Source organism: Pelodiscus sinensis, chromosome 21, assembly GCF_049634645.1.
Source record: "Pelodiscus sinensis isolate JC-2024 chromosome 21, ASM4963464v1, whole genome shotgun sequence".
Taxonomy (NCBI): domain Eukaryota; kingdom Metazoa; phylum Chordata; order Testudines; family Trionychidae; genus Pelodiscus; species Pelodiscus sinensis.
Genome location: NC_134731.1, coordinates 12,538,931 through 12,611,019, shown reverse-complemented (window position 1 = coordinate 12,611,019; position 72,089 = coordinate 12,538,931).

Genomic DNA, 72,089 nt, shown 5'->3' with positions numbered 1-72,089 from the left:
AATCATTCTTGCCATTGAATGTTCATGTTATACAATATGGGGAGATGTGGCTTGAAGGATTTTTGTTATCTACAGTTCATTGCCAGCTATGTAGCTGGTATTATGTGACAGTGACTTTAACTTAAACATACTGTGTTACAGACCTCAGTAGATTCAAACAATTATCAGTTAAACTGCAAGCTACATCTTCAAGGATATGTATTTTTGGTCAGATGTGTCTCAGGGCAGGAATTAATTCAAGAAGAATTAATAGTACATTAGACGGAAAAGAAATCTGCATGCATTAGCAACAGAATGAGAGACACTCTATCAAAGGACTTGTCAAGTTGTAGCCCAAAAAGGAATTGCGTGAAGATCTGTCCATTGTATTGCACAGTAGGATTGCAAGGTAAGGTATAAACCAGGTCTCAAAGAACTTCTTCAAGGGCATGAGCCAAAGGAGTGGACATGCCTACCATACATAACAGTGGCATCTTAAAATGAGATTCCTCAAATGTCCTGCCCTGAACCTGTGGATCAATTTTAAGTGATACTGACCTTGTCACTAGATCTTGAGATGAATTATAGCCCCAAAAAAGTTCTGTTCATCAACAATTTAGATATTGGCATTGAAAGTACGCTTATTAAGTTTGCAGATGATGCAACCCCTCCCAGCTTGGTAACGGCTTTGGAGGATAGGGTCATAATTCAAAATGATCTGGACAAATTGGAGAAATAGTCTGAGGTGAACAGGCTGAAGTTTAATAAAGACAAATGCAAAGTGCTCCACTTAGGAAGGAACAATCAGTTTCACACCTACAGAATGGGAAGCGACTGTCTAGGAAGGAATATGGCAGAAAGGGATGTAGGGGTTATAGTGGACCACAAGCTGAATGAGTCAACAGTGTGATGCTGTTGCAAAAAAAGCAAACATGATTCTGGGATGCATTAACAGGTGTGTTGTGAGCAAGACACGAAGTCATTCTTCCATTCTACTCTCTGCTGGTTAGACCTCAGTTGGAGTATTGTGTCCAGTTCTGGGCACCGCATTTCAAGAAAGATGTGGAGAAATTGGAGAGGGTCCGGAGAAGAGCAACAAAAATGATTAAAGGTCTAGAGAACGTGACCTATGAAGGAAGGCTGTAAGAATTGGGTTTGTTTAGTTTAGAAAAGAGAAGACTGAGGGGGGACATAATAGCAGTTTTCAGGTATCTAAAAGGGTGTCATAAGGAGGAGGGAGAAAACTTGTTCATCTTGGCCTCTGAGGATAGAACAAGAAGCAATGGGCTTAAACTGCAGCAAGGGAGGCTTAGGTTGGATGTTAGGAAAAAGTTCCTAACTGTCAGGGTAGTCAGACACTGGAATAAATTGCCCAGGGAGGTTGTGGAATCTCCATCTGTGGAGATATTTAAGAGTAGGTTAGATAAATGTCTATCAGAGATCGTCTAGACAGTGCTTGGTCCTGCCATGAGGGCAGGAGACTGAACTCGATGACCTCTCGAGGTCCCTTCCAGTCCTAGTAGTCTAGGATTCTATGTTTTTGGCCTATTTTAATACAAGTAACCTGTATAAACTGGGACTCTCTGGTCTGTCAACATCCATGGTCTGGCAGGACCATGGATGTTCCAGAATCAGAGTTTCGGCACTCTTCAGCGGGTGGCTAGGAGTCTGGTGTGCTGCAGGGGTGGGGGAACTGGGAAGCCAAGTGGGACAGCAGGGGAGGGGGAGGGGCTAGCAGCAGAAAGGCCAGAAATGACCTCCCCTGGCCCAGCAAAATCCCTCATCCAGGACCAGTCAGGTCCCAAGGGTGCTGTTATCAGGGAGGTCCATCCTGTGGTGACACTAGAACAAATTCTGTCTGTGAATTTCAGCCCCCATTATAAATGATATGCCAAATTACTATAGGGCAATAGTTATTGTTCATATAGGAAGAACCTAGTGGAAAAACGGCAGTGGGCTTTTATCCATTTTATTGCCACTTGGGTTATTGTGACTGAACTGCAAAACAATGAAAGGACTCATTTGACTTTCAAATGCATATTCACCCAAATATGTTGTGCTGGAGGAAAAAAATAGGTAAATTGCATATAGGAGTTTATATTCCTTTTGTATAGGCTCCATGTAGCTGCTGTCTGCCCTGGTGCTCTGAGAGGCACAATCATTTCCTTGTTCTTTGATTAATAAGATGTAAAAGGGAATAGAGCTGCTGGGATGGAGGGACTCCATTTGAGGGGGCAGATATATCCCCAAAGACAAGGGAACTCGTGATCAGCACTAGCAATTTGGGAATGAGTGCGTTAAGCCTCAGGGGCTACTGTTTGAAACATTTGCTGATTCACTGCGTTAGTTTATTCCTTGTTGGTTTTTTCACTCCTCAGCCCTCTCCTCGTGTCCTCGTTGAAGGACACCTTTGAAATGAGAGATGAGCCATAATGAGGAGAGAGATGAGAATTAATCAAAGATGACACTAGAATTGATTTGAAAAATAATTTCTTCGGCATCGTATTCACTGTGGGTGCGGATATAATATACACCCATTGTTTACCACTTGGCATGTTCACGAAGGGCTGATGCAAAGAGGAAAAACAGCCTCTGAAAAGGGGGTAAGGATGCTCTTACTGTGGTGAAAGCTATGGACAGAGATTCCAATATTCCGGATGGTTCAGTCCCAGGCTCTCTCAGGATGCCTTCGTGACCTTTGGCAAAACATCTAGACCTGTGGCCCATCGGGGTTCTATGTGCGGCCCATGAGCCATTTTGGTGATTGTTGCCTAGGCACCGTGTTGCCAGATTCCACTGGTTGCCATCGGCACAGGTTTTTTCCCTATTGACATTACTTGTGTGACATGCACGTAAAGCAAGGGATGTGACGTGAGGGCTGTGCTGAGGGCACACAACCATTGTGCCCTGTAAGCTGGGTAGCAGCCCAGCTTCACAATTGATTAATCAGCCCCGCCAAGTCAGTTCGCTCCCTGCATGAGCATCTGACTGGGTGGGGCTGAATAATCACCTGTGAAGCTGAGCTGCCGCCCAGCTTAGAGGGAACACTGCATACAACATTGAGGCTATGTCTAGATGGCAGGCTTCTTTCAGAAGAACATTTTTTTGGAAGAGATCTTCAAAAAAAAGGCTTCCAAAAGAAATCATCCACACATAGACACATCACAAAAGTGATCTGCTTTTTCGAAAGATAGTGTCCACACTGTATGGACGCTATCTCACATTTCAGCTGTGATTACTATGGGCGGAGTGGCCACCAGAGCACCTGTGCTTTTTTTTCTTTTTCCTCTTCTTTCGAAAACTCCCTCTTATCCGCCCACACACACCTTCTTCCAAAAGAGCTCTTTCAGAAAAAGGCTTCTTCCTCATAGAATGAGGATTACCAACACCAGAAAAACCCTCTGTTCTTTTGATTTACTTTCAGAAGAATGCAATTTTCGTCCACACTGCACTTAGGTTTTGTCAGAAAAACAGCTGTTTTTCTGACACAACTCTGTAGTGTAGACATACCCGGACTATAAAGGTCATGTGCTCTCTCTGCATCCAATCAAAGCTACTATGGTTCAGTCTTGCAAATTCTAGGTCCCCAAGTGCAGTTAGCAAAATTACTCTGTCCTGGGAGACAATCTTGAGGGAGGGCACAAAAGCAGCCCACTCACTAGCTTAGGTTGCCCATCTCTGATCTAGAGCCTTGCTCCAGTGAGATATTAAAATATGTGACTAATCCACCTTGTTCTCCTTGACCTCTGATAATAGGACAAGAAGCAATGGACAGCAGGGGAGGTTTGGGTTGGACATTAGGAAAAACTACCGTCAGGGTGGTTAAACACTGGAATAAATTGCCTAGGGATACTTTGGAATCTCATCACTGGAGATATTTAAGAGTAGGTTGGATAGACATCTGTCAGGGTACGTCTAGACTACAGGCTTTTGTCAACAGAAGTTTTGCCGACAGATACTGTCGACAAAGCATCTAGACTACATCCAGTTCTGTCGATAAAGCAAGCTGCTTTGTCAACATGACAGTGTAGACGGAAAGTACAGTGTAGACAAAGAACTCTGTCGACAAAAGGCATTATTCCTTGTAGAACGAGGTTTACAGCCGTGGACAAAACTGCTGAGTTCTGTCGACGTTGTGTCGACAGAACTCAATGGAAGTGTAGACACGGGTAGAGTTTTGTCGACAAAAGTCCACATTCGTCGACAAAACCCTGTAGTCTAGACACACCCTCAGGGATGATCTAGATGGTGCTTGGTCCTGCCTGAGGGTAGGGGACTGGACATGATGACCTTTCAAGGTCCCTTCCAGTTCTAGTATTCTCTGGTACCTACTGTACCATGGTAAAATTCCTCTCCGCTCTGAGATTTGTGGAATCTAGCCACTGAGCTACACATCCTTTAGTGGTGCAGAATTGAATGTTCATCAGCAAGGGCAGGGGTCTACATTTCCTCAGTGAAGCATTCGCCGAACCACATTTTTCTGAAAGCCGTTGGCAGTAGTTTTGACGTTGGCACAATGATTTTGCTGCTTCACTACTAAGATCGGCCACTGTGCCGGTAGGCAGACAGAAATATGCACTGGTTGTAACTTCCCATTTTGTCAGGAGCAGCTCTGCCTTTGTACAGGAAGCTATAAGCGCTGGCATTGCAATTGATCCGAGATTTCTCTTCATAGACCGGCCCACTAACCTCCTGACACAGGAGTAGGTTGGAATGGCTGCTCATTCATGGCATAATGTGACCATGCCCTAAGAAGGCAAAAGACTGTACATGCTTTTAATTTTTTTATTTAAAATAAACCCCTGGATTCAGTATCTGTTAAATCAGCCAGGTTGGAAGCCAAAGTCTCCAAGGCACCCCCCGGGCTCCCACAATATGGGCAGCAGATCTGCAGGCTTTGCATTCTCCGTGCTGCCTCCATGTTTTCAGTGCTGACTCAACAGCCATGGGTAACTCTCTAGTGCCAAGTGTAGAGGTCTGGCGTTCTCCATACTGCCGGGGTCCCAAAGGATAATATATGGTTCTGCAGGAGCTGGTACATCTCCTCCCCAGCAGCTTCTGCCTCTGAACATGAAGGGGCAGGTTGTGCTCAGTAATTGTACAAGTGCATTGGGGTGTAAGATGTGTCCCCTTTCTTCAGGGTGGAAGAGCAGTCCCGCCTCAGCCCCTGGTCAGCAAATCATCCACAAGTGAGCTGGGAGGAGGTGTGGCTATTTATTGTCTCCAGACCCACCAATGTGGTAGGGGAAGGGAGCAGAAGCCAGAGCTGTAGGCCCTTTACATCACCACACCACACACCCTGTATGGCTCTTAGGAATGTGGCAGGGAGCACTGAGATCTGGCTGTCCCCAGCTCGGCCCCTTCTACCTGAGGCCCAGCCCCTCTTAGGAGCTAGGCCCTTCCCCCATCTTGCTCAGAGACTGTTGGCTCCCCCAGCTGTCCCACCCTTTCACAAGTTAGACTGCCAAGTGAGACTGGTGCACTAGGAGAGCAATCCTGCACCACCCTAATACCAGTAATGCCTGGGTTTTATATAGTGTTTTCCACTAGTACATGTCCACACAGAAAAGTAGGTAGCATCATCCCCAGTTTCCAAATGGAGAAACTAAGGCACCTTGGCAAAGTGACTTCTCTAAGGTCACCCTGCAGGCCAGTGGTATAACTAAGAGTAGAACCCTCTTCTCCTAAGCCTTAGGCTAGTACTTTAGACACCAGGCCAGGCTGCCTTCTTAAGAGATCCCAGTTGTTCTCATTGTTCTTCCTGGGGCTTGTATGCACGTGTCATATTTCATTTATCAGTCTGAGCTAAAGCCCGGTAGAGTTCTACTAACGACCGCGGTGCAATTTGGATCCAGCGCTACATTGTGACAGGCTCACAGAAAAGCATGAATCTAATTTTAGTCCAGTGTTTTCAGGGCGGTGTATTGCTCTTGCACCATTACATGGCCAAGTGTCCCTTCCATCAGCGTGTGTGCAGATCAACATTACATTCTACCCCATAAACAACCGTGTTGAACCCTTTTTTTTTATACTATAGAGGCTTGTCATATACAAGCTCTAACTGGCTTAATGAAGCATGATAATTGAATTGTAATAGCTGTTCTTTGAAGGTTCTGAAAATAGATGGAAACTGTTAAGATCAATATATTGTCTACAGGGCAAAAATATATCACTGGGAGAAAATGATTTGTTCTCTTTGTTTTATGAAATGATAAAACATTGCCATTTATGAAGCACATTCATAAAACTTTTACATTCTACTTTAACGAGGTGGCATAAGAGCCTTTACTGCAATCCACATTGATCAAATAATGCACATGTAACTGAATTGCAGAACCAACTTAATTTAAAAATAGATTTGGGAAGTAGTGTGATATATGGCATTTAAAGAGCTAGTCCAACAACAATGGACGTAGTGCCATAAATCATTCCTTATGGATCAGCTGCTTTGCCCCACTCAGCCCTGGGAATTACAAGAAAGGCATTTGGCACCCTCACATAATTCAGTGCCCCTTCCATCAGAGTGTGTGTTCAGATCAACACAGCATTCTAGACCATAAACCTTGTTGAACCCAAATCCCACTGAAATGAATACGGAGGCTGAAGAGCAAGACTGAAAATCACAACCCTTTAGAAAGGCTCTCCCATTGTTGCGATCTCAGTTTCCCCTACAATGCCCTAACGCAGCAGTTCTCAGACTTTGGCTCAAGATCCCAAAGCGGGTCATGACCCCGTTTTAATCGGGAGGCCAGCAACGTTCCCTCTAATCTCTTTCATCCATGTGTGGATTATTTCCATGCATGTGCAGAATAAATTTGTGTACCACAGCGTGTGCAAACGTTCACCACCTGTAAAAACACACAACCTACCCGTGGGCACTTTGCTAATCAACTGGGCAGCATTGGAATCTCTCCCGGGTGGACGCACAAATGCACATCTTAGAGGGGACCAGGGCTGGCTTAGATTTGCTGGGGCCCAAGTCCAAAGTCCAAGTCACACAGCCCAGGGCCAAAGCCTGGGGGGCCTCAGGTTATAGCCCTCCTGTCGGAATCTGAAACCCTTGGGCACTGGCCCCCAGCCCAGGCTGGCTGAGCTCAGGTTTCAGTACCACCTCCTGGGGTCATATAGTAATGTTGGTTGTCAGAAGGGGGTCCAGGTGCAATGAAGTTTGAGAGCACCTGGCCCAATGGGTGACCTGGACCTGCTTTAACTTTCTGGGTATGTCTACACCACCCCGCTAGTTCGAACTAGGAGGGTAATGTAGGCATACCGCACTTGCAAATGAAGCCCGGGATTTGAATTTCCCGGGCTTCATTTGCATACGCAGGGAGCCGCCATTTTTAAAACCCCGCTGGTTCGAACCCCGTGCAGCGCGGCTACACGGGGCTCGAACTAGGTAGTTCGAACTAGGATTCCTATTCTGAACTACCGGTACACCTCTCTTTCTTCCCCCCCTCCCTCCCCTCCGGAAGAGGCTTTTCCATCATTTGGCCCTGTCTACATGGGGCCAAATGTTGGGGGGAGGGAGGAAACTCTCTTTCGACAGCCCCTGTAAACCTCGTTTTATGAAAGAGGAGGGTTTTCTGACATTTGGTCCGATGTAGACGGGGCCAAATGTCGGAAAAGCCTCTTCAGTGGGCGGGGGGGGACGGACAGAAGAAGGTATGCAAATGAGAGTGCTATTTGCATACCTCTTCTGAAAAACGCCCTGTGGCGGGTTTACGGGTGCGAGCTCCTCGCGCCCCCCCCCCCTTTCGGCCTCCCACCGAGCTGAGGGGGGCGGAGCTCCGCGGACCCACCGCCTTAGATTGCTCTCCTCGTCCCGGGCCCAGGGTTCGTTTGCGGAGTCTGATTAGGGTGCGATCACCTCTCAGCCTCTGATGGCAGAGAGGGTTCAGCGGACCCTTAGTCCGGGCCCCCTCTTCCAGCCGGAGAGAGGGGGTGGGCCGTGGCGTGGCCGGGAGGGGTTGGACCGGGGGTGGTTCCTTCTACGGTCCTATCCACCCTGGTCCCAGTTCTCGAGTGTTGCGGGGAGGATGGGGAGTGGGGGACCCGGGCCCTCCCTCACCACCAGGTCCCAGCCCGAGGCCCTAAGTGGAGCTTGGCACCGAGACGTCGCCCTCCACAGCGGATGGGGCGGCAGCCCTCAACTCATCCGCCCACGGGCGCCAAAAGGGGCCTGCCTCAGGCTCCTTCCACTCTCTGCTGGCCTGCCCCGGTGACGGGGCGGGTCGGGGGTCGCTCACCGCACTGGAGTCTCCGGGTCCGTCCCAGCGCGAGTCGCCAGCTGCCGGAGCTGTCCTTCCTGGTTGCCCGGGGGGCCAGGAACTTGGTGCCCCTAGAAGCCAGGGCTGCCACCTCCTCATTCCCCCCCCCCCCCGCAGCTGCCCGGCCGCCACCTTTATTGGCGCTGGGGAGTGACGTCCGGGCGATACGCCCCGCCCATGCGGTGCCGCCGCCCCCGCGCTTGCCCCGGCGTGTGCCCGCGCCTTGCTCGGAAGCGTAAGCCGGGGCAGTCGGGCCGGTCGCTTCTGCCCGGTCCGCGCCCTCCCCCGCTTCCGGCGGGGTGCCCCGGTTTAGGCTCCCCGGTGCCCTGGCTCCGGGGCTGCGGCGTCAGTCTGCGCACCGCTTGTCGCACGCGGTTTCCCAGGCGGGAGGAGGAGTCCCTTCCCCGCCGCCAGTGCGGACCCCGCCGGGTCCGTCACACGCCTCCCCCCCTTGGAGAGGCGCAGCCCGGGTGGCGGGTGTTCCCCTATCCGGGAGAAAAAGTCTGCCTTTTGGTGAGTCACCCCTGGCCGATGCACCACCTCAAAACAGTACGGCTGCAGGGCCAGGTACCACCGCATTATACGCGCGTTTGTCTCTTTCATAGAGTTCAACCAAACTAAGGGTGCGTGATCAGTCACCAACTTAAATTTATTCCCCCACAAATAATACCGTAAAGTATCAATCGCCCACTTCACCGCAAGTGCTTCCTTCTCTATCATGGCGTAGGCTCGCTCGCGTGGCAGCAGTTTTCGGCTGAGGTATAGGACCGGCTGGTCTCCGCCTTGTTCTTCTTGGGCTAGTACTGCCCCGAGTCCCACCTCCAAGGCATCTGTATAAAGGATAAACCATTTATCAAAGTTCGGCTGTCTCAGCACCAGGGCTGAGACCAGTTTCTCTTTTAAGGCCCGAAAGGCGTGTTCGGCCTGAGGGTTCCACCTCACCCTGGCCGGCTCTGTATTCCTTATTAACTCCGTCAGTGGGGTTGCCAGGGAGGCGAATTGAGGCACGAATCGCCTATAATACCCGGCCAGCCCCAGGAACTGGCGGATCTGCTTTTTCGTTGTTGTGTTTGGGTAGTCTTTCAGGGCTTGTACCTTGCTATAAATTGGTTTCAACTTCCCCTGCCCCACTGTATACCCCAAGTAGGAAACCTCCCGTTGGGCGAAATGGCATTTACGGGGGTTGGCCGTGAGGCCCGCCTTACCCAGGGCTGACAGCACAGCATCGACGTGCTTTAGATGGTCCTCCCATGCCTGGCTGTAGATGACAATGTCGTCTATATAGGCGGCAGCGTATTCTTGATGGGGTGCCAGTACTCGGTCCATCACCCGCTGGAAGGTCGCTGCCGCCCCGTGGAGTCCGAAGGGCATGGTCCGAAACTGGAACAGTCCGAAGGGGGTCGAGAAGGCCGTCTTTTCCCGGGCTGCGGGGTCAAGGGGTATTTGCCAATAGCCCTTTGACAAATCTAAAGTTGTTATATAGGCCGCCTGCCCGAGTCGCTCCAGCAACTCATCCACCCTCGGCATTGGGTAAGCATCGAACTGGGACACGGAGTTCACCTTTCTAAAGTCTATGCAAAATCGGGTCGTGCCATCTGTTTTGGGGACCAGGACGATCGGGATACGCCATTCGCTGGCCGATTCTTCTATCACCCCCCACCGTTGCATCAGCTGTAGCTCTCGCTTGACTGTGTCCCACATCTTCCGTGGGAGGGGGCGTAGGGGCTCCCGCACGCTCCGGCCTACCTCGGTGATGATTCGGTGCAGTCCTAGAGTCGTACAGCCCGGTCTGGTCGTAAGGGTCTCTTGGTGTCTCCAGAGAATCCCTTTCAGCTGTTCCTGTTGTGAGGGGGTCAGCTCCGGGTTCCAGGAGAGCTCCAGTTGTTCCCCTTCCTCCCCCCCCCCCCATGGTCCCAGATCCTCTCCTTCAGAGGGGGGCGCTATTAGTAGGGACTCTCAGGGTACCCATTTCTTTAGCAGGTTGATGTGAAAGAGCTGCATTCCTTGCCTGCGACCTGACAGCCTCACTTCGTAATCCACCTTCCCCACCCTTTTAACGACCACAAAGGGCCCCTGCCACTGTGCTAGCAGTTTGGATTCTGTCGTGGGGAGGAGTAGCATGACCCGGTCCCCCGGGTGGAAGATCCGTTGGTGCGCATGGGTGTCATAATACCTCGCTTGGCGCCTCTGGCTGTTTAATCGGGCGTTTAATCGGGCGTACTCGCCCAGCCGGCTTAACTTCTCCCGCAGTTGGGTGATGTACTGGACCGTGCCCCGGCCTGTCACCGACGGTTGCTCCCAGCCCTCCCTCAGGAGGTCTAGGATCCCGCGGGGCCGCCAGCCATATAGTAGCTCGAACGGGGAGAAACCGGTAGATGCCTGAGGAACTTCTCGCACCGCAAATAGGAGACCCGGGAGCATCAGGTCCCACCCCCGGGGGTCTTCTTGTACAAACCGATGTAGCATACCTTTGAGCGTCTGGTTAAATCGCTCTACCAGACCGTCCGTTTGCGGGTGGTAAACTGAGGTCTGTAGCCGTTTGATCTTCAACATTTTGCACAGTTCTTTCATCAGTCGGGAGGTTACCTTGGGTCCTTGATCCGTGAGGATCGCCTGAGGCAGCCCCACCCGCGAGAAAATCCGCAAGAGTTCACGGGCCAGGGTCGGGGCCTTTGTATCTCTCAGGGGGACCGCTTCCGGGTAGCGGGTGGCGTAGTCTATCACTACCATAATAAATCGGTGTCCCCTCCCCGAGGGTTCCAAGGGCCCCACCAAATCCATGGCCACCAGTTCGAACGGCGCCTCCACTACTGGAAGGGGCACCAGGGGGGCCCTTGCCACCCGGGCCGGGGCAGTCCTCTGGCACTCGGGGCAGGATGCGCAGAAATCCTGCACCGCCCGGAAGACCCCCGGCCAATAGAACCGCTGTAGGACCCGGTCTAATGTTTTTTCGCGCCCTAGGTGCCCCGCCCAGGGATTCGCATGTCCCAATTCCAATACTTCCCGGCGGAATCGGGTGGGGACCACCAGTTGCTTCCGCACTTCCCCCCCTTTTCCTCCATGACCCGGTACAAGCGGTCTTCCCATACCTGGAATTGGGGTCCTTGCGGTGGCCCCCCCGGGCTTTGCTCCGGGTCCTCTGGCACGACGGCTTGGTCCTAGGCGTTCTGTAAGGTGGGGTCCATCCTCTGCTCCGTCATGAAGTCCAGATCCGTTCCTAGCTCCAAGCAGGTGGCCCCGCCGCGGGGCTCCCCGTCACGGTGCCCCTCCGGGGGTTCCGTGGTGCCTCCTCGGGCTGCCGGGTAGGTCGGGCTCCACAGCAGGGCTCCAAACCCAGGCCAGTCTCGCCCTAGGAGGAGGGGGTACAGCAGGGTCCTGGCCTTCCCCACCCGCCAGAGCCGGTCCTGTCCGCCCCCCCTCAGGCGGACCTGGATGGTGGGGTAAGCGCGAATGTCCCCGTGAACACACCTCATCCAAACTGGCTCCCCCTCCTGCCATCTGGGGGGGATGAGGTCAGCCCGGATGAGCATTACTGACGACCCGGAGTCCACCAGGGCTCTGACCGGCCGCCCTTCCACCATCATGTCCCGCACGACGCGGTTTCCTTCGTCAGTCTTATTCCCCTCCGGGCCGGTCACCCCCCCTTGGTTCAGGGTACAGTCCATCAAGGGGCATTCCCGTTTAAAATGGCCCACTTGCCCACACTGGAAGCAGGGGCCGTGGGGCCCGGCCCGGGCCTCTCTCGGCGCCCTCTCCGGCTGCTCATCCCCGTTGGCTTTCTCCGGGGGGGGATGCGGCCATACCGGGGCCAAGCGGGGGATGTTATCCCGCACTCGGCGTGCTTCTGGGGGGGGTTCCTTCCCCCCGGGCTTCCCCAGGACCCGAGGCCCTCCTACCTTTGTGCCGGGTAGCGCCTCGTGCCGGCTGACGCCTTCTTCCTGCTCAGCCAGGAGATGCGCCTCCATTAGGCTCACCGCCTCATGCAGAGTCATGGGTCGGTTCCTCTGGACCCATCGCTGTCCCTCCCGGGGTAATATGTGCACGAACTGTTCCATCACTATCGTTTCAGTGACTTGGAGGCCCGTCTTCTGTTCCGGTTCCAGCCACCGATTGGCCCATTCCCGCAGCCGTTGGGCCACCGCTCGCGGTCGGTCCCCCGCCTTGAACCCCTCCTGCCGGAACCGCTGCCGGCAGGTCTCGGGGGAGTGTCCCAGCTGGTCCAATATCGCCTCTCGTACCTTGTAATAGTTTAAGGCGTCGGCGACCGCCAGGCTGCGGTACGCTAGCTGGGCTGGCCCGCTCATGTAGGGGGCCAGCAGGGTGTCCCACTGTTCCGGCGGCCAGCGGGCCGCCGTCGCCACTCGCTCGAAAGTAGTGAGGAAGGCTTCAGGGTCATCCTGTGGGCCCAGTTTGCTGAGTCGCAGGGGTAGGTTGGACCCTTCCCCGGACCCGTTTGGCCCTCCGCCCATTGCCCCCCATCTTCTCTCCACGGTCTGTCGCCACTGGTCTTGCTGGGTGGCGAGTTCCTGGATCAGTTGTCTCTGGTGTTCTTGGAACTGGCTCGTCAGTTGCTGGACCAACTGAGCCTGTTGTTCCTGCTGAGCCTGGTTCTGCTGTCGTTGATTCCCCTCGAACCACTCCAGGAATTGGCGGGGCTCCATTGCTTCGTCCTGCTCCCCTGCGCCCTCCGGATTGGGGATAGCCCGGTTCTCCCGGTCTCGCTTGTCTGTGGAGGACACCAGTTATGCCCACATTCTCCACCAGTGTGGCAGGTTTACGGGTGCGAGCTCCTCACGCCCCCCCCCTTTCGGCCTCCCACCGAGCTGAGAAGGGCAGGGCTCCGCGGACCCACCGCCTTAGATTGCTCTCCTCGTCCCGGGCCCAGGGTTCGTTTGCGGAGTCTGATTAGGGTGTGATCACCTCTCGGCCTCTGACGGCAGAGAGGGTTCGGCGGACCCTTAGTCCGGGCCCCCTCCTCCAGCCGGAGAGAGGGGGTGGGCCGTGGCGTGGCCGGGAGGGGTTGGACCGGGGGTGGTTCCTTCTACGGTCCTATCCACCCTGGTCCCAGTTCTCGAGTGTTGCGGGGAGGATGGAGAGTGGGGGACCCGGGCCCTCCCTCACCACTGGGTCCCAGCCCGAGGCCCTAAGTGGAGCTTGGTGCCTAGACGTCGCCCTCCACGGCGGATGGGGCGGCAGCCCTCAACTCATCCGCCCACGGGCGCCAAAAGGGGCCTGCCTCGGGCTCCTTCCACTCCCTGTTGGCCTGCCCCGGTGACGGGCGGGTCGGGGGTCGCTCACCGCGCTGGAGTCTCCGGGTCCGTCCCAGCGCGAGTCGCCAGCTGCCGGAGCCGTCCTTCCTGGTTGCCCGGGGGGACGGGAACTTGGTGCCCCTGGAAGCCAGGGCTGCCACCTCCTCATTTCCCCCCCCTCCTCTAGCTGCCCGGCCGCCACCTTTATTGGCGCTGGGGAGTGACGTCCGGGCGATACGCCCCGCCCGTGCGGCGCCGCCGCCCCCGCGCTTGCCCCAGCGTGTGCCCGCGCCTTGCTCGGGAGCGTAAGCCGGGGCAGTCGGGCCGGTCGCTTCTGCCCGGTCCGCGCCCTCCCCCGCTTCCGGCGGGGTGCCCCGGTTTGGGCTCCCCGGTGCCCTGGCTCCGGGGCCGCGGTGCCGGTCTGCGCGCCGCTTGTGGCGTGCGGTTTCCCAGGCGGGAGGGGGAGTCCCTTCCCCGCCGCCAGTGCGGACCCCGCCGGGTCCGTCACACGCCCCCTGCAGTGTATCCCTACCGTAATAGTAATGCTCTCCATTTCCTGAAGACTCGTCTCTCTCCATCTCATAGGCCACGTCTAGACTGCAAGCTTCTTTCACACATGCCGTGAGCTACTGCTCCAGTTTCCAACCCCAGTGTGAGCCCTGCCCAGGCCTGCCCCATGTGTTCTCCCCCTCCCCTCATTCCTCTCCCGCCCCATGAGACTAGCCCTGGAGCCGCAGACTGGGGCAGCAGTGTACAGCGTCGCCAGCAGGAGAACCATGTGACCAGGCTGACGGATGCCCAGCTGGAACCAGGAGCCACATCCTGTGGATTCTGGAGGCTATGCCCCTGACTTGGTGGGCCTGGATGCTGAGTGGCTGAGCCACGGCCCATTCAGGCTCACCCGCAGTTATGCCCCTGTTTGTTGCTCATAGAAAATCTGCATATTCATAAGAGGGGGACACCCAAAATCCAATTTGTAAATGCTTCTATTGCCATCAGTGGGCTTCAGAACAGCCCCTTAATCTAAGAGTAGGCTTGCAAATTGCCTAACTACAGATCTAGTTGCCTGAATTGTGCAGGCCAGGGGCAAGCACAAAATGTATAAGCATCAGCAAAATGAGTAACAAAGAATTAAAAAGCACATTTAGAATTCATCTCAAAGGACTGGCTTGTGCTCTTTTGGCAATGCCCAACCTGCCTGAAAAAGAAAAGGGGCTTTGAATCCATTTTACTGAGCTGGGGTATTGGTATTTGAATCTGGCTTTGGATTTGAATTCAAAGCCCCCCAGGAAGCAAGGTGTTTGGACCCATGTCCTGTCCCCTGTCAAGTCATTGAAGAGCCTGCTTGGAATGGCTCTCAGTGGTGAATACAGTGGGGCTGAGGAATCAGTCCCATTAGCAGGGGTAACTCAGGCAGACTTCTATCCTAACGAGAAATCATTGTGTATGTCACAATGTGGAACAGAACAATGTGATTATCATTAATCGGACTGGACACCGAAAATGCAAGAACAATGACCATGACAGTCGTCTTTAGGAATGTGCTGTAACCATAGGTGTTAATCTCGAAAGGTCATAGGATGTGCTATGAGATCAAAAATAAAACCTAATTTCAAATAGGAACGTATCCCTTTTTTTGTCATCTTTGAAGAGAAAAAGGCAATGGATTGTAGGAAGCTAAAAGCACCAGTGTTTTTCAGCACTAGCCGATGACTGACTCAGATCAGAATTGGCAAAATGTTTGCAGTACGCAGGTTATTAAGAAGGAGTAAATTACATATAGTATGAAGCGAGATCTTGATTGATTATGTATGTTTATAGCACAGTCAGGTCAATCTGAGCTAAGGAATTAAAAAACCTGCTGACTTGACAAGAGCTGTATAGATTGCTAAATGCAAGCAACTGTTTTGTGCCAGTTCGCTAAGAGGTAGGTAAAAGAAATATCCCAGGCCCTGATAAAAACCATTGGAGGAAAATGAATCATGACGGAGGGAAACTGTAAAAATGGATCCCATAAAGGAGCTGAATGATGCAAACAACAAAAGGGAGAAGATGCATAGCTAGTGATGTTTGCTCTGCGCAATCCAGAAGGATTGCTCCATGCTGGGGAAATCCTCGCGTCATTGCCCTTTCTAGGAAAAAGAGGGGTGTTGTTCCTTTGTATTAGTGCACATAAAAATCCTAGAAAAGACAAGGCAGCTGGTAGTTTTAACACAAGTTAGGAGATCAAGGTAAGCACTTGGCGTCCCTGAGGTCTCTTCCTCAACCTGCTAATGAATCCAACAGCTACAAGTAGTCTTGTCTTCTCTAGGGTATTGCAACATGTTGGTTAAGGTGAGGACAAAGCATCTCTCTGGGTACGTCTTCACTAGCCCCCTAGATCGATCTAGGGAGGCTAATGAGGGTGACCGAAATTGCAAATCAAGCCCAGGATTTAAATATCCCATGCTTGATTTGCATGTATCCGGCCTGTCGCCATTTTAGAAATTGACTAGCCCGAAGCAGCTGCCCGCGTCTACACGCGACAGTGAAACGGGATTCCGATTTAAAGCCCCTAAATCGAATTAGCTAGTATTTCTCCTGCAACGAGGTTTACCAGCTAATTCGATTTAGGGCTTTAAATCAGAATCCTGTTTCACTGCCATGTATAGACACGGGCAGTTACTTCAGGCTAGTCAATTTCTAAAATGGCGACCGGCCAGGAACATGCAAATCAAGTGTGGGATATTTAAATCCCAGGCTTGATTTGCAATTTCGGTCACCCTCACTAGCCTCCCTAAATCAAACTAGGGAGCTAGTGTAGATGTACCCTCTTTTCCTAGTGAAGACAGCTCCTAAAAGGCTGGTTAAGCCAGCTTTATGATCCCTGTGCAGTGCTCAAAAAATCTGCCCCATTGTACCTGCTGGCCCCTCCAGTAATATTAAGGGGATACAGTAAATATGCCATTAGCAGTAAAAATGTCCATACATTCATGTGTCTCTCTCTTCAGACCTATGCTTAGGGATGCCACCTGTCCAGACTTTCCCAGGTTTACAGAACATAAGAACAGCCATACTAGGTAATACCAAAAGTCCATTTAACCTAGTATCCTGTCTTCTGAGAGCAGGCAATGCCAGGTGTCCCAGAGGGAATGAACAGAGCAGGCAATCATTAAGGGTATGTCTACACTTGCTCCCTAGTCCGAACTAGGGATGCAAATGCAGCATACTGCAGTTTCTAATGAGCACGAGGACTAACAGTTAATCCGAGGGAAGGGTTTTTTTTGGAATACCGCGTCTACACATGGCGAGTTAATTTGGACTAGTGGATTTTTAAAATGGCGACAAGACACAAATGTGCTAATCAAGCGAGGAATATTTAAATCCCGCACTTCATTAGCAGCTTTGGTATGCTACATTTGCATCCCTAGTTTGGACTAGGGAGCAAGTGTAGACATACCCTAAGTGATCCATCCCCTGTCACCCATTCCCAGCTACTGGCAAACAGACCGGATGGGTAGGGATGGTGTCCCTAAATTCTAATAGCCATTGATAGACCTGTTCTCCATGAATATATCTAGTTCTTTTTTGAGTCCTTTTATAGTCTTGGACTTTACAACATCCTTCGGCAAGGAGTTCCACAGGTTGACTGTGCGTTGTGTGAAGAAAAACTTCCTTTTGTTTGTTTTAAACCTGCCATCAATTAATTTCATTTTGTGATTACTTGTTCTGATGTTATGGGAAGGAATAAATAGCTATTCTTTCTTCTTTCTCCCCACTAGTCATGATTGTATAGACTTCTAGCACCATGGTCCCCAACACGGTGCCCGCGGATGCCATGGCGCCCGCGGGGGCATTTGTATGCGCCCGCCAGGTGCTCGGGGCTGGCCTGGCCCCGGGCACATGGCACGCGGCGCTTGGTGGGGGGAGCGCCGGCCCCGGGCGCACGGCACTTGCGGGGGGGAAGGGGGAGCACCGGCCCCGGGCGCACGGCGCTTGCGGGGGGGGGGGCGCCGGCCCCGGGCGCGCGGCACTTGGAGGGGGCCCCGCCCCCGGGCATGCGGCTATGGGGGGGGCGCCACCCCCGGGCACCCGGCGGGTGAACGGCCACGCCCCCGGCGCCCGACAACCTGAAAAGGTTGGGGACCACTGTTCTAGCATATCCCCACTTAGTCTTCTCTTTCCCAAACTGAAAGATGCCCAGTCTTGTTAATCTCTCCTTACATGGCAGCTCTTGCATACCACTCACATTTTTTTTTGCCAATTTCTGAACTTTTTCTAGTGCCAAGACATCTTTTTTGAGATGAGACTATATCTGTACCCAGTATTCTCTATCCCTATCTCAGGCTACGTCTAGACAGCATCCCTCTGTCGACAGAGGGATGCTAATCAAGCACATCAAAATTGCTAATGAAGCAGGGATTTAAATATCCCGTGCTTCATTATCATGAACATGGCCACCGCTTTTTTCTAAATGGAGTTTTTTCGAAAAAACAGCAGTCTAGATGAGGATCTGTTGAAAATACACCTTTTTCAAAAGATCCTGTATTCCTCAAAAAATGAGGTTTACGGGATCTGTCAAAAAAGGGTTTCTTTTTGACAGATCCACATCTAGACTGCCGGGTTTTTTTTCGAAAGCTCCGTTTAGAAAAAAAAGCAGCGGCCATGTTTATGCTAATGAGATGTGGGATATTTAAATCCCTGCTTCATTAGCAATTTCGATGTGCCTAATCTACATCTCTCTGTGGACAGAGAGGTGTAGTCTAGACACACCCTTAATGATTCCCAACATTGTTTGCTTTTTGACTGCTGCTGCACACTGAGTGGATGTTTTCAGAGAACTATCCACAATGACTGCAAGATTTCTCTCTTGCGTGGTAACAACTAATTTAGTTCTCATCATTGTGTACGTATCGTTGGGATTGTGTTTTCCAACTTGCATTACTTTGCATTTATCAACATTGTATTTCAATTGCCATTTTGTTGCCTAAATTTGAGATCCTTGGAGCTCTTCACAGTCTGCTTTGGACTTACAACAGTTATTTTGCCACCTTACTGTTTACTGCTTTTTCCAGATCATTTATGAATATGCAGAATAAAATCAGTCCTGCTAAGGTTCCCTGGAGGACACTACTAGTTATTTCTCCCCATTCCTGTTTTTGTGGCAGCTGTCCCAGGAAATCTGTATGGCTAGGTCTACACTACAGCTTTTTCCGATTTTTATTTCGGAACAGGCTTTTCTGAAATTTGGCCCATCTACACTGGGCCAAACTTCGTAAAATCACCCTATTTCAGAAGATCTCTTCTTCCTCATGGAATGAGGAAGACAGGGCTTCCGAAAGAGCGTGTTTGCACTTCCGCAAAAAAAAAAAAAAGCAGGAGAGCAAATGTGTTCCCTGGACATGGTGGAGTTTTTCTGGGATACTGGAGGCAGGAGCAGGCTGAGGTGGGCTGCGGCAGCTGGCACCCCAGGCGGAACACGCAATCGACGCCTCCACCTGCACGGCCATCAATGGAGTGACATCATTGGGCACCCCATGATGTCATCATCGGGCGCCCTGTTGAAGGCAGTGCCCTAGGCAACGGCTAAATCTGCCTATAGTCACGGGCTGCCCCTGACTGGAGGTATCCTGGAAACCCCCTGCAGTGTAGACATGCCCTATGAGCGCTTGTGACATATGCTTCAGGGAGCCAGATTGTGAGGTACTTGGGTACCACCTGCCCTTAGCAAGAGGAAGCTCTAAATAGAGCCATAGGAAAGGCTGTTGTAACTTAGTCTAGTAGCCCCAGCCAGGGCTCAGGACCCAATGTGCTAGGCGCTGTACTAACAAGTCCGAAGATAAGGTAAGATTAGCGTAAATGAGAATCGGGTCCCTTCGTGATCTGTTCCTACTTGCAACATTGTACTTGTTTCTGACTCTGGCCTTTACATCACTTCTCATCCCTCCGCTGCAAACAAAGCGGGAAGTGAGAGGGCTTGCAGACTGGGCGTTATGCATCCGTTCAGTTTGTTCTCAAACTTTGCCTTCCTGTTCCTCCATCTTTTTTGTTGAATTGCTTGATGGCAGCTTCTAGGATTGCTTAAGTACCCCAAAGTTATCACTGCTTTTCTAAGCATTTTCCCATTAAGTAGCTGGCAAAACTGTTGAGTGTTTTACTTGCCAGATAAGTTGCTCAGTTTCTTTTATTGACTGGACAGATGCAAAACCTTTTGTAATGTCTGTTTTGGATTTTTATAAGCTGCAGGTACCAAATATAAAGCCACAGCTGCTCTTATATTTATACTATTTACCATATTCTTGGTGAAAGCCAATGGGATTTGTTTCACTTGGGTGCATGATAAGTTTTTCTCCCTTAAATGTCACATGTTTAATAGCAAGAGGTGTCAGAGAATCACCAGGCAGCAATTTTCATGGTTCAGTTGGAATTCTGTTTTATACAAATTCCTGTTGCTGTGCAGCATGTAAACTACTTCCTTAGAAAAATCTCCCACCCTATGGAAAGCAGAAAGATAGCCATTGTTATGCTTTAAATAACCCCCGCAGAGACACTTTTCTTACTCGTGTGCTTCAGATCCATGAAATGGAACAGATGGTGTCCAATCTTGCAAGGTATCTATCTCCATACACTAATCTTGAGGGGGTTTGTAGTAAGCTGTACAAAATAAAAGAGCAAAGAAACAAAACATAAAAGCCAGATGCTGGTAATAGAGCAGGATTGAGAGAGTCCTAAAAGTCCTACTTAAGACATTTGCAGAGCTGCAGTGAATAGAAAATTCTACCATCCCAGCAAAAATCCCCAAGAATGACTTATATGGTAAAGCTGCACACCAAAGGAAGCTAATCATTTTGAGGAAGGCAGATGATGACTTGACAGCAGTAAGTGTTACTTGTGCAGCAGAAAAGATGGTGGTAAATTCACAACCTGAGCGATGAAGGCTTGGATTTGCAAAGGTAGATAGGAACTCAGGCTCCTAATTCCCAAAGCCTAGGCACCCAGATCCCACAGCAATTCAATGGGAGCTGACCCCTTCGAGCAGACTGTTGCCTGAGCTAAATCTAAGCAAAGCACCAGCCTTTAATTATTTTTAAACGTGAAAACAAGAAGAAACGCCATTGGTGGTGAGGGAATTACTATGGTGAGAGAACAAACAATGTGTTTGCTATGAACCAGGCCCTCTACCCAGGTTACTGATGTAGCAGAGAAATAGCCCAGCAACACTAACCTGGCATAAATAGATCTACACCACCCTCTCCATAGTCCCCTGCATAGAGGGTGTATTTAGGATTAGAGTGGGTATAGATAAAATGCACTGCACTCCAGGGCTGTGTCTAGACTGCTGCTTTTGCGGAAAAACTTGCCAGCTGTCTACACTGGCTGCTTGAATTTGCACAAGAACACTGACGATCTGATGTAAGATTGTCAGTGTTCTTCCGCAAATACTATGATGCTCCCATTTGGGAAAAAGCCCTCTTGCGCAAATACATTTGCGCAAGAGGGCCAATGTAGACAGCTCAGGACTGTTTTGCACAAAAAAGCCCCAATGGCGAAAATGGCGATCGGGGCTTTCTTGCGCAAAACCGCGTCTAGATTGGCACGGACGCTTTTCTGCAAAAAGTGCTTTTGCCAAAAGCGTCCGTGCCAATCTAGATGCTCTTTTCCACTAATGCTTTTAACGGAAAAACTTTTCCGTTAAAAGCATTTGCAGAAAATCATGCCAGTCTAGACACAGCCCAGTAGTCTGGGTCCATGGAAAGGCCTCGGAGGCAGGGGGAAGAGGGTCAAGGGGGATCTTTCCAACCAGCATAAGTCTGAGTAGTCTTGACGCTGCTCTAAATTGTACCAAGGCCTGAACTAGCCTGCTAAATAACCCGTATAGTGGGTTATTTGCCAATTCTATTCTCCTTTCAGGTGTATTGAGTCCCCATGGGTCAGTGCTAATGCAGCAGGAACCCAGCACCCCGTTTGAAAACATAACAATTATCATTGGCTTCATCGTATAATTCGATTTCCATAATGATGTAGATCTATATGGTGATCCACATAGCAGATGGTGTGGGTGTATGTAGACGTACATGCAATATGTTTTTCCTCTTACTCCGAACAATTCCATGGTTCACAGCTTATGGTGTATCTGACAGATAAACAATTGGGAGAGACAGAAAAAAAATCTGAGTCCTGTTCCCCAGTCTTTAGCTTCGGAATAGAATTTCGGAATCCTGATTTCCCATGCCTTGCTTTAATCATTAGACAACATGTCCTCTGAGCTGGGCGGCCAGACATGCCAGGCCCCTGTGCAAAATGGGAGGGGGCAACTCCACACCCATGGGAGGGGCAGGGCCTTGAGTGGAAGGGGCCCCAACCCCAGCCTTCAGCGCCACCCGTATTACACTGCTTAGGGCTCCAATGGCAATTTAAAGGGCCCACAGTTCCAGATGCATCCCCTTCTACAGTAGTGGCAGCTGCAAGTGGGAGCACCTGGTCCATTTAAATCACCAGGCCCTGGCGGATCTGCCCCCTTTGTCTCTCCCCCTTCCCCCTCCACCCTTCCTCCTTGTCCCTCCATTGCCACCCTGCCTCTGAGAGCCCTAAATAGCCATGTGACTTCTGGCTTCTACACAAATGCCGTAGCCATGAGGAAAAAAACCATTATTTTTCTGATCAGGCATGGTGACACAAGGTAGGGGTAAATGCTCCTCTACATTTAATTACGTTGTGTTCACAGAGCAAGACAGAGGGATCTCAACCTACTGTTCCCAGTGTTCCCCGTAAGCTGTGCTCTTGAGCAGCCGCTCAGGAGAAATTCAAATGCCACTCGGCTAATTAGCAGAGCGCCCAGAGCTAGGTGTTGTGTTTCTATTGGGGGAGCACATTCACACATGCCTCAATGCACATAAAAAATGTACTCCGCATATGGATGGAAAAAGTCTGCACATGGATGGAAAAGATTAGAGGGAACAATGGTTGTTACGACACATCCATTTCTCAGTAAGAAGACTTCTAAAGAACTGGAGGGCTCCATAAACGTTTAGCTGGGTAAGCACAGCTAGGCTAACCTCAACATTCTTGAGAGCATAATTTCTGCTGTGTGTATGTATAATCACTTTCTTAGGCGCCAGACTCTTGTCGGGAAGAAAGGATTTTGCTCTGATAAAATATATTAACCTTTCATATTAAGTTCATAGGGGGAATTTTAACAAGGTTTATTTTTTTTTTTGTTCTAGCCTCCATTAATTACTTGAACATTTTCCAATATGCCTTCCTAGTTATTAAGTTTCTGGTGGCAAGTTCAGTATCTCAGTTCTGTACCCAGCTTTTTCCCAATTAGCTCTTAATTTACTTTCCAGCCTTGCAGATTAACTCCGAGTGCAGCCTTTCTAATTTATTGTCTTAGTTGGAATATTTACTGTCCACCTTCATAGAAGCCTTGCTCTCATGTCAAGAGAAGCTACAAAATAGAATTTCTCCTAACATCATGCTCAGGCTGTCAAATCATTTCGACCTTCGTTGAGAAAATGGAATGCAATGACAAATATAGGATTCTGGCATTTGACCACAGAATCTTGTCTGGGGATGCACCCAAAAATCATCAAGACAAAAATGTGTTGCTTCATGTCCAATTTGTGTGAGTTTTAGAGGAAAAAATGTACCACTTGCCATTCATCTGTGTTGATTCGTGGACACTACAACAAAGCAATAATGTACAAAAAAATAATTTGGGTTATTGTGGTTTTGATAAACTCAGGTCCAGAGCTTCAAAGACATAATGTTCCCTTTAAGCTGAGTGTGTGGGCTGCTGCCCAGAAGAGATTCAAATGCCTTCCAGATGATTAGCAGAGCACCCACAACCTCTGACAGCCAGCAGCATGTGGTTTGATTAGTGGTGCACATCCACCCATGCTTTGGTGCACAGAACAAAATTTATTCCACACATGAAAGGAAAAATTTAGAAGGACACCTAACTTTCTTTCCAGTGCACTGGATTGGAGATGAAGGTGTGGGTTTTTGTTTGGTTTTTAAACTAAGATTTGGGTCATGTACAGAATCTAGCATAGTAAGATCTAAGCTCACTTGTCTCCCCTTGGTTCTATAGAAATATATATATATATTTAAGGCAAACAAGCCAGGTGTTTTTTCAGTCACCTGACCTACCTTTATCCTCCGACTCAGTAGAGTGTTAGTCAGGTTACCTGTCCTTGTTCCAAGTTATATGAATCGAAATTTTTTGCTGCTCCTGGTTTCCAGTATGAGGAGATTGTCCATTACTCATCCTGCCAAAGAACATAGTGTGGCAATCTAGTTAGCTATTGCAATTTCCTCAGAGCACATGCGTGTGCGCGCATGAGAGAGAAGTGTTTTCAGAAGGTGGTAGCAATGCAGTGACTTCCGCGCATAAGTGGAAAGACTTTGCATTCACAAATGTGATTGCACAGAGTCCCCGGTGATCGCTCTATTACCTGTGCATATGCGGTAATGACTGAATGGCACTGGCATTTTAGGTCTACATAACTCTAAATGAATTGCTTTGGCTTTAAAGCGGTAGAGGTGATGTACTTCATCCACCTTGGTCACGTCCGCTTAACAATTTTTCTTGTAACACCATGAGTTTAGTTTCTTTGCTAGCCTCACATTGGCTCTTTTTTATTGTTCAAGGAAAATATGCAACTTATGCTCTGTAGATGCATCCTAAACTTGAAATAAGATACACAGGTTGCGTATCTTAACTCGAATCTAATTTGAAATTTGGCATGTCGAGACAGTGCCAGATTTCAAAATCTAATATATAAAGGAGAATGTTTGAATGTTTGTGCGCTAATAACTTGGACACTATGGGTACGTCTAAACTACATGCCTCCGTCGACGGAGGCATGTAGATTAGCCAGATCGGCAGAGGGAAATGAAGCCGCGATTAAAATAATCGCGGCTTCATTTAAATTTAAATGGCTGCCCCGCTCTGCTGATCAGCTGTTTGTCGGCAGATCGGGGCAGTCTGGACGAGACGTGCCGACAAAGAAGCCTTTCTTGATCGGCACAGGTATGCCTCGTGAAACCAGGTTTACCTGTGCCGATCAAGAAAGGCTTCTTTGTCGGCGCGGTGTGTCCAGACTGCCCCGATCTGCCGACAAACAGCTGATCGGCAGAGCGGGGCAGCCATTTAAATTTAAATGAAGCCGCGATTATTTTAATCGCGGCTTCATTTCCCTCTGCCGATCTGGCTAATCTATATGCCTCCGTCGACGGAGGCATGTAGTTTAGACGTACCCTATAAGACCTACTGCGACCAAACTTTCCATGGGAGAACCTTTCCTCCAGGAGAAGGTTTTAAGGGACTGTGGGAGGGAAAAGATGAGAGACCAACGCCTCTTCCCGGGGCTGCATGGAGCTTGACAGTGTGGGGAGAAGTAGCTTCCCCACCATTGCTGGAAGCCCCTCTTCAATAGTACGACTGGCTCGGGGCCCGGCAGCAACCAATGGGCGGGTGGGTTGCTGCCAGGGATCGTTCTAGGTGGAGGGGGCAGGACTGGTGTTACCGCTCAGCTGCCACTTTGAAAAATGTCCAGAAGGAGGCGCAGAAGGGACCCGGAGGTGAGTGGGGGTGAGGGGAGGGAATGAATGGGGGGGCTAGTCTGGGGGTGAGTGGGGGGTCGGGCAGGAATGGGGGGCCTGGATTGTTGGGGGGGTGAGCTGGTCCGGGGGGGGGGGCTGGACTGTTGGGAGTAAGTGGGGGGGAGAGCAGGATGGAGGGGGGGGAGGGCAGGATTGCGGGGGTGGGGCTGGACCGTTGGAAGCAAGTGGGGGGAGGGCAGGATTGTAGGGGGATGAAGGAAGTGGGGCTGGACAATCCTGCAGGGAGTGAGTGAGAAATGAGGCCCATGGCAGGGGGAGGGGTGTCCTTTGAGGGGCACTGGCCCAAGGGGCAGCACTAGATGATGCTGGGTGGGTGAGAAATTAATCCAAGGCATGGGGGGGGTGGGATCCCTCAAATCTGAGAACTGGTCCTGGGTTTGATACTGGATGATTGGGGGGGGGGGTGAGAGATGCAGTCCATGGGAGGGGCAGCTGGTCAAGGGGGTGGTGCTGGAGGAGGGACTATAGAGGTGCCATCAGGCTCCGGTTGTTGATTCATAGTTTCATCAAAAAAGATGGGAGAAGAGTTTGAGGTGTCACCTTGAAATCTCTCCGATTCAGCAGGGCCAGCCTCATTGATTGAGGCATCCTTGTACTCAGCTCTTGGATGAGGATTTGCAGACCCAGCATGCCTCTCCCCTACTTCCCTACCAAAACACATGAGCTTCTACAAGGATAATTAGCAAAAATACCATCTGATAGGAAGCAAAACATTGCACTATTGAAAAGGGGCCTCCATACGCTTCCAGAAACGGTGGGGAAACGAGCCATGGTGATTTGAGGGCTCTCCCTTCCACTGCGCTTTTAATGGCCCCAAGACTCACGACATGGGACGAAAACAGAGACATCGTTTCTATTGTGACTTTTGTATCTAAGTTTGCCAAGTCAAATAGCTTTGATTCTCCACATTGCAACGCCTCTTTTTTGAGTCCGAGACTTTGCTTTATGCAGCAGTAGAAAAGCAGGGGGGTCTGCCATAAGGGCCAGATGTCAGGCACTGGCAGCTGTGCTGTGGCTGGAGGCTGTCAGGCCCAGCTTCTGTTTGTCTACATTTTGTTCCTCCGGTTTCCTGGGCAACGCCGGGTAAGTCCAGCTAGTAATAGGCTATTTTGGGCCACCCCTTAATCCTTGTCAATGAGGTTTACCAGGATGGCAAAATAGCGCAGCCATTATTTCGGAATAACAGGGGCTTGTGTAGACTCAGGGTAGCTATTTTGGGATACCAGAGGTATCCCGAAATAGTCGTGCAGTGTAGACGTACCCATAGATGCAAACGCCTTGCCTATGTCGAGGCTGTTCTCTAACGAGCCCCTATATCCCAAGCGTGGTGCTTTAAAGCTTTATCTGGCACCATTTATGTTATAAAGAGAGCACACAAACAATGGATGCAAAAGTTCTTTCATCCCTCTCCCCTTCCTTTTTTTTTTTTTTTTTTTTGAGTGGGGGAGGAGTGGATGGGAGGATGAAGATTTGGAGGATAATTGGAAATGCCCTTAGTCATTTTTTTCCAAAGCCATGTTGCTGAGTTGCAGTATGTCCCAGTATAAATCAGTCCTATTGAAACACTGCAAAGTAAATAGCTGACCCTTCAGGACCAGGAGCTCTCAGCACTTCTGTGACGTGAGGCTTTGAGACTCCTTTCTGGGGAGCAGTTAACAGCACATTCCCGCTGCTGTCAGACAGACATATCTTTTGCCAGCTGGAAGCAAGAAAAATGCCAAGAACTCTTCAGAGTTTTTTGTTTTTTTTTCCTCTCATGGAAACCTGCATTTACAGATGCTCATTTCCTGCTCATTCTGCAGAAGAGAAACTTAAAAAACAACAATGATCCTATAGCACCATTGTTGTTTAAGATTATTTTTGTGTGTGTGTGTGTGTGTTACAGACAGAGGCTACGTCTAGATCACAGGCTTCTTTCAGAAAAGGCTTTTCCAGAAGAGATCTTTCAGAAAAACTTCTTTCTAAAGAGAGCGTCTACACAGCAAAAGCACAATGAAAAAGCGATGTGCTTTTTCGAAAGATAGCGTCCAATCAATGTGAACGCTATCGCGCATTTCAGTTGTGATTACTGTGGACGGAGTGGCCACCAGAGCACCTGTGCTTCTTCCTGGAGGCCTCTTCTTTCGAAAAACACTTTTTTTTCCTGAAAACGCTTTTTCGGAAAATGGCTTCCTCCTCGTAGAATGAGGTTTACTGCCATCGGAAAAACTGAGGATTTTTTCTAGAAACTCTGCAGTATAGACATACCCTAACAGGGCTACCCCACTAAAGGTACGTCTAGACTGCAGGCTTCTTTTGAAAGAAGCTTTTTCGGAAGAGATCTTTTGAAAACATTTCTTCAGAAACAGTGTCCACACTGCCAAAGTGCATTGAAAAAGCAATCCACACTGAATGGACGCTATCTTGCATTTAAGCTGTGATTACTATGGATGGGGGCCGGGCCGGGGATGAATTAAAAGGCTGTATCTTGCTTGCCCCTGGACTAGATGGATCTTAGGGTAAGCCGTGTCTATGCTCCTAATTCAGTGAAGTCTGTAACCTGAAACTGGCACAGAGGGCTGGATTGCAGGTTCCCAAAGGGCCCTGTTATATGTTCTGCCAGCATACTGTGCTTTTTCCTCTTTCCTCTACTTTTAGAAAAACTCCCTCTTCCCCGTCTACATACAGCTTTTTCCAAAAGAGCTCTTTTGGAAAAAGGCTTCTTTCTTGTAGAAAGAAGATTACCAATAACAGGAAAAACCCTGCGTTCTTTCAATTTTTCTTTCGAAAGAACTCGATTGCAGTGTGGACATTAGTGAAGTTTTTTGGAAAAACAGATGTTTTTCCAAAAAAAACCCTGCAGTCTTAATGTACCCTGAGACTGCATATAATAGAGACCGAGAAAGAGAGGAGGACAGGTAGCAACCATAGGGGGAAAAAAGGCAAAGTTCATTTCTGTGACAACTTGCAGAAGGAATTCTTCAGAGAGGCTTTTCCTTGCATTTTTTCCCGTGTATAATTTTAAATTGTTTAAGGTTTTCCTGTTGGAGATGGACAACTTGAGCATCTATTTGAAGAGGCCTTTTGTATTTCTGTAAAGTAGAAAAACCATCTGAGGAGACAAGGGCCCAATCCTCCAGGGTTCAGAGTCTTCTCTGTGCAATGCTAGGGACCTTCTTCTCCCACTGATTCTCATTGGGAGTTGAGAACGCTCGGTACTTGAGAGGCAGCATGTAACAAAAGCAAAAAACAAAACCACAGAAGGAAGGCTAAATCTTCAGCTGGTGGAAATCAGGGTCGCTTCATTGACTTGAAAATCACTGCCCATTTGTTTTGCTTGGGAGAGGAATCAACGGAGAATGGAAAAATTGCTTATAACTGAGTGTTTTCAATATCCTTTATTTCCTTTAGGATGGGAGGAACCTTATTTTTAGAAAGCTTGAAGAACAGTGATTTTCAAGGGGTATTTGCTCCTGATGATAGAGAATTTTAAGTCACTATGAAGACTTGTCAGTGGTTAGAAAAATACTAGAGCTTGCAGAACTGTAAGGAAGTATGAAAGGGACTTCTTTCTTTCAAGTTCTTTCCTCTTATCAAATCAAGGAGAATTTTGAATGAATTCCTAAATATCTAATACCGGCTTTCTGAATTTATTATTTTTCTTATCTGAAATGTTGAACTATTTCCATTTCAGAGCTGTCAGTAAACATAACTAAAAGCTATAGATTAAAGACTGAAATAAAAAAGTTCAACTGCACAGGCATAACAAACTTTTTCTTAGTTAAGTTTCAATAGGACGGGCACTTGCCTTGTATGTCTGTCCTGTAAAATAGGCTTCATTTTAAATTGACAATGGCAATGTTAGTTAGAGCTGTACAATTAAATGAGGACTGGGATTTAATTACAGGCAGTCCCCGGGTTACATACAAGATAGGGACTATAGGTTTGTTCTTAAGTTGAATTTGTATGTAAGTCGGAACTGGCTCCAGATTCAGCTGCTGCCACTGAAACTGACCAGGGGCTGACTACAGGAAGCCAGAGGCAGATGCTCTGCCCCCAGCTTCCTGGAATCAGCCTGATCAGTTTCAACAGCTGCTGAATCTGGAGCCTGGGACAGAACAGCTGGGGCGCTGCACGGTAGGTTCCCACAGACCAACCCGGCAGCACCCCAGCTGCTCTACCCAAGGCGTCCCACAACAAAAGCCTGGTCTGCTGGGGGGGGGGGCGCACTAGCTACGCCCCCTCCCCCCCCAGCACACCAGGGAGACCCGAGCAAAGCCGCACAAGCGGAGGGACCCCGCCGCCCGTGTGGCTTTGCTCCTGTCTCCCTGGTCTGCTGGGGGGGGGGGTCCAGCAAAGCCGCTGGACCCCCCCCAGCAGACCAGGGGGACAGGAGCAAAGCCGCCCAGGTGGCGGGGGTTCCGCTGCCTGGGAAGCTTTGCTCCCGGGCAAACGAGCAGAGCCGCCCAGGCGGCGGCTTTGCTCGGGTGTCCCTGGTCTGCTGGGGGGGTCCAGCGGCTTTGCTGGACCCCCCCCCCAGCAGACCAGGGAGACCGGGAGAAGCTTTTCTCGCCGTGAAGGACACGGGCGGCGACCTGCCGCCCGTGAGCTCTGGGGCGAGAAAAGCCCCGTTCGTAAGTGCAGATCCGACATAAGTCGGATCCGCGTAAGTCGAGGACTGCCTGTACATCGTAGTGCATCAGCAAACTAGTCCTGTGGTCAAGATGGTGGAATGAGGATGAGGGTTCACATCATACTGTGCCTCCGATGTTCTCTGTGACCTTGAACAGGACACTTTATGCCCGGATCCTAAAAGGAATTTAAGCTCCTAACTAACTTCCAGTGACTTCTGCGGAAGGTCGGAGCCTAAATAACCCAGTGTCTCTCTGCCTCAGGGTATGTCTACACTACAGCACTAATTCGAACTAACTTAATTCGAATTAGTTAATTCGAATTAAACTAATTCGAATTAGTGCATTTAGACCTAAAAACTAGTTCGAATTAGCATTTTGCTAATTCGAACTATCATGTCCACATTGAGTGGACCCTGAACCGAGGTTAAGGATGGCCGGGAGTAGTGCCGGCAGGGCATCAGATTAGGACTTAGAGCGTGGAGCTGCTGTCTCAGGCTAGCCAAGGGCTGTGCTTAAAAGGACCCGACCCCCACCCCGGACAGACAGTTCTCAGGGGTTCCCTGCTTGCAAAGCAGTCCTGGCTTGGAGTGCCCTGAGTGCCCACACTCGGCACATCACAGCACTCGGCCATCAGCCCGGCTGCACTTGCCGCAGGCTGCCATCCGGGGGGGGTTAATCAGGAGGCTGCAGAAGAGCTTCCACACCGAGGAACCCACAGAGACACCCCAGTCCTCCCCATCGGGGGCTCGTACCCCATTCCTCCCTCACCTCCTTCCACTTACCCCTCCCTAGCCCCCCTTCCTGATGTACAAAATAAAGGACACGTGTTCAAAAATAGAAACTCTATTTATTGAACAAAACTTGGGGAGACTAGGAAAAGGAGGTGGGAGAGGGGAAGAGAGAGGGTGGGAGAGGGGAGGGCAACTAAAATGATCAGGGGTTTGGAACAGGTCCCATATGAAAAGAGGCTAAAGAGACTGGGACTTCTCAGCTTAGAAAAGAGGAGACTGAGGGGGGATATGATAGAGGTCTATAAAAGCATGAGTGGTGTGGAGAGGGTGCATAAAGAAAAGTTCTTCATTAGTTCCCATAATAGAAGGACTAGAGGACACCAAATGAAATGAATGGGTAGCAGGCTTTAAACTAATAACAGAAAGTTGTTCTTCACAAAGCAAATAGTCAACCTGTGGAACTCCTTGCTGCAGGAGGCTGTGAAGGCTAGAACTAGAACAGAGTTTAAAGAGAAGTTAGATAAAGTCATGGAGGTAGGGTCCATGGAGCAGTATTAGCCAGGGGGTAGAAATGGTGTCCCTGGCCTCTGTTTGTGGAAGGCTGGAGATGGATGGCACGAGACAAATGGCTTGGTCATTGTTTCGGTCCATCCCCTCCAGGGTGGACAGGCTACTGGGCTAGATGGACCTTTGGTCTGACCCAGTACGGCCATTCTAAGCTCAGGGCTCAGGGTCGGGGGTCTCAGTGGACCAGCCTGATTTTTATGCAAACCTGCTCCTGGGTGGCCAGGCTGGCAGCTATCCTGCCCTAGACGGCCACTTTCCTGTGCCTAGTGCGGACGTCGTGGATGAGGTCCACGATCTCCGCACTAGACCAGGCGGGTGCCCACCTCTTGCGGACCTGGGCAGGCTCCCAGGAGCCACCAGCCTGGTCCCAGTAAGAGGTGGAGGGCTGGGTGGCAGCGGGTGGCTGGTTTGTGCTGTGCCAGGTGCAGGGTCTGCTGGCTGGGTGCTGGCAGGCTTGCACCTGGCACGGGCACCGTAGCCAGCCCGTGCCCCTTTAAGGGCTCCGGGGCCGGGAGGGGGGCAGATGAGTTTCCCTGGTGTTGGCCAGAGTGGCCACCAGGGAAAGCTGGGGAGGGCTAGCCTCCCACTAGTTTGAATTAAGTGGCTACACAGCCCTTAATTCGAACTACTTAATTCGAACTAGATGTTAGTCCTCGTAGTATGAGGTTTACCTAGTTCGAATTAAGTGCACCGCTAGTTCGAATTAAGTTCGAACTAGCGGTTTGTATGTGTAGCGCCTATCAATGTTAATTCGAACGAACATCTGTTTGTTCAAATTAACTTTGTAGTGTAGACATACCCTCAGTTATCTATCTGCAAAATGGGCATATTAGTACCTGCCTACCATCCTGGGAGGTGCACTGGGAAGAGAAATGAAGTTAAAGCATTTAGATACTATAGGGACAAGGGACATGTAACTGCCATAGTTAGATCATTGCAAGAGACAGATTAAAAATAGTCCCATTCAATTGTCCTAGGAACAGCCTGTATGCAGTGGAGTACTTGCATAACTTTAAGCATGCTCCTCTTATTGATTTCACTGTGTACGTGTTTTTCTAGATCAAGGCCATTGAGTGGAGTGCACCATAGCTCAGGTTTTGGAGTCTGAGTGTAAATGGGGAAAAAAATAGAGAAATTCTTGCAAAACCTGAAGATTTAGAAAAGAAGAGTTTTAGGGGCAGCATATCCACATTTTACCACCCAAAGTGTTTGGTCCCTCATTAAAAATCCAATTGATGCTTCATGTCGCATATTGCTCCTCTGACAGTTTCATCCCTCTCCTGCTTTAGGAAATTGACTTCTGGACACGAATATGCATCACTCAAAGATGCTTTGGACCAAATACCTCATGTAACCTATCAATCTTACTGTCGCAATCTGCTGGATCTGTACGTCTGATTTTAGTGTGTGTATCACCCTGGCATGTAGAGTTAGCACTATGCAGTATGGAATGGTCTATGGTTTTATATGTGCAAATGAAAACCTTTCAAGGGGGCGAGGGAGGGCTGACCAGGTAATCTTCCATGAAAGGGGAGAATCTAAATCAGGAGTCTCACCTGAAAGGGAGGCTATTTAAGATGCAAAGTTTTTCAGTTCTTTATCTTTGGCTGGCATGTGACTCCTGACAAAATGATCCAGAGACCCCAGGAAAAGGCTTTCCCTGGCTTGGCGGTTTAGATGAAATAACAGTTTTAGGGTAAATTTGTAATAAGTGTTGGAACTAGCTATGAATTTTCTGTTAGTTTAAATTTGTAATTCACTTTGCTCTGCCAGTGTGTACATCCTCCTTTCATTGTTAAAGGAGCTTACCTGACTGATTTATTTGGGGTTCAGACAGGGCTGGCCTGAACCATTTGTGCGCCCTGGGCTCCAGGAGCATGGCCTCACCCCCGGGCACCCAGTGTATGCACGGTGCCGCCCCCGCCCGGGCCGGCAGCCCTGCACGGTGCCCCTACAATGGGGCGCCCCGGGTGGTAGCCCGGTCAGCCTGTACCTTGGGCCAGCTCTGGGTTCAAATTCCATTTGGGGAGGGGTTTCCCTGGAAGCTGGGCCCAAAACTGCATTTTCCTCAAACCTGAAAAGTTTCAGTCTATATATTGCTCCTGGGGAAGGAGGATGGGAGGGAAGAGGTGGTGATGTCAACTCTGTGCCTTGGCTGGGGGAGACCAGGAAAAGTTTTCTGTTAAAAGCATTTTCGGAAAAGCACGTCTAGTTTGGCAGGATGCTTTTCCGCAAAAGCACTTTTTGCGGAAAAGTGTCCGTGGCCAATCTAGACGCGGTTTTCTGCAAAAAAGCCCCGATCGCCATTTTCGTGCTGTCTACACTGGCCCTTTTGCGCAAAAGTCTTTCGGAAAAAGACTTTTGCCCGAACGGGAGCAGCAAGTATTTCTGGAAAAACACTGACGATCTTACATGAGATCGTCAGTACTTTTCCGGAAATTCAAGCGGCCAGTGTAGGCAGCTGGCAAGTTTTTCCAGAAAAGCAGATGATTTTGCAGAAAAACTTGCCAGTCTAGACACAGCCTCAATGTAAGAAGCAATTCCACGTTGGGCATAAAGGAGTTTCATGAGCTACAGTGTGAGTAAGTTAGTCTAAAAAAAGAGAGACTTCAAAAACAGCGAATAGTCTACCAGCACCTTAAAGACTAACAAAACATGTCAATGGTATCATAAGCTTTCCTGGATACACCCACTTTTTCAGATGAATGGAGTATTAAAATTCTAGTTCCAAAATAAATAGGGGGTGGGAGGGAGAGAAGGAAGGGAAAAATAGTGAATTAGAGTGTTCATGTTACATGAAGCTGATAGAGAAGCTGCAAATTGTTCTTAAGTAGCCTCGTGGAACGAGGTTTACAGGGACGTCAGAATAACACCCCCGTTATTTCAAAAGCTATTTTGAAATAATGGGTGTGCTGTCAAGATGTGGAAAATGCTATTTTGGGATACTAGAAGTATCCCAAAATAGTGCCGCTGTCTAGACGCACCCAATGAGATTTCCTCAGAAGAGTAGATGAGATGAGGCAAGAACCGGACCAACGTTTTGAGGGAAGTACAGACTGCATGAGCCCTAGGATTGCCAACTTTCAAATGTCTTAAAACCAGAAACTACAGCTCTCCTGCTCCATTACTACCTACCTAGCTCCCCTCCCTTGCCCCCACCCCATTGCTCACTCACACTATCTACTGTATATTTGAGATAAGTTTGTCTGTCTGTTCAGGAACTTTTTCTAAACAGCAAGAGCTGGCACCACCAAATTCAGTGTACAGCTTCCCCTTATCCTAACTTAAAGCAAGGTCAACATTTGATTATGCCAGGAAAATGGGATGTGCCTGGAATGGGATTGCTTCTGCTCAAACCATACTGAAAAGAGACAATCACCAGGAAGGTGAGAGGGGCTGGAAGGGGGAGCTCCCCAGTCCAGGACTGCCCGAGTCCCAAGCCTCCCTCTGCAGAGACCCTGTAGGGAAAGCAGGGGGTCTGCAGTTTTCCTACCCTCTCCCTCCTCCCACCTTCCCCCCCCCCCCCCGGCTTCATACAGGGACGTTGCTGGTTGCTCCCTTTCATCAGGGAGCAAGGGGAAAGTGCACCGTTTGCTCCATTCCTCACTCTGGCTGGGGATCGCAGGGGGCAGACAAACCTGGACCTGAACCCTCCACTGGCTGCAGCAGCCATGGAGAGGCGCTTTTCACCTGGCCCCAAGCTGCTGCAGTGAGACAGGGCTGGAGTACTACTCTCTCACCATAGGGCAGCCTGCACACTGAACCCCTCATCCCCATCCCCACCCCAGAGCAACGATTTAAATGAAACGTACATTTTTCAATTTTTTCCAGAAAACAAAAATTATTTGAGTTAAGGGCCCAAGCAAGGCCAGAGAAATCTTCTCGTTACAGAAGAATTGGTTACGTTTTCATTTTAAATCAATTGGAATATAAATAGCGTACAGGTTGAACCTCTCTAGTCCGGCAACATCCATGGTCTGGTATGATTTTAGTGAGCTGGATGTCCACTTATCAAGGATGTGGCCAAGTTTCCCACAGTCCCATAAAGTTTTTTTATAGCCACCAATCCTGACGCTCAGTGTTCTATGCTGTTAGTTAGCTTTAATTTACCCCTAAATGTCTTCTAAGAGTCCAGTAAGCAGTGGACATGTCAGTAATGCTGCTAGACAATATCGACCTCCTGTGGTCTGGCAAATTCTCTGGTTCGGCACCGGTCAGGTCCCAAAGGTGCTGGACTAGAGAGGTCCAACCTGTACTTACAGTATATAGTGCAGGGGTGAGGAACCTAAGGCCCAGTGACCAGATGTGGTCCCTGGCTTGCTTGGATTCAGCCTCCAAGGCTCAGGGCTCCCCCCCCCCGGGTCTCCCCTACCCCCCTGCATTGGGGAGCCTGTGCTGACACTCCAGCCCTTGCTGCTCCCCACCCAACTGATTCTTCTGTGGGTCAGAGGCCCCCAACCCAAAAAAGGTTCCCCACCCCTGATATAGATCAATATAAATGGGTTATGGTATGAGATTTTAGTGTGTAGTGACTTTTCCTAGTGCTGTTAGGTACTAGGCAAATATCTAAATGGGTGGCTGTACCCCCGGAAGACCTCCATGTACCCCCAGGCACATGTGTATCCCTGGTTGAGAACTACTGTACTAGTCAATGCAATTAAGACCTGCAGAATCCATTCCAAATACAAAATGCTAAGAGCAGAAACAGATCGCAGTTAGCCTACAAGCAGAATGTTCAATGGCTACTAGAACATAGGGGGAAAAACAAGTAACCTGTAAGTCAACTTACGTTTATCGAGAAAAGACATGCTGTAATGGATTTAAAATTAATTTAAGCAAGATCTAAATCAACGTAAAAAAAATTAAAAGGAGCATGAGCCAATCACAGGATGGGGACAACTAGATGTCACCATCTAATAATTTAGTATATTCTTAATTTGTTTTTATTTTTAAATAAATCAGTCTGTCATACACTGTGTGATACAAACTGGATCATGGTTATAATGAAGAAATGGGGGAGGTACGTGCTAATTCCTGAAGCCTTCATGACAAGGTGATTTTTAACAAAGGTTAATGAACTGAGCAGTGAAATACTTTCTTGTCCTTACTAGTTTTAGACATGCTCAGCTGCACCTCTTAGAGAATTGTGGATGGGCTCACATTATCCATCAGTTCTGCAGTGTATTAGCCCCAAATATGTTACAATTGAATTTGAAAAATTAGTTCAAGGCCAGGTAGAAACCAAGGGCCTGAATCAGATTCTCACTTTTACATCTCTTGAACGCTTTGCACTCTTGTGAGATCAGAATCAGGCTCCAAAGCTTCTGAAATGGTTTTCATACTCTGACCTCCTGTGGATTCAGCAAGGAAAAGTGCAGAGTCCTGCACTTGGGACGGAAGAATCCCAAGCACTGTTACAGGCTGGGGACCGACTGGCTAAGTAGCAGTTTGGCAGACAAGGACATGGGGATTACAGTGGATGAGAAGCTGGATATGAGTCAACAGTGTGCCCTTGTAGCCAAGAAGGCTAATGGCATGTTAGGGTGTATTAGGAGAAGCATTACCAGCAGATCTAGAGAAGTGATTATTCCCTTTTCTTCAGCACTGGTGAGGCCACCTCTGGAGTATTGCATCCAGTTCTGGGCTCTCCACTATAGAAAGGATGTGGACGCATTGGAGAGGGTCCAGCGGAGGGCAACAAAAATGATTAGGGGGCTGGAGCACATGACCTACGAGGCTGAGGGATTTGAGCTTATTTAGTCTGCAGAAGAGAGGAGCGAGGGGGGATTTGATAGCAGCCTTCAACTTCCTGAAGGGGGTTCCAGAGAGAATGGAGAGAGGCTGTTCACAGTAGTAATGGATGGAAGAACAAGGAGCAATGGTCTTAAGTTACAGTGGGGGAGGTCTAGGTTGGATATTTGGCTAAACTATTTCACTAGGTGGGTGATGAAGTACTAGAATAGGTTACCTAGGGAGGTGGTAGAATCCCCATCTCTAGAAGTTTTTAAGTCCCAGCTTGACAAAGCCCAGGCTGTGATGATTTAGTTGGGGTTGGTCCTGCTTTGGGCAGGGGGCTGGACTCAATGACCTCCTGAGGTCTCTTCTAGCCGTAGGATTCAATGATTCTATGATCCATTTGCACGTGCCAGCCCAGCTGAGTTACCCTGTAACAGTGGAGCTGTGTACCTTGATGGCATGCCCATCCTGCTCTGAAGAGAGGTGTAACAATTCATGACTCACCAGCTCGGCGCCTCCCAGTGGTCACTCTGGTAATTAACTCAGCCCAGCATTAGAGCACCCTCTTCTGGCCGGTGTCTTTCCCACTGTAACCTGTTCTCCATTCTCCACCACCTTGTATCAGGACCTATGTCCCTCGCAGACCTCAAAACCCTTCCCTCAAGGTACTGCCCTGCCACAATGCCCTCGATTCTCTGTACCCACCTTGCCTCAGTGACCCACCAACCATCATCACTTAGCCCCTGCCTCAGAGACAAACTGCAGTCTGAAATGGCCACTCATCATTGGCAAAGGAGCATGAACCTGCTGCCTTCTGCCCTGGCTGCCTCCCTACAGCCCTTAGTGCTCTTTGGGTCCCTGTCACTGGGTCTCAGCCTAGGATTACTCAGGCCAGTCCCTTGCCCACCCTGCTTTCCCCGCCCTCCAGCAATGCCCTCTCCATGGTACCTCAGTAATAAGCATCTAAGTCCCTCTCCCTCCAGAGCTGGAGCAAGAGTGAGCTCCTCCTCTCCAGGAGTCCTTCATATAAGGCCTAGCTAGGCCCTGATTGGCTATCGCTAGCCTCATTCTGTTTGGCTCCTGGGAAAGATCCCTCCCAGGGCTGTTTTTAACCCTTTTCATCCTGGAGCAAGATGACGCCCCCATCCCAAAATAACTATTTCAAAAGAGTGTGTCACACTACAGGGATAGAAACGTAGCCGTGTTAGTCTGGTGAAGCTGAAACAAAAAAAAACAGAACTATATAGCACTTTAAAGACTAACAAGATGGTTTATTAGGTGATGAGCTTTCGTGGGCCAGACCCACTTCCTCAGATCAAATAGTGGAAGAAACTTGGCACGACCATATATACCAAAGGATACAATCAAAAAAATGAACACATATGAAAAGGACAAATAAAATTTCAGAACAGAAGTGGGATGAGTGGGGGGAGGTAAATGTCTCTGAGCTAATGATATTAGAGATGATAATTGGAGAAGCTATCTTTGTAATGGGTAAGGTAATTAGTGTCTTTGTTAAGACCTAGGCATAAAGTGTCGAATTTAAGCATGAATGACAGTTCAGAGGATTCTCTTTCAAGTCTGGTTTAAAAATGTCTTTGAAGCAGGATGCAGGCAATCAAGTCGTTGAGACAATGCCCTTTCTGGCTGAAATGGCAAGAAACTGTTTTTTCTTTGTGATCCTGTCTAATATCTGTTTTGTGGGCATTGATTCTTTGGCAAAGTGTCTGAGACATCTGTCCAATGTACATAGCAGACGGACACTTTTGGCACATGATAGCATAAATTATATTTCTGGATGAGCAGGAATATGTGTTCTTGATCTTATAACTGACTTGGTTAGGTCCAATAATGGTATCAGCAGAGTGAATATGTGGACAAAGCTGGCAACGGGATTTGTTGCAAGGGAAAGTTCTAGGGTTGGTATTAGTGTGGTATGTCCTGTGGTTGTTGGTAAGAATCATCTTGAGGTTAGGTGGTTGTCTATAGGAGACTATGGGTCTGTCTCCCAGAGCCTCTCGCAGTTTAGTATCCTGTTCCAGTATAGGTTGTAGTTTATTGATAATGTGTTGGACAGGTTTAAGGTGGGGGCTGTAGGTGATGACAAGTGATGTCCTATTGTTGGTTTTCTTGGGTCTGTCTTGAAGTAGATGGTTTCTAGGTATTCGTCTGGCTCTTTCAATTTGTTTTTTATTTCTCTGGGAGGGTAGTTGAGGTTTATAAATGCTTGGTAGAGATCCTGAAGTTTCTGGTCTCTGTCAGTGGGATTAGAGCAGATGCGGTTGTATCGAAGGGCTTGGCTGTAGACAATGGAGTGTATGGTGTGTTCCGGATGGGAGCTGGAGGCATGTAGGTAACTGTATGAGTCGGTGGCTTTTCTGTAGAGAGTGGTGTCTAATTTTCCATTGGTGATTTGTACTGTGGTGTCCAGGAAATGGATCTCTTGTGTAGAATGATCTAGGCTGAGATTGATGGTGGGGTGTAGGTTGTTAAAATCTCTGTGGAATGTCTCCAGTGTTTCTTGGACATGCGTCCAGATCATAAAGATGTCATCGATGTAGCGTAAGTAGAGAAGGGGTAAGAGGGGACAGGAAATGTTCTCAGTCAGCCATAAAGATGTTCCCACTACAGTGAAGCCTCAAAATTAGTCTGAGGCAGGCTCCCTAAATGTGGATGCACTACCTCGACTTAGAGCCCCAGGAAGCACTGGGGAGTAATTACTTTGAATAGCACGGGAGGAGATATTTCAAAATAGCAGCAGTGGAGTGTCCACACTACAGCTATTCCCAAATAGCTATTTTGGAAGAGGTGTTATTCCTCATGGAATGAGTTTACAAACACTGAAAGAAGCCGCCCATTATTTTGAAATGCTTTTGAAATAACAGGCTAGCTGTGTAGATGCTTCCATAGTTATTTCAGAATAACAAATGCTATTTTGAAATAATGTTGCTGGGTAGATGTACCCTTAGGTTAGCAGCTGAAACCATCTCCCTCCTCTCCATATCCTGCTTATTCTCAAAACTTCTGTTTTCCCTCTGCCATTTTCTGGGCAAGTGCCATGCTGCTCCTCTGCCTTTTGATGGCCTCCTCCGGCCTTCCTGCTGTGGGATCTGATAAGGGTCAGGTCTTAAGTTAGGAGTCCTGAGCAGGTCATGACTTGTGGGGGTCAGCCCTGATGAAGAGGCTATGAAAACACTGACCAGAGGGAGCCTAGAAAGGTTCAAGAAAGACATGGAGAAATTGGAGGGTCCAGAGAAGAGCAACAAGAATGATTAAAGGTCTAGAGAACATGACCTATGAAGGAAGGCTGAAGGAATTGGGTTTGTTTAGTTTAGAAAAGAGAAGATTGAGGGGGGACATGATAGCGGTTTTCAGGTATCTAAAAGGGTGTCATAAGGAGGAGGTAGAAAACTTGTTCATCTTGGCCTCTGAAGATAGAACAAGAAGCAATGGGCTTAAACTGCAGCAAGGGAGGTTTAGGTTAGACATTAGGAAAAAGTTCCTACCTGTCAGGGTGATCAAACACTGGAATGAATTGTCCAAGGAGGTTGCGGAATCCCCATATCTAGAGATATTTAAGAGTAGGTTAGATAACTGTCTATCAGGGATCGTCTAGACCAGTGGTCCCCAACGCAATGCCTGCGGATGCGCTGGCGCCCACTGGAGCATTTATGTGCGCCCACCGAATCATCTGTGCCGGCCCAACCCCCGGCACATGGTACATGTGCGGTGCTAGCCCTGGGCGCGACGTGCATGGGCGGCCCCTGCCCCGGGCGCATGGGCGGCCCCACCCCTGGGCGCCTGGCATGAGTAGCCCCATCCCCGGATGCCCGGCAGCCCCGAAAGGTTGGTGACCACTGGTCTAGACAGTATTTGGTCCTGCCATGAGGGCAGGGGACTGGACTTGATGACCTCTCAATGTCCCTTCCAGTCCTAGTATTCTATGATTCCAAGGTTGGGCCGTGTCAGAGCCAGTCTTGAAAATGACAGTGGCACCTACATGGCAGATGTGGGCCTAAGTCCCTTTTAAAAGCTGCCTTGAGTGTCTCCTCAGGACATGTCTGCCCTTCCATATGGTGGCGTGTAGTGTACTCACCCAGCAGGAGCCCACACACAGTGTTATAGCAGTAGGCACTGCTTCACCAAATACCTTACACCTTCCATGGTCTAAGCCCTACACTGCTCCCTGCTCACTCCAGCAGCATCTCCCATAGAGCAGTGTATTCTCTTTTCCTGCTGTCATCATGGAAAGACACCCCAGTGGGAAAAGGCTCCAGCTAGGGGGAGGCAGCTAGGAAGGCAGGAGGAGGCAGCTGGAGCCTTTCATCGATATCCATAGCTGTGTGCTGCTGCATGGGCACCCCCTGCTTTTCAGGGCAGCATGCAGCCACACGTGCCCTACACATGGCCACCTGTGGGTTGCGGTGCAGATATAGCCTGGGAGGCAATGGTCCTGGGGGCTGAGTTAAGCACCATTTCTTGCAGCCGTTTGTCTACTGCATGTGTAACCCACGCCCCTGCTGGATGTGGTGCACTGACCCATGCAGTGGCACTGAGACTGCTTACAGTTGGCTTTTACAGTTGGCTCACGCAGGGGTGGGCAAATACTGGCCCACAGGCTGGGTCCAGTCTGTCAGGGTTAGCCCCTGGTGGGCTAGCCCAGAGGTGTGGGGGGAATCACAGCTCCCATTGGCCATGGATCATTGTTCCCGGCCAATAGAAGCTGCGACCACCCATACTTGTGGAGATGCAGGTAAATATAGTGGCAGCGGCCCACCGAGGCTAACCCTAGTGAACTGCCAGGCTATGTCTACTCTGCACGGGCGTTCTTCCGCAAGTAAACTTACAGCACGGCATCAGAATAGAGTTTCTTGCGCACGATTTTTTCTTCTCCCCATGAGGAATAAGCCCTCGTGCAAAAGAGCTCTTGCATAAGAAGGCAGCATGGACGGGCAATAGAAGTTTCTTGCGCAAGAAACCCCTATGGCTAAAATGGCCATCAGAGCTTTCTTGAGCAAGAGAGCATCCACACTGCCACGGACACTCTTGCGCACAAGCACATCTCTTGCAAAAAAGCACATGCAGTGTGGACGCTCTCTTGGGCAAGGCCTTTTGCGCAAGAACTCTTGTGCAAAACAGTTCTTCCACAAAAAGCCTGCAATATAGACGTAACCCCGCTGTTTTATTGCCCACTCCTGCAGGAGAGGTTCATACACTAAGCTCCAGAGGTCCCAGGTAGGATCCCACCAGCTTGCGTTACAAGAGGGATATCAACTGAGATGTTTCTAAAGCTCGGGATGCACTTCCTCAGCTTGGGGAAGTATATAACACGCACATCTTCTGGGTGTGGTTCGCATCCCCATCTAGTGGCACTGAGACCACTTACAGAGAGAATGAGTCTGCTTCGCAACCTTGTTGAGAGCCAGTTGGCATTGAGCTCATGTGGTAGAGGCTCATGTACTAAGCTCCAGGGCTATGTCTAGACTGGCATGATTTTCCGCAAATGCTTTTAACGGAAAAGCGTCCGTGCCAATCTAGACGCGGTTTTGCGCAAGAAAGCCCTGATGGCCTTTTTCACGATCGGGGCTTTTTTGTGCAAAACAATACCGCGTTGTCTACACTGGTCCTCTTGTGCAAAAGCATTTGCGCTAGAGGGCTTTTGCCCGAACGGGAGCAGCATAGCATTTCCGCAAGAAGCACTGATTTCAGACAGTAGAAAGTCAGGCTGTGTCTATTCTACATGCCTCTGTCGGCAGAGGCATGTAGATTAGACAGATCAGCAAAGGCAAATGAAGCCGCGATTTAAATGATCGCGGCTTCATTTACATTTACATGGCTGCCGCGCTGAGCCGACAAACAGCTGATCAGCTGTTTGTCGGCTCGCCGCTAGTCTGGACGTTCCCCCTATCGACATCAAAGCCCTTTGTCGGCAGCCCCGTTATTCCTTGTGGAATGAGGTTTACCGGGGCTGCCGACAAAGGGCTTTGATGTCGACAGGGGGAACGTCCAGACTAGCGGCGAGCCGACAAACAGCTGATCAGCTGTTTGTCGGCTCAGCGCGGCAGCCATGTAAATGTAAATGAAGCCGCGATCATTTAAATCGCGGCTTCATTTACCTTTGCTGATCTGTCTAATCTACATGCCTCTGCCGACAGAGGCATGTAGTTTAGACGTACCCTCAGTGTTCTTGCAGAAATTCAAGCGGCCAGTGTAGACAGCTGGCAAGTTTTTCCGCAAAAGCAGCTGCTTTTGTGGAAAAACTTGCCAGTCTAGATGCAGCCCAGAGGTCCCCAGTTCCATTCTACCTGTCAGTCTTACATGTGAGCAAAGAAATCACAAATTGTGAGTTTATGGATATTCGTCCTCAAGCTTCCAGCTCTAGAAATATCATTGCCGGGGTATCGGATCCAAACCCCACTGACTTCCATGGGGATTCTTTCAATTGGCTTGAGTGCCTTTTGGATCCAGCCGCTAGTTTACTTTAGCACCGCTTGTTTTTATGAGGCTCCAACAATGGCGCTCTTATTTTCATCTTCTTTTGCTGCTGGCTTTGTTGCTCACTTGCTTTGCCTCTAGCCCATTTTTGATCCGTGAAATGGAGAATTAAATCTGTGCCCTAAACATGGAGCACTTTTATTCTGTAAACGTTATTGAATAACGTCTTAGAACATCAGGGCAGGAGCACCGGGGAGAAATGGCGAGCTGGTGTGTGTTTGTTTTTTATAGCTGCACCAAAAACTCGGTGGGACATGATGCAAACACAAAGCAGCCGTTCTGTTTGAGGGAGCTGTAATTAATGCCCCATCTGGTGCAAGGCTGACATGCAGAGCAGCCACAAAATAATCCTCGAAGCAGCAGAGGGGCTCAGAACACAGTGTGCAGCCATTAAATTATTCTTATTCACGTTGAATGGCGAGGAGGGAGGGAGCTGTGCTATAAAAATCCTGGTTGCCTGACCACAGGCCAGGCAGCAGAAATCCAGCCGTACCCTCGGGGTCTTGTGTTACAAGGTCCATTGGGCCCAGCAGCTGGTGGCCAGTGGAAGCTGTGGGGGCTGTTCCTGTGGACAAGAGCAGTACGTGGAGCCTCCTGGCTCCCCCACCTAGGAGCCAAAACTGCTGGCCACTTCTGGGTTGTAGCATGGAGCCAGGACAAGCAGGGAGCCTGCCTTAGCCCCACTGCACTGCTGTCTGGGAGCCACCCGAGATAAAACCCAGGTCCCAATCCTCTGCCCCAGCCTTCAGCCCCCCAACCTGAAGACCCCTCCTACACTCAGAATCCCTCATCCCCTGTCCCACCCCATAGCCTGCCCCACCCCAGCCAGAGCCCTCATCCCTTCCTACACCTCATCTTCCTGCCTCAACCTGCAGCCCCCTCCCACACTCCAAATCCTGCATCCTCTGTCGCACCCCAAAGCCCTCTCCCCTCCCACACCTGAGTCCTCACCCCCTGCAAATCAAATCCCTCATCCCTGGCTCTACACTAGAGCCCCCACCCTGACTCTAGATCCCCTCCCCTCTCCCACACACCCTCATTTATGGCCTGGCACGATGCTGACCTCAGCAGTGTGAGATGGTGCAACTAAAGGCAAAGTTTGGCCCATTTTATGTGTAGGATATACTGTAACCCTGGGTGGAATGCTAGTCCTGTAATGTTTGCACTAGTGTTGTAGGCACACAGTTCTCTGCTAGGATGGACAACATGTTGGGATTTGTCACAATCAGAATGGAGTCAAGAGATAATCAATGACTGCAACAGGAAACTTTTTGACAAATCGTTGGTGTAAAAAAAAGAAAATGCCAAAATTGTTTGTAAAACTGTGTTGGTTTTGACAAATGTTGAGACTCAAGAAAAGAAGTTCTGAAATTGTCAGAACATTTTGTTCTCAAATTTTGGAAAAGAAAAATGCTAATATTCTGGTTCAAACTAATATTTTCTTTCAAAATGTAAGGTAATTAGACTGAAAAACATTCAAAATGGAAAGAAAAAGGTTTGATTTGACCTTAAATGATGGGAAAAAACCTCGTTGAAATATTTTCAAGATTTTGATCTTTCTTTCTGATTTAACTCAAGAAAAAAATTGAACTCTCTGCAATATTCACAGTATAGAAATACTGTTTCCCACCAGCTCAAGACTGCAATAGAATAAAAAAGTCAAACAAATATACATTTATGGGTCTTCCTCCACCCTCTGCTTCTGCAATTTCTATGGCATCAGCCAAAATTTAATTAAAAAGGCATCCTGCCATCCCTTCTACTGGTGCTCAGCAGAACAAAAATGTCTGAACAAATAACTTGATATACCACACACGTGAAATCTGATCTGTTGCTCAGCTTTTCCGAAACTGAAAAATAATTTGTTCCTCTGTGACACAAGTTGTTTGACTAAACATTTTCTTTTCTCTCTATTATGTAGAACATCTTTAACATATGCCTGGCTCAATTAAAGGTAACCCCAAACCAAAATACTGCACCCAGATGCTCTTGAATTTTGGAGAAATTTGGATCCAGCTTCTTTACCTGAACCCATTTTAATAGACTATTCATTATTGCTAGAGCTAGTTGGGAATCTTTGAACTAAAGGTTTTTTTCATGGGAAAATCAAGACCAGAACATCCCACAGGTATGTGCTAGTTTGGAAGAATTTGTCATTTCATTAAAAAAATACTGAAATAAGTTTCAACAATGTCAGTGTCCCACTTGGACATTTTCTGCGTGAAATATTCGATGTGTTTGTTTGTAACAGCTGATCAAAGTTGCAGTAAAAATGAAACATTTCGATTGGCTTCTACCAAATTGTGGGGCGCGAGGAGGGGGCAGGAAGGTGTGTTTGCAAAAGCTCACTGATATTCTCACAGGACAGAAAAACTCTTTCTTGTCCAGCTCTCATTAGTATGCCTATTTTACACACAGGGAAACTGAAAAATAAAAAGATGTAAAACACTTGCCCAAGATGCTAGAACAGAGTTATAGCTAATCCCAGATCTCTTGGATGCCAGTCAAGAGTCTTAATGACAAGACGCTTTAAATTCCTTTAAATTCTCTGTTTACAATAAATCTAGGCACATGCCAGGATAGTGTTCTTTAAGTGGAATAAAGGATTTTTATATGAGATCCTGTAAAAAGTAGGCTTTAATTTTCATTCTTAGAAGCCCACCTTCATTTTGTTTTATGTTCCAGAGCAGCAAAGGAAAAAAGCTTCAAGCTAAACCTCACATGAAAAATAGTCAACTATCTGCACCTGTCAGGTGCCAGTGGAAGAGGTAGAAATACCTCTTTTTATAGAGCCATACGTGTCCAATAGTAATATATCATTGCCACCGAATGGGGCTTGGAATGGGGTGGTTGTCACCAAAAGTAAATGACACAGTGACTCTGTAAAATAAAAACACTGAAAGAAATTGGAAACCAAACAATAGGATTTTCTCTGTGCAGGGAGAAGTGGGGAGAGAAGCATTATAATTGTCCTTTAAAGCAAGGTTGTCCTTAATAGGTTCTCAGGGGCAATTAAACAGTTTGATTCACCCTCGACCTAGAGGGAACTGAAGTTCTCTTCCAACCAGTTCCTTCAACCAGTAACATTGGGACAAACATCACCATTGGTGGTGTAGAACTAAAGAGAGTCAATCATTTTATGTTCCTTGGCAGGACCAACTCAAGTGATGGTTTCCTGGATCAAGAAAAGGAAAGGCAAACAGGGCTTTTGGAAGACTGACATAGGATACTCAATCAACGTACCATCAAACAAGCAATAAAATTGTTTCGTACAGTGCCTACCTAGAACAGTGGGTCCTGTATATGCCTGGTTCTTCTAGGAATAATAATAATAATAATAATAATAATTAATAATAATTAATAAATAATTTTCCTAAGGCAGATTATCTGCCTTGCTCCTCACTCAGTGGGTCATTTGGGTGGCTGGAAAGGAGGAAAGACTGTCCACGTCCCCTTAGATAATTGTTCTCCTGGCCTGTGGGAAACCCCATGAATCTTTCCCTTCCTGCAGTCTCCAGGGCAGAGAGTAATTCAGGAACAGGAGGTGGCATAACCAGCATGCACCATGCTCCTGCTATTCTTAGCAGGTGAAAGATCCCTTGTGAATGGTTGCCAGGTGGTGCAGTGCTAGAATAATCTCCAGCCCAGACTCTGCAGAGAGTGAGGGACTCAGATTTGTCTCCATGGGCCTAGTCTACACAACCAACCCACACCCGGTTGATCTAAGTTGATGTTTTTACCACAGGTCTTCCATGTGATAAGGTTGGCGGGGGCTGTTCTCCCAGTGACTCTGGCTGCTCTTCTCATCCTGGTGGAGTACCAGAGTTATGGGAGAGCACTCAGAGGTTGATTTATCATGTCTAAGCAGATGCAATAAATCAACCACCAGTGGATCAATCATTGCAGCATCGATCTACCGTGTAGTGAAGACAAACTCTCAGGGCCCTTCTCCTGTAGGCACCCAACAAATGCCAGGAACAATAGAGAATCTGCCCCACTCCATCTGCTCTGAGCACCTCCTGCAAAGATGGCACAGATCACCTGTTATTGGTTTTCTTTTGATTGTGATTGCTGGAGGGAGGGGGAGCGTGGAACAGAAATAGAATAGAAAACATTTTTGCACACCATGAAAAAGTGAGACAAATAAATAATATAAATTCCACACACTGCACTGGTTTTTTTTCCATTTGTGTCTTTGTGGTGAGGGGATACAGTGCCATGTTTATGTTTAAGTTATTTTTTCCTTTTCTCAGGCCTTGTCTATACTTACCTGGAAGGTTGAATTAAGATACACAGCTCCAGCTACATTAATTGCGTAGCTAGAGTCGCTGTACCTTAATTTGACCTTTGGCACCATCTCCTCAGGGGGAGGGCAACAGGAGCAAACGTTTCCATTGTCTTCCCTTACTGCTCGTGAATCGAAGAATGCCGGCATCAAGAGGGGTGCCCTCAGCATTCACTTTACTTGTAGTGAAGAATGCACAAAATGAAGTCACTTCCATTCCCCCATTTTTGATACAGTTTAAAATCTTTTTATGATGCTTAGTTCCAAAGTAACTTTTCTTTTCAACTAACAGCCTGGTCTTGAAAGAGAGAGGCCAAAATTTTCAGAAGGGAAGGCTGATTTTTTTTTTTTTTTTTTTGGAGTGTGTCACTTTTGGAGTTGCTCAATTTGAGACACCTCAAAGGGGCTTAAACTTCACAGGAAGGGTTCTCAGGATCTTCAGAAAATCAGGCTTCACTGGGCTCTCAAGGTGCCCACCCACAAATCACTGGCCATTTTGTAACATCTTGACCAGAAGCAAAATCCAGTTATATATTCATTATGGTTACAAAATCATAGAATCATACAGATGGAAGAGACCTCAGGAGGTCATCAAGTCCTCAGGAGGTCACCCCCTGTCCAAGGCAGGACCAATCCCAACTAAATCAACCCAGCCAGGGCTTTGTCAAGCCAAGACTTAAAAACTTCTAAGGATGGAGATTCCAGCACGTCCCTAGGTAACCCATTCCAGTGCTTTACCACCCTCGTAGGAAAATAGTTTTTCCTAATATCCAACCTAGATCTCTCCCACTGTAACAGTAATGTCTGCTCACACACTAGACTTTTGGATGTGTTAACACAAGCTACAGGACGGAAGGGCAGGATTTGCAGATGCGCCTCAGGGTATGTTTGCCCTTTGAGCAGGCAATGTAGTTTCTGTACTAGCTCTGATCAAGCTAACACGCTAAAAATTGAATGCTTCTGTAATGGCAAGAATGGTCAGAGGGGTTAACTGTCCCAGATACACTCCCAACAAAGCCATAGGCAAGTACTCAGGGCGGCGAGCGTACCTCCGACTGAGTGCCTCTCCCCCACGCAAGTACACTGTTGTGACAACCCTGTGTTTTCAGTGCACTAGAGATTAGAGCTAGTGCAAATAAGTTTCCTTGAGGTGGGAATCACACAGATATGCTGTCCCTGAGATAGGAGCACAGTGTCTCATTAATTTGCGGGGTTCACGCAAGTGTTTTGTTTGAATGTAACATGAGCCTTTGGTTCAATGTCACTTTGTTGATTCTAGTTCATCTTTCTTATGCTGGGTTTTCGCCTTGTTGCCTGTTTCATCATGACCACATGAGATGAGTTACAGAAATTACAGTAGGTTGAAGAGAGGGAAGTTTTTGAGAAAAACTTCCTAACTGTCAGGGTGGTTAAACACTGGAATAAGTTGCCAGAAGGGTTGTGGAATCTTCATCTCTGGAGATATTTAAGAGCAGGTTAAATAGACATCTATCGGGAATGGGCTAGATCATGGGTTCCCAAACAGGAGGGCGTGCCCCCCTGGGGGGCATGAAGAAATTCGGAGGGGACATGAGGCAACCCATCCCACCCTGAAGAAACAGCCCTGTCCATTTGTCCACTCGGGCTGGCTGGGGCAGACTTCAAAATGGCCACCTTAAAAGGGCAATGCCTGCTCTGCTCTTAAAAGACTTTTTTTTTTTGCTCAACAAGTTTGCACAACAAGGGGGGGGGGAGCATGAGGGTTTCTCAAAAATCAAAAAGGACATGATGCTGCAAAGTTTGGGAACCACTGGTCTAGATGGTACTAGGTCCTGCCATGAGGGCAGGGGACTGGACTCGATGACCTCTTGAGGTCCCTTCCAGTTCTAGTATTCTATGATTCAATGTGATTGTCACTGGATCAGGACTGAGGAGTCCTGATTCTGCAACAGACTTCCTATGTAACCTCGGGCAAGTCACTTAACATCTCTATGCCTCATTTCTTGATCTGTAGGAATGGAGATAAAAATGTTTCATAGGCGACCTACTGTATTGAGATTGTAAAATCTTGTGGACAGAGATTGCCCCCTACTATGTGCCTAGCACAATGGGATCCTGACTTCATTTGGACCTCTGGGCACTAGAGTTACACAAATAAATAACAGTAACAGTACTGGGGAAATTAGAGATGACAAAGATCTGTTAAATCAAATCTTTCCCCATCCTTCTGCCAGTGTAGGCTTGTATCCTATGGGATACTTTAAAATGCTTTGTCTGAGCAATTGTTCTTGTAGAAATAGTTTCATTTCCTCTACATTTCAGAGATATATGCTGCCTAGCACATAATTACTGATATAGCCACAAAATACAACCAATCATGGTGATAATTTATCATGTTAAGGCAACCTGTTCTTGCACATCTCATTGAGACGAGCTGTGTTCAGGGTAGCTGCCAGCTGCTAAATTACATAGACTTTAGGTTTCCTCATACATGTGTGTAAACACTGCTTTGTTGTTGTTATTGTTGTTTTCTTTTATTACAAAGGTTTGAATATTAAAAATCTATCTGAGGACTTCACAGTCAAATCCCAGCTTCCAGTCAGGAGTTACAAAGAAGCAAATAAACACAGAAGGAATGTGGGTTCTAAACAGAAGATTTAAATCCCCAGAGAACTGACTGATAGAAGATTATTTTATTATCCCTCCAAAGAGCATAATATATTCTTGGCATGTCATGCAGTAGATTGTACAATATTCCAATCTTGATCTTTGAGCAAAGCTCATGTTGACATTCAGTGGGAGTTTTATTTGCAGAGAAGAAGGGAGGGGAAGTTTAGCTCCACCTTCAGGAACCTAAATAGAAAGCAGGGACAAGCAACTTTAGCTTTTGAAACCGAGACTTTGTCTACACTGGCAAGTGAATGACAAAGCTGTTGTGGTTCACAGATGCTTAACAAAAAAAGCCTCCCAAGAGACAAATGCTTTGCCATGGCAAGTACTGGGTCTTGTCTACACTGGCAAGTTCTGTTGCCAAAAACTGCCTTTTGGTGACAAAACAGTGAGAGCGTACACACTACGATGCAGCTTTTGTCAGGAAAAACTCCCAGTTTTGGCAACAAAAATGTTTCACCCCATGAGAGACTTTTGTCTTTTCCCTTCCCTTTATTGTTGACAAAGAGTCAATGTGGTCTCTGTTGTTTGTTTTGTTGAGAATTCTGGCTTCCACCAGTATCCCACAATGGCTGCCCTGATGGCTGTGCTCAGTGTTTTGTGATCTCTGCTGCCCTGTAGGCATGCACGCTTCCCCTCTCAAAGCTTGGGGAAGTATCTGACAGCTGAGTCAGCTGCTCCATTTGGGGAACAAACAAAGAACAAATCATTAGGATGCTCCTGTTCTGTCCTGCTAGGAACACAGCAGCAGACAGATTGCTGTTGCAGGGGGAGGGCTAGAGAGACTGCTATCCTGCTTTGACATTCCTCAACACTGAGAGCTCACAAAATTAGGAAGGAATCCCAAGAAGCACAGGGATCAGCTCTTCCTTCCCACAATGCTGCATTGTGGGATGCTTACCAAACATTGCTTTGCCCTTTTCTGTCATCAGGGTGCTAGCAATGTGACCATGAAATGTTGGCAATGGAAAGCAAAAAAAAATTGGTTTGTCCGGTTTTCACTTTTGGTGACGTTTACATATCAAGAGCACTTTTGTCACCAAACCTTCCGAGAGTAGAGATAGCCAGGGTGTAAACTGTGCTTTGTCACAAAAATGCTGTCCTGCAGAGGAAGCAAATGCTGCTCATAGGAGGTGGAGTTCTTTTATCGGCAGAAGTGCCAGTGAAATGTTTACACTGCTTGGCTCTTAGCAACATGGCTGTGTTGACCCAACCAAAATGGAATAGCACACATGGCTGTGTTGCTCAAAATGGTATAGCATAGACCTTCGTGGACCCCTGACTAAGGTATGGGAGAGGGCCAGCTCCGTGCTCCCAGAAAGGACAAGGTCTTGGTGGAAGGGTTGGTGCCCTTCCAGTGTGATGGGGTGGACAAAGCCCGACCTCCCTGCTGGAGGCTTTTCAGTACCCTGGCCAGCAGCAAGAGCAGTGGAGAGGTCCTCTGAGCAGGGTAGAGGGGCAGCCTTCACTGCAGCCAATCAGGATGTGGCAGGCTGCTATGTAAGGAACTGCTAGCTAAGGCCTGTCAGTTCCTTCCTGGAGCTCAACCCAGGCAGACCTCTGGGCTGACTGGGGAACACCAGAACTTTGGACAGCTGGGACCTCGTAACTGAGCGGTGCTAGATCCTGTGGCTAAAGGCTAGCCAGCGACTACTCTGTGGATCCCCGGACAAGGGGAATTCAGAAACAAGGCCCTAGAGAAGAGCTGGATGAAATGGCTTCCCGGGAAAATGGCCCAGAGATGTGACCACAGTTAGACTTTGAAACTTGGCAGGTAGCTGCTACATATAGGATCCCTGGCCCGGGACCCAGAGAAGTGGGTGGGCCTGGCCCTCCCCCCACCCCAATGCCCTGCAAACCACACCTGAGTGAGGGAGGGAGGTAAAAGAAGAAGCCTGAACCCCGGCCACAGACTAGACATTGACTCACCTGCAGACAGGAGAGCAAATATTGCAAGACCCCCATTAGCCACCAAGGGGCGCTTGCACACAGGACCAAACCTGTTGCAGGCAGTCTGCCAGCCCACCGTGCAGCCCAGAGCATGCCATGCCAATCCCTAGGCAGCCCTCAGCACTGCCTGCAGCATGGCATGTCCCCAAGCCCTCAGCCCCACGCAGAGTATGCGGTACAGTGCTCCAGCGGAGCTGGTGCAGACGTAGCCAGAGACTTAAGGGAGATGACTCTGAAGAGTAAGGTATGCAATGTGAGGGAGGGTGTCAGGTCAGGGTTGAATCATATGAGCCCCTACTCACCAGTGTTGGTTTATTCAGTCAGATGTTGAGGTTAAAGGGTAGCTCACTCCAGTAAGTGTGGTGGCAGAGTCCAGCATTTTTATTTTCAAGTTGTTAGTGGAACGGAGTGCGAGGAAGTTTTGGTTTTGACTCCAAATCTAAACTCAGTGGCTTGCTCTCCTGACAAACCCAAACATGACAGGAGTCAGAGCCACATGAAAACCATGAGCTTTTAAAATAATAAATGTAGGTTCCATTGATTTGCCATGTGGTGGGGGAAGGGTTAAACCTTTGCAGTTTATTCTGCATCCTTATACTTTAGCATCTTGTATTATTTTGTTTTAAATGAGGTCTGAGGCTCATGTCTAGTCACCAGGCCCACCAACAGCAACTCCGGGTCTCAGGGCAGAACAATCAGTGCACCCCCATGTCTGCACAGGTTGCACCCTGTTACTGATGCTGGCTGGGTGTGCTCTTCTGGGCACAGCCAGGACTTCCACATGCCCAGGTGGTAGAGTTGCAAGTGTCTAATTGTGCAAGCCCAAAGACTCTTGCCCTGTCCCCTGCTCTGCCCTTTCCCTGAGGCCACACCCCGGTCCTGTCACTGCTCTGAGACCTTCTCATCTTACCCCTCTCTCCCTTTCCTGCTCACTCTCCCCCATCCTCACTCACTTTCACCAGGCTGTGGACCCATACTTGCTCTGTATCAAGTTCATAAAGAACAAAGATAAATCTCTCAGGGTACGTCTACACTACAGCGCTAGTTCGAACTAACTTAGTTCGAATTAGTTAATTCGAACTAAGCTAGTTCGAACTAACGCATCTAGAACTAAAAACTAGTTCGAACTAGCGTTTTGCTAGTTCGAACTAGTAAGTCCACATTGAGTGGACTCTGAACAGGGCTTAAGGATGGCCGGAAGCAGTGCCGGCAGGGCATAAAAGGAGGACTTAGAGCATGGAGATGCTGTCTCAGGCTAGCCGAGGGCTGCGCTTAAAGGGTCCCGACCCCCACCCCGGACACACAGTTCTAAGGGGTGCCCCGCTTGCAAAGAAGTTCTGGCTTGGAGTGCCCTGAGTGCCCACACTGGGCACATCACACCACTCGGCCATCAGCCCGGCTGCACTTGCCGCAGGCTGCCATCTAGGGAGAGGGAGTAATTGGGGGGCTGCAGGAGAGCTTCCACCCCCAGAAGCCCGCAGAGCCAGCCCAGTCCTCCCCATCGGGGGCTCGTACCCCATTCCTCCCTCACCTCCTTCCACTTACCCTTCCCTAGCCCCCCTTCTTATTGATGTACAAAATAAAGATAACGTTTCTTCCAACATTGACTCTGTCTTTATTGAAAAAAACTGGGGGAGACTGGGAAAAGGAGGTGGGAGAGGGGAAGAGAAAGGCTGGGGGAGGGGAGGGCAACTAACATGATCAGGGGTTGGGAACAGGTCCCAGATGAAGAAAGGCTACAGAGACTGGGACTGTTCAGCTTAGAAAAGAGGAGACGGAGGGGGGACAGGATAGAGGTCTCTAAAAGCAGGGGTTGGGTGGAGAGGGTGCATTCAGAAAAGTTCTTCCTGAGTTCCCATAAAGAAGGACTAGAGGACACCAAAGGAAAGGAATGGGTAGCAGGCTTGAAACTAGTAAGAGAAAGTTGTTCTTGACAAAGCAAATAGTTAACCTGTGGAACTCCTTGCTGCAGGAGGCTGTGAAGGCTACAACTAGAACAGAGTTTAAAGGGAAGTGAGATAAAGTGATGGAGGTTGGGTCCATGGAGTCCTATTAGCTGAGGGTAGGAGTTGTGTCCCTGCCCAAAGTTTGTGGAAGGCTGGAGAGGGATGGCACGAGACAAATGGCTTGGTCATTGTCTTCGGTCCATCCCCTCCAGGGTCCCTAGGGTTGGCCGCTGTTGGCAGACAGGCTACTGGGCTAGATGGACCTTTGGTCTGACCCAGTACGGCCATTGTAAGCTCAGGGCTCAGTGTCGGGGGTCTCAGTGGACCCCCTTGATTTTCATGCACACCTGGTCCTGGGTGGCCGGGCTGGCAGCTCTCCTGCCCTAGACGGCCACTTTCCTGTGCCTAGTGCGGAGATCGTGGACGAGGTCCACGATGTCCGCACTAGCCCAGGAAGGTGCCCGCCTCTTGCGGTCCAGGGCAAGCTCCCGGGAGCCGCCAGCCTGGTCCCGGCAAGAGGGGGTGGGCTGGGGGGCATCGGGTGGGTGGCTCTGTGCCGTGCCAGGTGCAGGGTCTGCTAGCTGGGTGCTGGCAGGCTTGCACCTGGCACGGGCACCGTAGCCAGCCCGTGCCCCTTTAAGGGGTCCGGGGCTGGGAGGGGGGCATAGAGTTTCCCTGGTGTTGGCCAGAGTGGCCACCAGGGAAACCTGGGGAGGGCTAGCCTCCCACTAGTTCGAACTAAAGGGCTACACAGCCCTTAGTTCGAACTAGCTAGTTCGAACTAGGCGTTAGTCCTCGTAAAATGAGGTTTACCTAGTTCGAACTAAGCGCTCCGCTAGTTCGATTCAAATTCGAACTAGCGGAGCGCTAGTGTAGCACCTATTAAAGTTAGTTCGAACTAACGTCCGTTAGTTCGAACTAACTTTGTAGTGTAGACATACCCTCAGTGTGGTTAATGGGCTTCTCTAGGATGCAGAATTAAATCTCATAATATCAGGTTGAACCTCTTAAAAGCAGGATTCTCTAGTCCAGCAATATCCATGGTCCATCAGGATCACAGGTGTTGCTGGACCAGAGACCATCGGGCCCACGAGTGTGAGCCGGTTGGGAGTCCAGAAGCGGGGAACTCCACCATCTGGACCAATGAGCCCCATCCCCAGGGAGCCTCCAGCCAGGTGGGGCAGCAGTGGGACCAGTGAGCCCCATCCCTGGCCAGGCAGGACAGACGCAGGGCAGCAGAAGATCCCTGTCCCCAGGAAGCCCTGACCAGGCAGGACAAAAGCGGGGCCACGGTGGCTGGGAAGCTCTGTCCCCAGAGAGCCCCAGATAGCTGGCAGCAGTGGGCCAGAGCCAAGCCCAAGCCCTGTAGCAGCAGGACTGGAGCAAAGCTAGCCAGAGGGAGGGGCATGTCCCAGGAGGCCGGTGGCAGGGGACCTCCCCTGATCCAGCAAATTCCCTTATTCAGGATAAGTCAGGTCCCGAGGGTGCCAGACCAGGGAGGTCCAAACTATACTGATGTTAATCTCCTTATGTGCATTCTGCATCGTAGGATGGAGGGCAAGTTTTGCACCCAGGACCAACCAGGGCAAAAATTGAACTGGGAACCGTAGAATCCCACAGGGTTCTGGCTGCTGTGGCATTTTTTTGTTCATCAGCAGACTCAGAGAATAGAGTTTATGGAGTTTGTGAGTGCTAACGGTCGGTTGATATTTGGATACCAGTTATTTCAGAGACGCCAGCATTAACTGGTTCCCATTAGCTCTAGAGGCTGCTGTTACTAATGGTGCGAATCTCCTTTCACATACATCAGTTTTACAATGGTGCAAACCCATTGTTTTCAGTCCTCTTACTCCTGACTTATACGGGACTGAAGAATCAGACCCAGACCTTGTGCTTCTAAGAGCCTTGATTTGTTGCTCACTGAAATCAGTCCAGAGGTGAGGATACCATATGGTCTACCTAGAGCTTCGCATATCTGCAGATATCCACTTTATGTCCATGGGTACTTGCAGGGCTCAACAATTAGGGCAATCTACTCACCCGTGGCGAATAGATTTTAGCTCGGTGCGGCCGCACAGCATGGTCAGCGCATGCGCAGCGTGCACTTCCACACGGCTGGCGAGCGGGGCTCGCCGTTGCTTGGCAAGCCCTGGGCATTTGCATACGCAGATGTGGATACAGATTTTTGCGGATATAGAGGTGGATATAAATTTTGTACCCACACCGGGCTCTAGGTATAGTCTTTTTGGTTGCAGTGATGTTGAGATCTGTGCTACTAATGTGTTCTTTGAATCCTTGTATTCAGAAAGGAAAAAGATCAAACTGGATCCTCCCAGATCTTGCTGATTTTTTTAACCCATACCCCAGAATGTTATCGTCAAAATTAAAGTCTAGCTGCATCTCATGCACGCAACAAAAAATCTGGAGCCAAATGCATTTTGCCAAGTGATACAACAATCCAATTACAGCCCCAGGACCCTGCCAGAATCTGTCCCTCAAATTCTTCTCCCTAAAGAAGGGATGAGTAGAGCTGCTTTAAGGCCTCCAAAAAAATCATCCTCAGTGCTTCCAAGTGAGTCTAGATCTGCCTTGGTCCAAGTTGCTGCATGAGTGCTACACTGGGAAGCAGTATTGTGAAAGGATCCTCTGTTCAGAGCTGGATATAATAATCCCAGATCACCCTTGTGTTGTAGGGACATATTGCAGCATTGCAGTGTTGTGATGCAAAGGGCATTAATGCAAATTGTCTCTAACCACAAGACCCAGATCTACAAATGAGTTGATTCCACCTTTGTGGTTGCAAGTAAGCCAATCAGAAAGTACTTCCAAATATTAACAACATGCTGAAGAGGAGGGAAGGCATCAGTTATTTTCTTGGAGGATCAAAACCCAAGAGAGCCATCAGAGCTAAAGCAGAGGGGACAATGGAGACTGACATATTTATAAGCTTCTCTTTTAAGCTAAGGGGTATGTCTAGACTACATGGCTCTGTCGCCAGAGCCATGTAGCCTAGACATACCCTTGCAAAGAAAGTTTTTTCTTCAGTTTAAATCCTCATGCCCTGTAAATGAGTTTTCTTTGTAGTTTTTCCATAGAGAAAAATCTTTTGATTTGTAAATATGTCATCATCCCCAGAGGGTTATGGAATTCTGTCATATTTAATGAACTAATGGTCAGTTCCAAGCAAGGAAGGGAGTGAACCCAGAACACTGGCTGCTAATAAAGTCACATCTGTGTGGCAGCATTATTGTTCAGATTTCTTATAGTAACTCTAAGGAACCAACCCAAATTAAGGCCCCATTTTGCCAGGCTTTGTACATAAGAGATTCTAAAAAAATCAACCATCAGTTTTGCCTAGGGCATGTGAACAATGACCAAATCAAGGATGCAAAAGGTCTTAAGCTAATCTAGTTGATCTCCCTCATGTTGCAAGTTTGCTAAGTACAGTATGGTGTTGAGTTGGAAATGTAATGTTATATTCTGAGGAATAGCGCCTCCGTTTGTAAATTGTTAGAGCTCCATTGAAGTCAATGGAGTCGTGAGAATTTACACGAGTTGAAGACTGTATATGAGGAAGGAGAATCCATAGAGCATTGGGGCATCTGAGATGTAAACTGCATGTATGAGATTTTGATATTTTACCCAGTGTGGTCCAAAAATGTGTCAGCCTCCTACTTCGATTAGGAAAGTCAGACTTTAGTGTTTGGTTATCCAAGACAATCCTTTTTTGGTTTTGCTCATGTGTTTATGCTCGTTTCACCAAGGGGATTCAACTTCAAACATTATCCCTCAAAACTAGTAATAAAATCTAGCCCCAAACCACTGAGATTTTCCTGGCTTTGAGTATAAAATGTCACAATCCGCTATGTTTTACATAGCATCTTCTAAAATATGTCACTTAGTTCCAGTTCATACGCAAGTTATCCATGGCCTACATCAAATTAGGCCTGTAAAAATGCCAAACATTTCAAAAGACTAAGCAAACCCTCAGAATAGTTACTCCAGATTTATAATAAGACCTCAAAGCAGTCGATTTCCTTCTGATTTGTGGTTTATTACTGATTGAATTCCTACCTGCTAAATTTTCACAAGTAGGCAATACAATTCTCTTCAGTAAGCACAAGATCACACCAAGAGATACCAAAATATTGCACAGTTCTATAAACAACTTTAGTTTCACTCTATAATTAATTTGCTTTTATTTGGGGTGTTTTACTGCAGTTGATTCAATGCAAGGATAGTTTGTGAGTGCTTTCTTTAGGTTGGTTAGGATGTGTGTGGTGGTTATAACATGAATGTCATGGCTTTGAAGGCCATTCTGATGGCAGAAAGGCATTTTTTCTAAGGGTATGTCTACACTACCCCGCTAGTTCGAACTAGCGGGGTAATGTATGCATACCGCACTTGCTAATGAAGCCCGGGATTTGAATTTCCCGGGCTTCATTAGCATAAGCGGGGAGCCGCCATTTTTAAATCCCTGCTGCTTCGAACCCCATGCAGCGCGGCTACACGGGGCTCGAACTAGGTAGTTCGGACTAGGTTCCTATTCCGAACTACCGTTACTCCTCGTGAAACGAGGTGTACCGGTAGTTCGGAATAGGCACCCTAGTCCGAACTACCTAGTTTGTGCCCTGTGTAGCCGCGCTGCACGGGGTTCGAAGCAGCAGGGATTTAAAAATGGCGGCTCCCCGCTTATGCTAATGAAGCCCGGGAAATTCAAATCCCGGGCTTCATTAGCAAGTGCGGTATGCATACATTACCCCGCTAGTTCGAACTAGCGGGGTAGTGTAGACATACCCTAAGAGAGTTTTTCTGTGTTTCCTAAAGAGACTCAGAACCTGGAATTCCTCCATCTCCTCTGCAAGTTTGTTCCATCGACATTTTCATCAGAAAATTGGAATCTGGAAGATTTTAACTAGTTCTAGAAATAGATTTACTTTATGGGAACAGTTTACAGATGTGCTTTAAGTACAAAGGACCAGATTCTTTGCTGGTGTAAAAAAACATTATAGCCCCACTCTCATTTACACCAGCTGAGAATTTGGACCTGAAGATAGCCTCCCTTTGAAAAAAACCTAGTTCTCTCAGCAACTCAGTTTCATGAATGATGAGTGGGTTGAAATACCCTCAGGTACCATGTGTCTTTTCCCTATTAGCTCTGACTAGTAACAGGGAGTAGATGGTGAAATTGGACTCAGTCACATCTGTACAAATTGAACTAATGTTACCCAAAGGGAATGGTCTAGTGGTTTCTTTCCACATAGCTGGGCATTGGTTATTATAAGTTTTCCAGGTCTTCACTGCACTTAAGGAAATTCAGACAGACAGAGTGATGGTTCCTATTTTGTAGCCATGGGATTAATTTTCACTTTGTTTGCTTGCTACAGGGCTCACTCTAGATTAATTCCTCTTTTACGTGGTCCCTTACCTGCTTACATGAGATCTACTGCCTGTCTGTGTGAGTTTAGGAGGTAGCAGATCAAATTAATAATAAAACCACACAAATTTGCATTAATAACTATATATGAGACTGTCTTTTTAATATTAGCTCACAGCAGCATGCAGAAGTTGAATAAACTCTCCAGTCCAGTATATTGTTTAAGACCAAACCTGCCCCCTGACTCAGAACCCAAGTAACTGGTGTAGAGTAGAAGGATACATTTTGATCCAGAGGGGAGGGAAACTGGACAGATTGGGCTCAAAGTTACAGCAGAATTTGAAAACACTCCTGAAGACTTACACCCAAACCAGAGTTGAAGATCTGAACATGCCTAAGATTTGGATCTGGGCCCCACAATGCCTCATTTCTACATAACCCTTTCTACTTTCTCTAGTAACAAAGTCTCAGACCTGAGCTTGTGTCTTTGCTGTTGACTTGGGAATAGTATTGCAGTGACCATTGAACAATTTCCAAATTTCAGTTACAGTTTTTCAAAACTTCCATGAAAACTGGTTGCTTCCTGAAGAACTTAATAGTGTAGCTGACATTTTTTTCATTGCATTTCCTTTCCTGACAACCAGGATGATGTGTGTGTTTTTCTGCCAGGCCCTATGATGAGTAAGGCAAGTTTGGGGACAATTCATTTATTAAAATAACAATAAGAAGTAAATTCTAAAGAAAACACAGTATTAAAGCTGCAGTTATCTATCCTGTTGGTATTTTCTTTTCAGTCTTGCAACTGGTTCCTCCCCCTTCAATAGTTCACTGAGATTATTTTGGTACTCAGTCTCTTCCCTACTTATATTTTTTTGTTCCTGAACAGGTCTATAAATCAGCACTGTTAGTGCTTATTCCATTAAAACTTTTTTTAATTGAAAAACTATATTTTTGGCAAAGTGAACATTTCCACTATTTAAATACCGGCATCATTAGCAATTTCGACGTGCCTAATCTACATCTCTCTGTCGACAAAGAGGAGTAGTCTAGACACAGCCATACAGAATGGGAAATGACTGTCTAGGAAAGAGTATTGTAGAAAGGGAGCTGTGGGTCATAGTGGACTAGCAGCTAAATATGAGTCAATAATATGACACTGTTGCAAAAAAAAAAAAAACCCCAAAAAAACCCAAACATCATTTTGCTATGTATCAACAGAAGTGTTGTGAGCAAGGCACGAGAAGTCATTCTTCTGCCCTACACAGGGCTGATTATGCTTCAGATGGAGTATTGTGTCCAGTTATGGGCACCACATTTAAGGAAAGATGTGGACAAATTGGAGAAGGTCTAGAGAAGAGCAGCAAAAATGATTAAAGGTCTAGAAAACATGAGCTATGAGAACAGCTTGAAAGAACTGGGTTGTTTAGTTTGGAAAAGAGAAGACTGAGAGGGGACACGATAGCACTTTTCAAGTACCTAAAAGGTTGTTTTGAGGAGGAGGGAGAAAAATATTCTCCTTAACCTCCAATGACAGGATAAGAAGCAATGGGCTTAAACTTCAGCAAGAGAGGTTTGGACTGGACATGAGGAAAAACTTCCTAACTCTTAGGTAGGGATGTTAAATTTCAATTAAACAACTAATTGAGTAGTCAATGGAATTTCCATTGACTGCTCGATTAGTCAATAAGGGGGACACTCGCTATCCCACTGCGCCTCTCCCTTTGAAATGTACAAGAGCCTCCTCCATGGGCGGCTCCTGTACATTTCAAAGGGAGAAGCGCAGCAGTTGGGACCCTGTAGCTCTGGGGGCAGCTCTTATACATTTCAAAGGGAGAGGAGCAGGTTCCCACTGTGCCTCTTCCATTAAAATGTACAAGAGCCGCAGCTGGCTTTTGTATATTTCAAAGAGAGAGATCCAGCAATAGAGACGCCTCTGCCTCCACTGCCCTCTGCAGAGACAGTGTTGGGGGGGAACTGTCTTTTAAGCCAGTTCCCCCCGGTACTGGCTCCTGCTCCCCCACTCTTTGGTGCCTCTCTCTGATAGAGGCAGCAAGGTGGGGAGCAATTAGTCAAGTGACTGCTCCACTATCTGGTAAGCTTATGCTTCTCAGGTAGTAGACTAGTCGCTTACATCCCTACTCTCAGGTGATGAAGCACTAGAAGAAATTGCTTGGGAGATTGTGGAATCTCCATCATCAGAGTCTTTTAAGAGCAGGTTAGACAAGCACATGTCAGGGATGGTCTAGATGGTCCTTGGTCCTGCCGTGAGGGCAGGGGACTGGACTTGATGACCTCTTGAGGTCCCTTCTGGTTCTAGTATTCTGTGGTTCTGAAGTGCTGGCTCTATAGGTGTTATTCAATATAAATGATTTAATAACATTTGGGATGACAACAAAGTCAACATGGTGAGTTACTGCAGGAGAGAGAGGCAGTCACATTATACCCCTAGGGCTGAATCTGACCTCTTGACTCAGACCAGACTTCTGTTGCATTGAGTGGGAAACAGATCTGCTATGCTGCAAGTGGGCTCCATTCCAATGGGATCCCATCTGTGGGAGTCAATAGAAACTATATCTATGCTGATTTATTGGGAGTTGCATCTGCTTATTTCAGGCTGACTTTGATCCATTGACTTTAGTGAGAACACAAACTGGGCAGCATCATGCCCTTTGTTTGAAGACAAATGTCTTTGATAATTGATGAAAGCAAGACAGACAGGGAAATGAAGATGTACAAAGTCCATTGATAAATAGAATCTCTGGTATTGTAAAGCATTTCTTGGTGTGACAGATTCCCTTTAACTATAATGAAGTCTGTCATCCCTTTCATTCAGTTCTTCAACACAGGAAGTTGAGTGCAATTCTACTTCCTTTATAGAAAAGGACAAAATATATTAAATGTAAATGATGGAGAGTGGGGGGGGGGGGGGGCGAGGTTGATTTCAAAAGCTACCCTGTTTCCCTTATTGTTAGGCTTACCTGTGTTCTTTTATCTCTTAATTAGCGTATGTCTGGACTAGAGAGCTTTTCTGGGATAGTCCAATATCCCAGAAAAGCTGTGCCGCGTCCAAGGAATGTGTCTGCTTTTCCGAAAAAAATGTTGGAAAAGCAGATGTGTTTTTTCTGCATCCCTGTAAACCTCATTTCACGAGGAAGAAGGGATGTTCCGAAAGAGGGGTTCTTTTTCAGCATTTGGCCGCATGTAGATGGACCAATGTTGGAAAAGCCTCTTTCCGAAGAAAAGCGGAAAAAGATACGTAAATTGCGATTCGCAATTTGCATATCTTTTTCCGACTTTTCTTTGTAGTGTAGACACAGCCTTAGCAAGCATGCAGAGATTTTAAACTTCTGATTCCAGGTTGTTTTATACATTTCTCAGGCATCACCCCTATTGACACTTTTTTCTCAACTAGCCGGGTTTTAAAGTGTCTTTCTAGGTGGACTTTTGCTCACTTTCGGCAAAGAGACAGATAGGGCTGTTGTGTTCGCAGCAGAACCACAGAGAAGTTATAATACTCTTGGCAGAAGGCTGTAATGCACTGCTACTTTATTTCTTAGAATTCAGAACAATAATACACAAAAGCCCAGAATCAGAGACACAAAGCAGATTGCTTCCTAAAACACAAAGGCACAACTCACCCAACCATCTCAAGGCTGGCTGGCTGCAAATTGACTGCCCCTAGGCCCAGCTCCCTTGCCTCCCTTCAGTCCTCTAGCAAGCAGGATCAGAAAAAATCCCTAAAATCTCAAGCACTAGCCTACAATGTAAATAGTTTAACACACCACAAGGGGCGAGAGAGTCCCTTACATGCACAGAATGAGGAAGAGTGCTGGCTCATGCAAGTAATCCCATGCACTTCAGTGGGACTATGTGGCCCAGTGTGAATAAAGAGTTAAAATATACTAGAGCATTGCTTCCAATATACCTCCATTTACTTTTCTCATTGCCTTTGGCTTGGTTCCTTAATTTTCGTGTTTTTTCTGTTTTTCTCCCCATTTTTTTTAACTTTATTTATATTGTTCCCTACAAGCTATCTCAGTTGTGCATGTCTCTTTATGAAAATGACTGCAGCATGATGGCTTTCCTAGCACACAATAGCATTGAATGCAAGTATAGCAATTCCCATCTTCAGTGAGAAATTTTCCCCTCTTTGGGTTGGATGTCCAGTGAAGCATTCGACAGCAGTTTAATCATTATTACTGGTGCTGCAGTGCGACTCTCCGGAGGAGCACAAAACTGGAATGAAAAGGAACTGACATAATGAGTCTGACACAGTTCAATAGGGAGCTATTACACCAAAGGTAATGAGTTCCAATGATATGTTAATGTTATTGTAAGAAATTATACCCGTGAAACAAAGTGGCTTTGTGTGTTTGAAAAGGGAAAAAGTTGGAATTTTCCCAGAAAATACAATGATAGGGAAAGAAAAAGAGTGGTTAATCAAACCTACTTTCCATTTACTGCCCTGTACATTTTGGATTTGTTGTTTAATTTCCTTATTGTGATGAAGTTCTCCTCTGGGAACTAGAAAAATATATCTACATACTGGAATGAATATTTGTATTTTGACAATCGCTAGGTTATTGAAGGAAGAGGAATTATCCAGCAAAACTACTTGCACAAAGTAAATTCAATTCATATATGTAATAAAAAAAATCTCTACTCTCGGTCTGTGCACACACACACAGAGTATGATTTATAATCAAGTTCCTTTCTAAACCTATATAATATACTTTGAGCTAAATCCTGCATTCACAGACTCTACAATCCCACTAAAGTCAATGTACTCCGCATGGTGTAAAATAGCATGTTTTGATCCTGCAGTGGGTTTTTTTCCCCCTCGTATCTATAATGGTGGCCCAGATTCCTGCCTCGGTTACAGTGGTGTAAATTTGCATAACTCCAGTGACTTCAGAATCTGGCCCCATAGCTCTGTATGGGTACATCTACACTACACTGTTCCATCAGCCTCTCACAGTATAGACACTGTGGTGGCTTAGCTTAAGATAAGCTGAATCTAGCTAGGCATTTTGGCATACTTTAAGCTGACCTGCCTGGTCTACTGTAGACCAGGCCTAATTGTGTATGTTCTAGATAGATGCCTATGGTTTTATACATATTGATTAAAATCTTAATCTTAATTACACCTATTGAATCAATGTGGTTGAGCAAGTCTAACTGAAGAAATGGCCACATTCTCTATTAATGTAATTGCATTGACCTCAGTGGATTTACCTCCTGCAGAAAATCTGAGCCAGGGTTTTGCTCACAGGGTGTGGGGGGGTAACTGGAAAGGGATAGCTGGGAGTGAGCGGTGTCCATTCCTACCAGTAGAAAGAACAGTACTTGAGAGGCATTCCAGCATGTTGTTTATCATCTTCAGTCTCCATCTGTTGCTTTCATTGCTAGAATCCCCGCTATTCCTGGTGTATTGAGAGTTTCAAGAAGCTGTGCATAATGAACACAATGTGGAAGCTGCCTCTAATTAGTTGCTTTGATAGGCACTGCTCTTGACTGTGAACTCAATGTCACTTGTAGCTATCACTCCTTGGAGGGGAGGTCAGTGGACTTGCAGCAGTAATGGATGTTTACGATGAAAGAGTATTATTGGGTCTGGCTTTCTCAACTGCTCTTGGAAAAAATGTAGCTAAAAATATTACTTCTATTCCTGCTTGGAGTGTTTGCAGCTAAGAGGGATAGTTCCTATAAAAACAGGCTTGGCTTTACATAGCCCCTACTGAATTGTGAGAAACAGCACTCTGGCTTTAAGCATAATTTACCTGAGGGCTTTAGTATTTCACTGGATGACTCAACTGCCGTCTCTAACTAATCTGAAAAGACATCCACTGTTCTCATCAAGGAATCAGCGAAGATCTCACTGATGCAGAAGAAAAGGTAGAGAATGCCACCAAGTTCAACTTCTGACATTTACAAACTGTCTGAGTCCAAATAACCATATCGAATCAGTTACCCGTACAAGAAAGTTGTGATTATCCCTATTTTCCAACATTCTAGAATGTTGGAAAATAGGGATAATCACAAAGTGAGTCTGCCCATGCTGTTGAAAAGTCACTATTCTGGCTTGTGGGACCCATTAATAAGAAAGCATGGTACATAAAATTAGGGCATTTGTAAGAATAAAGGCTTCTTGGGGAAACGTTTTTGGAAATGGTGGTTGTGGTCAAACTTGAAAGCATTTGGATGTCATGTCCGGTTCCATTAAGGATCCAACAGTTCTGATCTGTACAAGCGACACCATCACAGAACCTAACCACATAAGCTACAACATCAGAGGATCATACACCTGCACATCCTCTAATGAGATCTATGCCATCAAGTACCAGCAATGCCCCTCTGCCATGTATATTGGCCAAACCAGACAGACTCCACAATAAAGGTTAAATGGACACAAGTCAGATATCAGCAGTGGTAACACAGAGAAACCTGTAGGGGAACATTTTAATGTATCTGGGCACTCATTAATGGATTTAAAATTAGCCATTCTTCTACAAAGGAATTTCAGAAACAAACCGCAGAGAGTGTGCAGAACTGGCCTTCATATGCAAACCTGACACTATCTCTCATGGCTTGAACAAAGACAAGAACTGGATGGGCCATTATACTCAACACCCAAATTTTATCAAAAGCTAAGTATGGGACACAGGATACGTCTACACAGCAGTGTTATTTTGGAATAAGTGACATTATTCTGTCCCTAACACAGACGATGTCTACACTACAAGCAGTTATTTCGACATAATGTCAAAATAATGTCAAAGTGGAGGACTTCTTACTTTGACTCCTGTAACCCTTATTTTATGAGGAGTAAGGGAAGTCAAAGGAAGGAGTAAGGGAAGTTGGAGGAAGAGTGCTCTTTCTCGGACTTCCTGCTGTGTAGACACCACCAAAATTAGCTATTTCGACTTAAGCTATGAAATTGATATAGCTCAAGTTGTACAGCTTAATCCAGCTTTTGTCCTGCTGTGTAAACATACCCTTCCAGCCCACTCAATTAGCCTCATTAACACCAGCACTACTACTGATAGTTTCCCCCCTCCCTCTTTCCCTTTTTTTTCTATTATAAATATAAGGGTTTCTCCTTTTTTCTCCACTCTTCTGAGGATGTGGGTTTTGCCCACTAAACCTCATGGCTGTGTCTAGATCCCTTATCCCTCTTAAAATAAAGCCTTTTCTGAAAGATCCCTTATCCCTCTTAAAATGAGGGATAAGGGATATTTCGGAAAAGGCTTTATTTTCCGAAAGATCCGTGTCTAGACTGGCACTTTTTTCCGGCAAAGCTCTGAGCCGGAAAAAAGCAGCAGCCATTTTTATGCTAATGAAGCCGGGGAGATTTAAATTCCCGCTTCATTTGCAATTGCGATATGTCTAATTTGCATCCCTTTTACGGAAAAGGGATGCAGTCTAGACACAGTCCGTGGTTATATATAATCCACTTCCTCAGATACAGATATATAGATTTAGATGTGTGTGTGTGTGTGTGTGTGTGTGTGTGTATAAAATATGTTAGTCTCTGAGCCCTGGTCTACAGTCCTTACTCCGAAATAACCCCCCGCCCCCTCAAATGCGAATTAGTAAGTGGTGTGTCCACACTACCAAGTCCGTTATTTTGGAATAACAGGTCGTGGAATTCAAACTCTGTACTGCTTTTCATGAGTAATAATACTAATTCTGAATTTGTAAGTCTGAAATAATGTTAATGTAGATGCTCTGGTTCCATTAATTTGAACTATTTGGCCTCTGGGAGACCTCCCGCAGCTCCCCAGAGCACTTTGTGGGGCTCTGAGACCAGGGTAGTTGATCCACATTAATGGAGCCTGCCTCAGACTACATTTGATTCTTCCTCATAGTGAAGGCACAAGACTTTGAATTTGTAAAATAGGGTGTCCAGAAGTTGAACTTAGTACATTTGAAATAATCTCCTAGTGTAGACGTGACCAAAGGTGCCACAGGACTACACGTTGTTCCTTTATCTGTTTGTGTCTGTCGATTTTAAGCCCTCAAAGCCATGATTATCTCTTCTCAATGATACTACGCTTTAAATCTTCACTGGAGTGCCACACTGTGGGTTGGGGGAGGGAGGCACTGCAGTCCTGGCAGTCCTGAGGGCTGGCTGCCTGTCAGCCGACGGTCAGGGCAGTGTGTGTGTGTATGCTTCCAAGAAAAGGTTTAACGTCCGTGTCTTTACTGCTAGGACCGGGGTCCCATCGCAGAGGGTAGCCAGCAGGCCAACAGATGCCCTGTTATATAGGAAGAGCTTATTACACCTTAGATTTTAGCTGCTAGAACACAGGGGTTCCTTCGCAGCGGGCAGCCTAGGAAAGGCTGAAAAGGTGCCCCAACGGATCTTGTCACCTGGGAGTGACACAGATCCAAGGGTATGTCTACACTACACCGCTAGTTCGAACTAGCGGGGTAATGTATGCATACTGCACTTGCTAATGAAGCCCGGGATTTGAATTTCCCGGGCTTCATTAGCATAAGCGGGGAGCCGCCATTTTTAAATCCCCGCTGCTTCGAACCCCGTGCAGCGCAGCTACACGGGGCTCAAACTAGGTAGTTCGGACTAGGTGCCTATTCCGAACTACCGTTACTCCTCGTGAAACGAGGTGTACCGGTAGTTCGGAATAGGCACCCTAGTCCGAACTACCTAGTTCGAGCCCCGTGTAGCCGCGCTGCACGGGGTTCGAAGCAGTGGGGATTTTAAAATGGCGGCTCCCCGCTTATGCTAATGAAGCCCGGGAAATTCAAATCCCGGGCTTCATTAGCAAGTGCGGTATGCATACATTACCCTCCTAGTTCGAACTAGGAGGGTAGTGTAGACATACCCCAAACGCCTAAGCTCTCCCTATGTCTGTCCCTTTATGACCGGCTGAAGTTCTTTTAAATTGTGCTTGGTTCTATTACAGCAACTGAAGGAGTCAGGTTAAAACTTAAACAGTTACAGGTTTATTAAAGACTTATAAAAGCATATGGTTACAATGGCTATTGCTCTATTTCTTAAATGCTAGCAAATATATATATAGATCTTAAAAATGATTACAGGAAAAAGGTAAAGATAGAAAATAGAAATAATGGTACCAAGTGACAGCTTAATCTTTAAAGAGCTCTAACACTATGTATATATACTTAAACAAAGGACTACATCCAGGTACAATTTTTACCCCTTTCTGTGCTTCTCGACTCCAGCGTGTCAGGCCAGGGCCGGTCTCTCAATTCCTAGGAAAGACGAATACGAGGTGGAACCCTCTGGAACCTCGGGAGATCAAACACCTAACCCGACCAGCAGATAGATGGTAGATTGACACTCAAAGCAAGTGTGCTGCTGGACTCATCTTTATCTTAAGAGGCCAAATTTTACTGGTCCGTTTGTGGTGCCAGTTCTTACAAGCAGATTACAAGTTAATTTACACTTGTAAGAGAGGAAGATAACTAAATTAGGACTGCCAGATGTTCTTGTTGGGCGGGAGATTCCTCCCCCCGCGGACAGTTGTGTGTTCGTATCAGTATGGGTTAAGTCAAGGGCACGATGTACAGCCTCTTAGTTTGACCACCCTCTTATCTCTGCTTACTGTTGGTCATGGTCACTGAGCCAGCATATCTAAACCTCTTGCTCCAAGGTTTTCAAAGAATATGCTGTTTTCCTGCTCTTATGTGCCCTGCATGGTTTCAAGCAGACAAAGATGGATGTAAAATGGGGGTTCATGTCTGGCTACACTGCCCTGCCTCTTCTTCCTGGGGCCCAGCCCCTTCCAAGAGCATGAAACTACCCCCTCCACACACGCACACCTTCTGTCACCTCCACTGCACATGTCCCGAAAGGAAGTTACCCTAGGCAGCCCCTCCCCCACCTCTACTCTACTTCTGCTGTGACTGCCCTCTAAGCTCACCACCTGAAATGACAGGAAATAGAAGAATTAGCTTAGCAAGGGCCAAAGCGCTCAAAGCCATCCTCCCAGCGGGCTGGCAAAGAGCACACGTCCCTTTAGAAAGATTGTGATTTCAGGACTTGTTAATGCCATCCCGCTTGAAAAATTTCATATGCTCAGTCGTCCTTTTTTTGTGTAAATATCATGGTAAAAAGACATGACATTTTCTGGGCCATTCTTCAGTATTAATAAAAGATTCCAAGTACAGAGTGACCTTTTCACAAAGGATTTGTAAATGCCAAAAACTGCATAAAAATCTCTTTCTGAGGCCGACAGAATCTTCATAACTTAGCGTTTACTTCTTAAATAGCGGTTTTTCTCTCCCTTTCCCGTTCAGGTTTTATCTCTTCCCACTGAACAAATGTAATGAAATCAGCACCCTCAACAGCAGCAATAAAAGCAAAGAAGAAAAGCCAACCATAACATAATAGCCGGCATGGGGGAATCATTTCACTGCAGAGCTGGACGTATTAAAATAAGTAAACAAGAAAGAGGCATAGCCATACGCTATGGCTGTATGGAGGATTTTGAACCCATACGATCAACTGAAAGGGATGCTTCTTTTCCAGAGGAAGGGATGCATAAATTAAAGGATGCACACTGCTCCTTGGTCTGCATTGCATCACACTGTGTTCATTCTCTTTCACCGAATCACTTGAAGCCTGTAAATTGCAGGCTCCTGAGAAGTGAATTTGATATTTACTTTGAGGCAGGGGAGAAGGTTCTGACAGTGCCAGCTATACTTCCAGGGAGATATCTCTAGCTAGCTGTCTTTGTAGGAGTAATGATAATGAGAGACACACATCCGGTAAAAAGGCTGCACAGCAGTCTTGGTTCCGTAGTGAACTGGCTCAGACCTTTAGACTGCATTCTCTTCAGAACAAGGATTCAGCTCTTTGCTAGGCATGATTGTCCTACTGTACAGTATTAGATGCACTTAAAATATTTTTTAAAAATATTGTATACCTTTGGTATCAATCTGTCTGTCTGTCTGAGAGTTCATGCATCTGTCTGTCTGTCTGTCCACAAGACTGTCTATCTGTCCCTTTGTGAGTCTGTTCACGAACTCCCCCCAAACAGTAAGAGCTAGGAAATTTGGTGTGCCGCTTCCTCTTATCCTAACGTAAAGCCAGGTTAGGATTTGGTTGTGCCAGGAAAACAGAATGTGCCCAGAATGGGACTGTTTTCCACAACAAAGAAAGGGAGGGATCTGATTGGAGGTACTGTTATGCTCTGCAGTGACCATTAGGGGCAGTGAGTGTGGAGGATAGTTATAATGCAGAGTGACCACAGGTGGCAGCCATACCAGGAAGAGAGTGGGCAGTTGAGGCCAGGGATCTCCATGTTGCTGGCCACTGGCCCAGGTAAGTGGCCTTCCTGCCCCAAACCCCTCCCCCCAGCCCTCAGCCACAGCATCAGCTTGCAGCCCTGCCACACTAAAAGAGCACCTCTGTGGCCTCTCCCCACCCTGGAGGAGCCTTGACCCTTCTCTGAAGGAGACAGTGGCTGAGGCCAGGTATTGCAGTCCTGGACCTCCAGACTCTCCCTTAGAGGAATTGGCAGGCAGGGCCAGGTGTCCCAAGAGGAGTCAAGGGCCCAGCAGATGCAGTGCTAGCCTCACTACTGCAAGCAGCCCCGGTAAATCCCCATAAGCCTCCCAACCCCCTGCCCTGAGCCCCCCCATACTTCTCATTTCCTGTGCTAACTCCTGCACCCCACCTTCTGCCCTGACTCCTGACCCCCCCCGCACTGCTAGCCCCTTGCCCTGAAGGACCCGAGCCAGATAAGTCTTCTAGTACCATATAACACTTTAGGACAGGGACGTGAAAAAGAATATTGTGTAAAAACTGAAAATTCAGAATTAAGTAGATGGGGTTGGTTTGTTTTCTTAAGTACATAAGCAAGAAATAAAAGAACAGATCTGTAGTAGACAGATTTACGTTTCTTACTTAGGCCTTGTCTATACTCAACAGTCCTTCCCATCAATCTAATCTACATGACTTCAGCTACGCAAATACCATAGTTGAAGTCAATACACTTACCGTGGTGACTTCTGTGTGGTAAGGTCATTGAGGGCTGCTCTCCCATTGACTCCAGCTACTCTTCTCATCCTGGTGGAGTACTGGAGTTGATGGGAGAGTGCTTGATGATCAATTTATCGTGTCTGCTTAGATGGCCAGTGGATCAATCGCTGTAGTGTTGATCCACTGTGTAGTAGAGACAAACCTTTAGTATTACATATCACTCACCCCTTTTCATTTGCAATCTTCTCCCACTAATTTCCATCGACCTCGGTAGAAGGCTTTAGCTCCATCTATTGTCTCCTGTGTTGGATTTATATGTGATGTGACTAAAGTAGCTAATCAACTGAAAGCAGCATTTGCACCCCCACTAAGATCAATGTAATTATTCTTCAATTACGGAACTCCGTCAAGCTGTGTTCATTATAGAGAGGGTGGAAGACATTTCATAGTGCCCGTTGTTGTTCGATGCCCTACTGCCACGGGAATTGCAAAAATGGCATTGTTTTAATTAGTGTGCCACACAGAAAGGCTTCCTTTTCCTTCTCTTTTGAAAGTCCTGGCTGGCTTCTCTGTCCTTTGACCTGCATTGTTTGACTTTTTAATCTTTCCTGTTGGAAATGTGACTTGGTTTCACCAGCCTGGGGCAGTGTGAGCCTCCTGGAACTCA